Below are 63,348 nucleotides of genomic sequence, written 5' to 3'. Positions count from 1 at the left end.
ATGCCTACCTCCGTGGTAAGGCTGGCTACCATAGAGGAGAGGATAGCTACAGTAGAGGAGAGGATGGCTACGGCCATGGAGGAGCTTAGTTGCCAGGGTCTTGAAAACATGGTCATTGTTCAGAATAGAATGACATCACTTGAGGAGCGATGGTCAGCTATTGAGCATACAAACCAGACCTTCATGGAAGTCCTCTGGAGTAGGACTTCCAGTGCAGAAATGGGTCCTCGTGGCCCCCCTGCAGTGCAGCAAGGTGCTGTCAAGCCACTTGCTAGCTCTGAAGAGGGGCTGACCCATGAGAGGGATGTTGGTGGCAGACAACAAGGAAGTGGGGGCTCCTCTCCAAGCGCTCACACGACCATGCCACTGCAAAGCCCTCGGTCAGAGCCCCACCAGAGTCCTCGCCCAACTGAGGTGGGCGTCTCAGCCCCTGAACAGCCGCAGGAGCAGCAGTCTGATGCCGAGCCCTCACAGGTTCGCAACCCCAGAGGACGCCTCCCAAAGTTGTCAAGACAGGAGCAGCAAGAAATTGAGCAAGGGGCCACCACATCTGCTGAAGCCACAGGGAAAGTACCACGTAGGAGCATGCGTAAGAGGAAGATAAAGCACAAGTAGTCACAAGGGTAGTCACTTGGGTGTTGTGATGTATTGTTTTTTGACCAGCCATCCTTGTCATGGTATCATAAACAGATTTGATGGCAAACTGTTGAAGTTGTGGCCTGTGTCATTTTGCAAATGGGACTTCCACATGGAGGGCTTAGGGCGACTTGCAATTGTCAGTATGGTGGTCAGAGAGATAGGAATCCGCAGGTTCTTGTCCATTGTCGATGGTCTAGTAAGAAGATGCGAGGCAAAAGTGTTTGATTGTGCAGGCTAAGCAAATCTGGGCAACATGAGTGCGTCCCTTGCATCCCAGCCAGCAATGTGGTCTCTCACTGGCGCCTTCTGGCCTGTGCAGCTTCGGGTGGGTGAGCAGCAGCTTGGCGCTCCTGTTGTTGCTGCTGCTGCTGTTGGTGTTGCTGTTGTTCATGGTTCTGCTGCTGCTGCGGCTAGTCTTCATCCGAATCTGATGTCCAGGAGGAAAGGAAATAAATGTTCGCCATGCTTCTGGTATATGCCTCAGTTGAGGAAGCGCTCAGTCAAGGTGGGGAGAGGGGTTTCCCAGCAGGTCACACTGGAGATGGGTGTCAGGCTCCAAACTTCCACAACAATGGGTAGGCCTGCTAAAAGATCCTCCAGACCTGAGACAACAAAGTTCTGCCACCTGCAAGTGATCATGGGTGAAAACTCCTTTTTAATGGTGGAGCTGCAGCTGTTAGTAAGCAATACACTTGTGAGGCCGCCAGGATTACCTGGAGTGTTCCAGAGGAGACGTGTAGGATGGGGGAAATGTCTAAAAATCAGACAGATCTCTCAAAATGCGATTATAGAGACAATTAAGTGGTTGTTAAGGGCCTTATGGGCCAATCCCGCCTCTTGGAGGTGGGATGGAAACGGGGTCTGAAAACACGAAATGTGGGAAAATTGCTTGGAGGTGGGATCGGGTCCAGCTGCCATTTTCTGCGATTTTGACAACTCGCACGCCTCCAAACCCGCCTCCTCAGCCCTGGTAAAATCGAGCCCGAAGTGCCATAACCTGCAAGGCTACTGATCAAGAGCTGGAAAGTGGGATTAGGGTGGATAGCTATTTCTCAGACAGCACAGACCCAATGTGCTGAATGGCCTTCTTCTGTGCCATAAAATTCTATGATTCTAAAGCTCTGACGTTTTTCTTCAAGCACTGATATGACATGTTTGTGAGAAGACTGATTATTGGTATTGTGATTTCAAGATCTAACTCAATTGCTGTTCTATGTTGTGCTAGCCAAAATGACCAGTGGCTAACACATTTAGAACCAATACCCCTAGATCGTTCAGAAATTTATTCTCATAAAACCATTTTCAGACCGAACCACAAATGGAAAGTCTCCACGTTGAAGCATTTACCTTCAACATTGGTTGTAAGAGTTGGATCTGTTCGGGGATCTTGCTCATTTTCCTCATTTTCCTGGATCATGGTTGGATCATTGGTGGCAGTAATTTTCCTTTCTGTAATGCTGCTGTTATCTGCGTCTAATAGAATAAGGTGGGGTGAAAAATGTCAATGGTGGATAATAGAACAAATTGGAATCAGAGTTACAGTTAGTAAGGGTTCATTCACTCCAAGGAGTGCTTCCTCCCGGCCCCCCAAGCTCCCCCACCATCAGCTCGCACGCCCCGGGTTTCGGGATCGGACCCACCCCCGGGTCTTGAACACCAACCCCACCCCGGGATCACAACACAGCCCCGGGATCGTGACTCAGCCCTGGGGTCAGGGATCCTACCCCTCTCCCATAATTGGAACCCTCTCCAGGGATTGCCCCCCCTCACCCCCCCGGGGTCAAGAGTCGGACCCCCGGGATATTGGATCCCTCCGGTGAGCCTCCTTCTTGAACCGCTGCATTCCTTGTGGTGAAAGTACTCCCACAGTACTGTTCTGGAGGGAGTTCCACGATTTTGACCCAGCGACGTTGAAGGAATGGCGTTATGATTATATGCCAGTATGGTGTGCAACTTGGAGGAGAACTTGCAGGTGATGGTGTTCCCATTCGCCTGCTGCCCTTGTCCTTCTAGGTGGAAGAGGTCGTGGGGATGGTAGGTGTTGCTGAAGAAGCCCTGGCGAGTTGCCGTAGTACATCTTATAGATGATACACACTGCAGCCACGGTGGAGGGAGTGAATGTTGAAGGTGGTGGATGGGGTGCCAATCAAGTGGGCTGCTTTGTGAGGGAGGGTGGTAGGTGGTAATCAGCCGGATGTTTCCTTGCCCATGATTGACCTGAAGCCATGAGACTTCATGGGGTCTGGCGTCAATGTTGAGGACTCCCAGGGCCACTCCTTCCCGACTGTATACCACTGTGCCGCCACCTCGGCTGAGTCTGTCCGGCTGGTGGAACAGGACGTACCCAGGGATGGTGATGGAGGAGTCTGGGACATTGGCTGAAAGGTACGATTCTGTGAGTATGACTGTCAGACTGTTGCTTGACTAGTCTATGGGACAAATCTCCCAATTTTGGCACAAGTCCCCAGATGTTAATGAAGAGGACTTTTCAGGTTCGACTGGCCTGTGTCCGAAACCGATGCCAAGGTCTATGCTGGGTGATCCGTCCGGTTTTATTCTTATTATTTTTCTTGTAGCAGTTTGTTACAACTGAGCGGCTTGCTAGGCCATTGCAGAGGGGCAGTTAAGAGTCAACCACATTGCTGTGGGTCTGGAGTCACATATAAGCCAGACCGGGTAAGGATGGCAGATTTCCTTCCCTAAAGGAAATCTATATCCCTCAATCTATAACCATCGATCATTCAGAAATCTATTCTTTGAAAAGCATTTTCAGACCAAATCACAAATGAAATGTCTCCATGTTGAAGCATTTACCTTCATCATCGGTTGTAAGAGTTGGATCTTCTGTGGGATCTTGTTTATTTTCCTCATTTTCCTGGATCTTGGTTGGATCATTGGTGACGGTATTTTTCCTTTCTGTAATGCTGCTGTTATCTGCATCTAATAGAATAAGGTGGGGTGAAAAATGTCAATGGTGGGAAATAGAACAAATTGGAATCAGAGTTACATTTAGTCAGTGTTCATTCACTCTTGTGTTTCCATCTATTTCAAGCTAAACTAGTGTCATTTATTACGCGCTGCCTATTTTCAGTAGTGTAACATTCAAACAGTCGGGCAGTGAGGGCTCCTCACACTTATTGTCAGAGCTGAGGGTGAGGAGATGGGTTTAAGTAGACGGCTAGTAGTAGAGAATAGAAGCTGGGAGTTATCTTTGCATTCCAGAATGATTCTGGAATCGTGAGCAGTTTTGGCAGACGAGAGCAGGGCCCGATAATGCTTTGTGTGGTCCAGCCTGATCTAGCGGTGAATGGCTAAACCAATTGTCTGCTATATATGTTGAAGTCTGCGTCCCTTGGACTTAAGGGAGTGAAGGTGAGAGCCGTACCAGGGTGAATGGCCAGGGTGAGAGAGAGTAATTGTTTTAATCGGGACTAGGGCATCAAAGGTGGTGGTGAGGGTGTGGTTGAGCAGATCGGTAACTGCAGAAATGTCGTGGTGAATGGAGGGCCAGAGGCTGGACAGTTGGGATTTCATAAGTGCAGTTGTTAGAGAGTTTTTTTCCAGGGCCATAGAAGGAAGTAGGTTTGAGGTGGGGGAAGGGGGATGTGGGTGGATTGCGATATGAGGAAGTGGTCATTGATGGCCTTATCTGCGATTGACACGATGGGAGTAGCGAGGCCACGAGAGATGGCAAGGTTGCGGGGGTGGCCATGAATATGGATTGGGGAGTTTACATGGAGTGAGACATTAAGGGAGGTTAGGAGGGTAGTGAACTCAGAGAGAGAGAGCATGATGAATTGAGATGGAGGTTGAATTTACCGAGGATGAGAGTCGCTCGGTGCAGAGGCTGAGGGAAGAAAGCAGTGAATATATCTCAGTGATAAAATTTTCATGGTACTGGGTGGGCGGTAGAGAATGAGAATTTTAAATGAGAGGGGTGGAATAAGGTGAGATGCTCAAAGGAGGAGAAAGTGCCAGAGGAGTAGGGGGACAGACCAAGGTGTGATTTGGTGTTGAGAGCCACTCCGTCACCACGGCGGTCTGAGCAGGGCAAGTTGTGGAAGGTACAGCCAGGCGGGGAGACTTCATTTAAGGGTAAGGTGTCATCACCCCTCATCCAAGTTTCCGTTAGGGCCAATGGGAACAGTTTCTCTCTACGTACTCTGTCTCGACCCTTCATGATTTTGAACACCTCTATCAAAGCTCCTCTCATCCTTCTCTGTTCTAAGGAGAACAACCCCAGCTTCCCCAGTCTATCCACGTAACTGAAGTCACTCATCCCAGGAACCATTCTCGTAAATCTTTTCTGCACCCTTTCTAAGGCCCTCACATCCTTCCTGAAGTGCGGTGCCCAGAATTGGACACAATACTCCAATTGAGGCCGAACCAGTGTTTTATAAAGGTTCATCATAACTTCCTTGCTTTTGTACTCTGTGCCTCTATTTATAAAGCCCAGGATCCCATATCAATTATATATCAATTGAAAGTTTCGCTAAATTCTATCCTGTCTTCCTTTAAAAACGTGTAGATGTACAATTGAGTGGATTTTTGTTTACTTTAAGTCAAATTGGCTCAGTTCTTAGTGCAATTGCCTCTGGGTCAGAAAGTTGTGGGCACGAGCTTGAGCTCATTGAGCAGACGCTTCAGCACACTACTGAGGGAATGCTACACTGTCAGGGGAGCTGAACTTTTGGAGGATATGTTGAATCGAGATCTCGTCTGCCTGTGCCGGTGGCTTAGATAGACTTTAAGGGGGAGAAATTCGACTTGTGCTCAGAATTGGGTGGCAAGTGGACGGAGCGATTCCGTCATGTGTCAGTCCGTGCCAGTCTGAGGCCCGGACCAAATTCAGCATCGGACCTCGTTTGAATGGAAGTGGTGAACTGCGGGCACCAAACAGGCATCCCAGTGCAGCTCCTGATGACTTCCAGCCAGTTCAGACACCCAGCCGGGTCACAGTTAGGTCCTGGGACGTGGGGAGGTTATTTGTTACAGACTTGATTCATTAAATGAACGGCAGCGCACTGGTTCTGTTACTGGACTAGTAATCCAGAGGCCCGGACTAGTAATTCAGAGGTCTGGACTAGTAATTCAGAGGCCTGGACTAATAATCCAGAGGCCCGGACTAGTAATTCAGAGGCCTGGACTAATAATCCAGAGGCCTGGACTAGTAATCCAGAGGCCTGGACTAGTAATCCAGAGGCCTGGACTAATAATCCAGAGGCCTGGACTAATAATCCAGAGGCCTGGACTAGTAATCCAGAGGCCTGGACCAGTAATCCAGAGGCCTGGACTAGTAATCCAGAGGCCTGGACTAATATGGCCAGAGACATGAGTTCAGATCCCATCACGGCAGCTGGGGAATTTAAATTCAGTTAAATAAATCTGGAATAAAAAGCTAGTATCAGTAATGGTGACCCTGAAAGTACCGGACTGTTGTAAAAATCCTTCTGGTTCACTAATGTCCTTAAGAGGAGGAAATCTGCCATCCTTACTCGGTCTGGGCTATAGGTGACTCCAGACCCACAGCAATGTAGTTGACTCCCATAGAGTGAGTGCAACAAAGGTTCACCAGATTGATTCCTGGGATGGGGGGTTGTCCTATGAGGATAGATTAAGTAGACTAGGCCTATATTCTCTCGAGTTTAGAAGAATGAGAGGCGATCTCATTGAAACATACAAAATTCTTAGAAGGCTTGACAGGGTAGATGCAGGGAGGATGTTTCCCCGGGCTGGGGAGTCTAGAACCAGGGGTCACAGTCTCAGAATAAGGGGTCGTCCATTTAGGACTGAGATGAGAAATTTCTTCACTCAGGGTGGTGAATCTTTGGAATTCTCTACCCCAGAGGGCTGTGGAGGCTCAGTCGCTGAGTATATTCAAGGCTGAGATCGATAGATTTTTGAATATTAAGGGAATCAAGGGATATGGGGATAGTGCGGGAAAGTAGAGATGAGGTAGAAGATCAGCCATGATCTTATTGAATGGCGGAGCAGGCTCGTGGGGCCGAATGGCCGACTCCTGCTCCTATTTCTTATGTTCTTATGACTCTTAACTGCCCTCTGAAATGGCCTAGCAAGTCTCTCAATTGTCAAGAAGGTGGCTCATCTCAGGGGGAGTTAGGGATGGGCAACAAATGCTGGCCTTACCTGTGGAAAATAGGAACAGGAGGAGCCCATTGAGCCCCTCGAGCCTGTTTCGCTATTCAATGAGATCATGACTGCTCTGTGACCTAACTCCATATTCCCGCCTTTCCCCATATCCCTTAATAGCTTTGGTTAACAATAAGCTATCAATCGCCGTTTGCGGAAGAGAGTTCCAAACTTCTACCAACCTTTGTGTGTAGACGTTTTTCCTAATGTCACTCCTGAAAGGTCTGGCTCTAATATTTAGACTATGTCCCCTAGTCCTAGAGTCCCCTACCTGCAGAAATAGTTTCTATCTACCCTATCTGTTCCCCTTAATATCCTGAAAACTTTGATCATATCACCCCATAACCTACTAAATTAAAGGGAATATAACCCTAATTTGTGTAATCTCTCCTTGTAATTTAACCCTTGGAGCCCAGGTATCATTCTGGTAAACCTACACTGCACTCCCTCCAAGGCCAATCTATCCTTCCTAAGGTGTGATTCCCAGAACTGCTCACAGTGCTCCAGGTGTGGTCTAACCAGGGTTTTGTGTAGCTGCAGCATCACTTCTACCCTCTTGTACTCTAGTCCTCTAGATATAAAGGCCAGCATTCCATTAGCCTTTTTGATTATTTTCTGTACCTGTCCATGACATTATAATGATCTATGTACCTGGACCCCCAAGTCGCTTTGGACCTCCACTGGATGTGGGCATTCAGTGATGCTCACATCCTGTGAATGAATAAAAAACGTACCTTCTTTTCTGATACTCTTCTTTTCTTGTTCTTGTTCTTGATTGAGCAAGAGTTCCTCAGCAGCAGTGGTTCTGTGGCGTTGCCACATTGGGGAAACACTGTGTGTATATAGATAAACCTGTATAATCCCCTTTTAACTGCTGTATTCCCCTCCCCCTGCAAGACAGTTGCAAGCTGAGAGGAATAAGGCATGTTCAGACTTGCCTGCTGGTCAGAGAAGGAAAACCAATCAGGTTCCAGCAGGTGACCAATCCGTGAGTCATCACAGGCTCGCGGGCTTTACGAATTCAGTACTGTATTGTGAGAGTTGGAGTAAAGACCTATTTCTTGTAGCTCGCTGTGTTGCCTATTTCTTTACGCGGGAGACCGTACTCTCCCACAATGGTGAACCCGAATGTCGGCGGCCGAAGCCCCCGACTCACGTCGCCCTACAGAGGCCAGTAACGACCCAACGGCAACCAGCAGCAGCCCGATGTCGGCCGGCGCCGCGTCCTTGAAGCTCCCCACCTTCTGGGAACACCAAGTGTAGTGTATGTAACTGTTATACCTTTAAGAGAACTATTGTATGTAACAGTCTACCTTTAAGAGAACTATTTTAGGTATGGCACTATTTTGTTGGCTGCTGTATACTGTAATACCGATGGTGACCACACCGGTATATAAGTGCGGTGTCAGGATTTATTGGGCAGATTCGCCCTGACCTTCGAATAGTAAAGTCCTGTTTTAAGTTACGCTTGTAGTCTGTGTAGTAATTCAACATACAACCCACAGACTTTACAGTGGCGACGAGTTCGATCTTACCCTGCGGCAACAATACTTCCGAAGCAGTTATCGAGCGTCGAGAAGAGGCAACCGCCCTCGTCGTGCTGCTGAGAGAAAACTCGAGTCTGCAGAGCAAGAAAGGAGGAAGATTTCAAACACGAAGCCTTCCATCAGCAACAGGCACTGATTGTTCCTTCTACCACGGTGGGGAGTGCGCTGATCAGCACGAGAAGCAAATCAGCCACGGTGACTGTGAGTAAGGGAAAATAAAAAAATACACGGAGGAGAAGGGCGGTGCACTCGGCCTCGGTCGAGGGAAAAAGGAGCCAGACAGAAGTCGGGCCCAGAGGCGCTGAGACTGGGGCAGCGTAGAGCAAGGAGACCGCGGTGCAAGCGGGCTGGGAGAGGCAACGGTGTCATGAGTTAGCTAGACCACGACTAGCGAAATAGGCTGGGCAGCGACCGAGGCCACGAAGCGCTGCGACGGGATCGTAAGGCGCGGGAGATAAAATAAATAACCCGCTGAGAACTCAGCCGCAGCCGGGGAGGAAAGCACCGGACTGCGAGAGGGCTGGGAGGGCGATTGGAAGCCCGAGCGAGCGGGAGAGACAGAGCCCGAGGAAGGGAGACTGAGCGAGGGCCAACCAGCGGCTGAAACTGTTCGCTGTCAACGGGGTGACTGAGCGAGACCCAGCCCAGCGGCTGAAACTGTTCGCCGTCAACGGGGTGATTGAGTGAGACCCAGCCCAGCAGCTGAAACTGTTCGCCGTCAACGGGGTGTAACCAGTACCGGTTGCCCTGCCGAGAAAAGGGAGCGCACTGAAGCCGACGCGCAGGCTGCGAACCCTGGAAGCCAGCGGCCGGCGCCCGAAGGGGAAGCTTACCTTTCCAGCCAGGGGAAGAAACGCGGGAAGCCACCAGTAAGCGCGGGAAGCCGCCGGTAGGCGGGGAAGAAGACAGAAGCGGGAAGCCGCCATTTTAAAAGTGGGCGGGGAAAGAAGATAAGAGCGGGAAACCGCCATCTTGGGAAAAAAATTTTTTTTTTAAAGGAATATTTCGTTGTTGTTTATCAGAAAGATGCCTAAGCGCGGTAACATCAACGATTTCAATTCCGAGGTAGAAGATTGGGCCACGTATGTGGAACGCATTGAAATATATTGTGAGGCCAATAAAATAGAAGATGACAAAGCTATAACCTTGCTAAACTCGATGGGGGCGAAAACATACGGGCTATTGAAGCATCTTCTATCACCAGCTAAACCGGCAGATCAGACTTTCGATAATATTGTGGCTGTTCTGAAGGATCATTTGAACCCCACACCGCTGATGTTGGCAGAACGATTCAAATTCTATGCGAGAACGCAACAGAAAGAAGAAAGCAACGCAGAATACTTGGTCGAACTGCGTAGACTAGCGAAATACTGCCAGTTTGGAGGAAATCTGACAGAGGCATTACGAGACAAGTTCGTGTGCGGGTTGTCGAAGGAAGGAACACAAAAGCGACTACTCGAAGAGAACGACCTCACACTTGATAGGGCTGTCCTTATTGCAGCATCGCACGAAGCCGCAGCGAAAGGAACTGCGGAAATGCAGCTAAAGGCAGCGGTACTCAGTGTGGATCAAATTACTTCGGGTACAACGAAATGTTATCGTTGTGGGAAGACAACACACGACCAGAACCAATGCTGGTTTAAAAACCAGGAATGCAGGAAATGTGGCAAACTGGGTCACATCGCGAAAGTATGCCGGTCCGGGAAGAAGACCAACAACCAAAAAAAGCCATCACAGGAAAAGTACAACAAAGTACATAAGGTGGCTGAGAAGAGTTCAGACGAACAAAATTCAGATTCAGACCCAAACGGCCAAGAGCTGGGTAGTCTGAGAATTCGCAATGTGAGTAAGGAAGCTGACCTACAAACTATCTGGGTCATGTTAAAAATAGCTGGAGTCCAAGTGAAAATGGAGTTGGACACTGGATCAGCCCTGTCAGTCATAAATCGAAGGGATTACAACCGGCTATTCTCACACATACCATTGAGAGATACCAAATTCGTATTACAGACATACACGGGGCATAAAGTATACCCCATGGGAAAGATAAGAGTCAAGGTGAGAGACAGGGGCAAAGATCACCCAGGAATGGACTTGTATGTGCTGCCCGAGGGAGGTCCACCACTTCTGGGACGAGAGTGGATCAAGAAAATAGACATGGAATGGCACTACCTAAAAGCAATAACGAGTGAGGACTCGGTGCAGCCAATCAGCTCAGACTCTGAAACGGATGACGATAAGACCAGCCCAAGTATGAAAGATAAGGCTAAAATGGACTTGCTGACTAAGGTTGGAAAAACGAAGGCGTGCATAAAAGCTTATGCTCCAGTGGAGAACAAAGTTTCAGAACAGAACTCCACTGAACAGCAACAACGTAGTTTGACAGAGAATTCTGAGTCTGTCCAGTTTACAGACATATACATTACTGAGGAACATCGAGCTCAAACTCAACTTTATTTCAAAGTACGACAGCAATTAGAGCAATTGCGTTGCCGTCTCGAACAAGAGATGAAAGCAATGGAAAAGCTCTATGACACCGAATGGGAGAATTTAGAAAGACAACAGAAGCAGCTGAGGGAGAAAAAGGAGCAGGAGCACACAAACCGTCTGCGCGAGGAGGCCAAAAGAATCAAAGCTGATTCGGGTTCTGAAGGTGCGTGCTCTAATCTGGTGGAACAAGAGGTGCAGCAACTTAAGGCGCTTGTTAGCAGTTTGCAGGCAGAAAAGGCTGAATTGGTCGACATGACTTCCGAGCTCCTACTGAAGTCGGGTGCAGCATCACCGGACGATTCATTGGTGGAAATTCGAATGGTGGGGCCTGCGGATGAGGGCGATGTCGAAACAGCACAGGAGCCCCATGGCAAAGTTATAAACAGCCCTGCAGCTAATGGAGAATGGATGATGTCAGAAGAGTTAACTGTCAGCCAACTCCTTCATATGCTGAAGGATCAGACTCTGAAATGGGAGGAACTTAAACACGAGCCTCAATCTTCAAAGGGAAGGAGTTCGGAGCTCAAAGTTATCAAAAGAGCGGAGGTAGCAACACTGACTGAGAAGACGGCAGCGGAGCTCCCAAAAGTTATTGAAAGAGCTGAGGTGGCAACACAGACTGAGTAGACTGCAGCAGAGCAGCCCTGGGATGCCAAAGGTACGCTGGCGCACGTCAATGTAGAACAACAGAATGCTGAACCAGCTACTTCAGTAGAGGGATTGAATAGTCCGATCAATCAATCTCCAAGTGAAGTGGAAGTATTGAAATCACAAAGGAGGTCATTAGTAAAAGACTCGCAGGAAGACCCTACAGAGCAGGATGAATATGAACAAATGAAGAAGTCTCTTCAGGGAAGATGTCTGGAGAGGGAACAAAAGTCGAATAACATCCAAATGGGTAAGGGGGAAGTAGAAGACCCTCTCGCTGGCCTAGATCAGGACGACGCCGAATATTACCAAGACCTATTGAGTGACACTGAATATTATAGTGACCTGGTCTGCCCAGCTTGTGATGAAAACTCCCAAAGTGCAGAAATCAGGATGAATCACTTAAAGTCTAAGGAACATAGGGAGATGGTGGCGCTACAGCTGGCAGCTGACAAGGGAGCCCGGAGAGTCTCCAAGAAGCAGAAAAGGAAAAGACGAAGCAGAAGATGATAACCATCTGAATCATTATCACCCCTACCAGATCACACACGTGGTCCCTACGAACGGAACCAAATCAGTTGGAAAGTAGGGACACTTACCAAGGCAGTCCAACTGTTTTTTTTTTTTTTTAAAGTCAGCAATGCTGGTTCAAAAGTGACGGAAGTCAAGCTGTTAAGTCAAGGAAAGGACTATTGGATGAGTCACTCTAGCAAGGTGAACCGACTACACCACGGAGGCGTTGTCCGGACCGAGTCAAGGCCAGAGACTGAATCTGTGAACTGTTTCCACAGAGACTAAATCTGTGAACTGTGTTCCGCAGAGACTATATCCGTACATTGTTTTACATGAAGTTGAATATATGTTATGTTAATGGGAAACAAGTATGTTGTAAGCTAAAAAGGGAGGATTGTAGTGTATGTAACTGTTATACCTTTAAGAGAACTATTGTATGTAACAGTCTACCTTTAAGAGAACTATTTTAGGTATGGCACTATTTTGTTGGCTGCTGTATACTGTAATACCGACGGTGACCACACCGGTATATAAGTGTGGTGTCAGGATTTATTGGGCAGATTCGCCCTGACCTTTGAATAGTAAAGTCCTGCTTTAAGTTACGCTTGTAGTCTGTGTAGTAATTCAACATACAACCCACAGACTTTACACCAAGCACCAGCTTGGTTCGCGCACACGGAGGCCCAATTCACCCTTCGCAGGGTTCAAGACGATGAAGAAAGGTACCTCCATGTAGTCTCAGCACTAGCAAGCTCCACCGCCGCCGAAGTTCTCGACCTGCTGGGGAACCCACCACAGACCGGCAAGTACTCAACCATTAAGGGCCGCTTGCTGCAGGCTTACGGCCTGTCCGGGGAGGAGAGGGCCCGTAGGCTTCTTTCACTACCAGGCCTCGGCGACTCTACCCCGACCCAGTTGATGAGCCGGATGCTTGCGCTCCTGGGCTCTGAACCGCAGTGCTTCTTGTTTCGGGCCCTGTTCCTCAGCCTGCTTCCTCAGCAGGTACAGACTGCCCTCGCGGGGTCCCCGATCACGGACTGTGTACAACTGGCAGCCGCCGCGGACAAAGTCTTCGCCGTCGCCCAACTCGGCTGTGCAGCTGCGAGGCTCCCCGACACCACCGAGCGCGCGCCGCCACGCCAGGCCGCAGAACTATGCTACTACCACACGCGTTTCGGCCACAAGGCCCAACGCTGCAGAGCACCCTGCTCTTTCGATCAAACCAAGATGGCCGCCCGGCCCAATGCGCCAGCCCCGCGCTGCCGTCTAGGCCCGCTCGACTGCACCCCCGCCGCCACGATGGCCATCGGCACCGCAGGTAAACTGCTGTACATAACTGACTCCCTTTCAGGATGCAGATTCCTTTGCGACACCGGAGCCCAATGCAGCATAATTCCTGCCTCCCAGCTCGACATCCAGGCAGGCTGCAGCGGCCCACCCCTCGTGGCGGCAAATGGCGCAGCCATCGCTACTTTTGGAAAGCGACGGGACGGGGTTTGTTTCAACGGCCAGCGATTTACGTGGGATTTCGTGACGGCCTCGGTGGCACATCCCTTGCTGGGCGCCGATTTTCTTTGCGCCCACGGACTCCTGGTCGACGTCCACGACAGGCGCCTGATCGACGCAGCAACTTTCACTTCACTGGCCTGCCAGCAGAGCAACAGCCCGGCCCTCGTCGGGTCCTGCTCTGCCCCGGCGGATGACGACTACGCCCGCCTACTCGCAGATTTCCCGAGGCTCACACAACCGACCTTCTCAGCCGCGGCAGCCAAGCATGGTGTCGAGCACCACATCGCCACTACGGGACCACCAGTGTTCACCCGAGCCAGACGCCTGGACCCAGCCAAGATGGCGGTGGCCAAGGAAGAATTCGCCACGATGGAGAAACTGGGCATCATCCGCCGCTCGAACAGCCCCTGGTCGTCCCCCCTCCACATTGTGCCCAAGCCGGGCGGTGGCTGGCGCCCCTGCGGCGACTACAGACGGCTCAACGATGCCACCACGCCCGATAGATACCCCATTCCGCACATCCAAGACTTCTCGGCACACCTAGCAGGAAAGTCCATCTTTTCCAACGTCGACCTGATTCGTGGCTACCATCAGGTCCCCGTCCACCACGCAGGCGTCCAGAAGACAGCGGTCATCACCCCCTTCGGACTGTTCGAGTTCCTGCGCATGCCCTTCGGGCTCAAGAACGCCGCACAGGCCTTCCAACGGCTCATGGATTCCGTCCTACGGGACCTGAGCTTCCTGTTCGTCTATCTGGACGATATCCTCGTGGCCAGCACCAGCAAGGCTAGAAGCATTAGGAACAAGGTGGATGAATTAGTTGTGGAAATAGAGGTAAACAAGTATGACTTGATTGGGATTACAGAAACGTGGCTGCAGGGTGGGCAAGGCTGGGAACTTAACATCCAGGGATATACAATATTTAGGAAGGATCGGCAAAAAGGTAGGGGAGGTGGGGTAGCATTGCTGGTAAAGGAGGGGATTAATGCAATGGAAAGGAAGGATATTAACTCGGATGAAACGGAATCTGTATGGGTAGAAATGAGAAATAGCAAGGGGAGGAAAACGTTAGTGGGTGTGATATATAGGCCTCCAAATAGTAATATGGAGGTGAGGGAAGGCATAAAAAGGGAAATTAGAGAAGCGTGCGATAAGAGCACAGCTGTCATCATGGGTGACTTTAATTTACATATTGATTGGACTACCCAAATTAGTAAAAATTCTGAGGAGGAGGAATTCCTGGAATGTTTTCGGGACGGTTATCTGGACCAATATGTCGAGGAGCCGACTCGAGATCAGGCCATTTTAGACTGGGTATTGTGCAATGAGAAGGGACTTATCAGCAATCTTCTTGTACGAGGCCCCTTGGGTCAGAGCGATCATAATATGATCGAGCTCTCAGTCGAGATGGAGAGTGAGGAAATTGAATCAGAGACTAAGGTCCAGAACTTAAATAAAGGGAATTACGAGGGTATGAGACGGGAATTGGGTAAGATTGATTGGGTGGTGTTTCTGGGGGGATTGACAGTGGATAGACAATGGCAAGCATTCAAAGATAGAATGGAAGAATTCCAGAACATGTTTATACCGGTTTGGCATAAAAATAAACCTAAAAAGGTGACTCAACCGTGGATAACGAGGGAAATTAGGGACAGCATAAAATCAAAAAAAAGGGCATATCAACTGGCAAAAAAAAGCACCAGACCGGAAGATTGGGGGCAGTACAGGATACAGCAAAAGAGGACAAAGGGGTTAATCAGGAAGGGGAAAATAGAATACGAAAGTAAACTTGCAGCAAACATAAAGACAGACTGCAAAAGCTTTTATCGGTATATCAGGAGGAAAAGACTGGTAAAATCCCAAGTCGGTCCCTTGCAGTCCGATTCGGGAGAATATATAATGGAGAATAAGGAAATGGCAGACCAATTAAACTCATACTTTGGTTCTGTATTCACAAAGGAGGACACAAATAACCTCCCAGGAATATCGACAAACATAGGGACTAATGAGAGGGAGGAGCTGACAGAAATTAGTATCTCTAGGGATATGGTGTTGGGTAAGTTGAGGGGACTGAAGGCCGACAAATCCCCGGGGCCTGATAAACTACATCCTAGGGTACTTAAGGAGGTGGCCCTGGAGATAGCAGATGCTCTAAGGATCATCTTCCGGAACTCCATTGACTCGGGAACAGTACCCGTGGATTGGAGGGTAGCTAATGTTACCCCAATATTTAAAAAGGGGGGTAGAGAGAAAGCAGGGAATTATAGACCAGTAAGCCTTACATCGGTTGTGGGCAAAATGCTAGAGTCCATTATTAAGGATAAAATAGCGGAGCACTTGACAAATGGGGAAAGGATCGGACAGAGTCAACATGGATTTACAAAGGGTAAATCGTGTTTGACTAATCTGCTGGAATTTTTTGAGGAAGTAACTGGTAAAATAGATGGGGGAGAGCCAGTGGATGTGGTGTACCTTGACTTCCAGAAAGCCTTCGATAAGGTTCCACACAAAAGATTATCATGCAAAATTAAGGCTCATGGGATTGGGGGCAAAGTATTAACGTGGATAGAGAACTGGCTGGCGGATAGAAAACAGAGTTGGAATAAACGGCTCGTTTTCGGAGTGGCAGGCAGTGACCAGCGGGGTGCCGCAAGGATCTGTCCTGGGACCCCAGCTGTTCACAATATATATAAATGATCTGGATCAGGGAATTGGATGCAATATTTCCAAATTCGCTGACGACACTAAACTAGGAGGAGGGGTGGGCTCTGATGAGGATGTCAGGAGGCTACAGTGCGATTTGGACAGGTTGGGGGAATGGGCGGATACGTGGCAGATGCACTATAATGTGGATAAATGCGAGGTTATCCACTTTGGGGGTAAAAACAGGAGGGTGGATTATTATCTAAATGGCAATAGATTGGGAGATGGGGAAGTGCAGAGGGACCTGGGTGTTCTTGTGCACCAGTCACTGAAGGAGAGCATGCAGGTGCAACAGGCGATTAAGAAGGCAAATGGTATGTTGGCCTTCATATCAAGGGGGTTCGAGTATAGGAATAGGGATACCTTACTACAGCTGTACAAGGTGCTGGTGAGACCGCATCTGGAGTATTGTGTACAGTTTTGGTCGCCCCATCTGCGGAAGGATGTTCTTGCCATGGAAAGAGTGCAGCGGCGATTCACCAGGCTGATACCTGGAATGGCGGGAATGACCTACGAGGAGAGATTGAATAGTTTGGGCTTGTACTCACTGGAGTTTAGAAGATTGAGAGGGGATCTCATCGAAACATATAAAATTATGGCAGGCCTGGACAGGCTGAATTCAGAGAGAATGTTTCCAATGGCAGGGGAGCACAGAACCAGGGGCCACAGTCTAAAAATAGCGGGCAAATCATTTAAAACAGAGATGAGGAAGAATTTCTTCACTCAAAGAGTGGTGAGCCTGTGGAATTCCCTGCCACAGAGGGCTGTGAAGGCTAATTCAATAAATATTTTCAAGAGAGAATTGGATATATTTCTGAAGGCTAAGGGGATTAAGGGTTACGGAGAAAAGGCGGGGACGGGGTACTGAACTGGTAAGATCAGCTATGATCTCAGACGAAGATCAGCCATGATCTCATTGAATGGCGGAGCAGGCTCGAAGGGCCGAATGGCCTACTCCTGTTCCTATCTCTATGTTTCTATGTTTTCTATGAATGGCGGAGCAGGCTCGAGGGGCCGAATGGCCTACTCCTGCTCCTATCTTCTATGTTTCTATGAGGTTTATTACTGCAGTAGTCAGTGTAAAGAGACATTTACATTTTGCACCTATTTAGTTTGATCACTGGAGGGAGCTATCTACATACTGCCTCCTTATGTTTAAATTGCTAAAAGTGTTTCCCTCATCCTGTTGGCAGAACCGTAGTTTTGTCTTGTCTCGGTTGAATCAACAGATGTGTCTAGCTGTACTCCGCCAACTTTGGTCAGGACATCGGGAAAAACTCCCCAACTCTTCTTTGAAATAGTGCCATGGGACCTTTTACATCCATATGAGAGAGCAGACGGGGCCTCCGTTTAACGTCTCATCCGAAAGAAGGCACCTCCAACAGTGGCACTCTCGCCTCTCAGTCAGAAGGTTGTGGGTTTAAGTCCCAACCCCGGGACTTGAGCACATAAATCTGGGCTGACTCTCCAGTGCAGTACTGAGTGAGCGCCGCACTGTCGGAGGAGCAGTACTGAGGGAGCACGGCACTGTCGGGGGGCAGTACTGAGGGAGTGCTGCACTGTCGGAGGGGCAGTACTGAGGGAGCGCCGCACTGTCGGGGGGCAGTACTGAGGGAGCGCTGCACTGTTGGAGGGGCAGTACGGAGGGAGCGCCGCACTGTCGGCGGGGCAGTACTGAGGGAGCGCCGCACTGTCGGAGGGGCAGTATGGAGGGAGCGCCGCACTGTCGGAGGGGCAGTACTGAGGGAACGCCGCACTGTCGGAGGGGCAGTACTGAGGGAGCGCTGCACTGTCGGAGGGGCAGTACTGAGGGAGCGCCGCACTGTCGGAGGGGCAGTCCTGAGGGAGCGCCGCACTGTTGGAGGGGCAGTCCTGAGGGAGCACCGCACTGTCGGAGAGGCAGTACTGAGGGAGTGCCGCACTGTCGGAGGGGCAGTACTGACGGAGCGCCGCACTGTCGGAGGGGCAGTACTGAGGGAGCGCCACACTGTCGGAGGGGCAGTACTGAGGGAGCGCCGCACTGTCGGTGGGGCAGTACTGTGGGAGCGCCGCACTGTCGGAGGGGCAGTACTGAGGGAGCGCTGCACTGTCGGAGGGGCAGTACTGAGGGAGCGCTGCACTGTCGGAGGGTCAGTACTGAGGCGAGAGTGCTTCCAACTAAGCCACGGCTGACCGAGTGGAGACTGGAGAAACTGGGGCTCTTCATTAGAAGACAGAAGGTTAAGAGATCCACTAGAGGTGTTCAAAATTGGTCGCGGCTCAGATAAAGTATATTCTAGTGGTTAGTGAGTCAATAACTGAAAGATATCGATTTATTATCACCGAGCGAATGAAGGGTGAGGTTAGATTCCTTTTGTGCAGAGGGTTGTTAGCATGTAGAATCAGGCAGCACAGAAGGAAGCCATTCAGCCCATCATGTCTGTGCCAGCTATTTCATCAACTTTGCTTCAAATTTCCACGCCTCCACATGGTCCATCTCCAATTCTTCCCTTCCCTTCCTCAACTTCTCTGTCTGTATTCCTGGGGCTAGGCTATCGACAAACATTCACTACAAGCCCACTGACTCCCACAGCTACCTGGACTACACTTCCTCCCACCCCGCTTCCTGTAAGGACTCAATCCCATTCTCCCAATTCTCCATCTGCGTTGCATCTGTTCAGACGATGCCACCTTCCATACCAGTGCTTCCGACATGTCTTCCTTTTACCTCAACCGAGGATTCCCCTCCACCATGATTGACACGGCCCTCGACCATGTCTGCCCCATTTCTCGCACTTCTGCTCTCACCCCTTCCCCTCCCTCCCAGCACTACAGTAAGGTTCCCCTTCCACTCCACCAGCCTCCACATACAATGGATCATCCACCGCCATTTCTGTCATCTCCAGTGCGATGCCACTACCAAACACATCTTTCCCTCCCCCCCGCTTTCAGCATTTCGAAGGGACCACTCACTCCGCAACACTCTAGTCCACTCTTCCATCAGCCCCAACACCCACTCCACTTCCCACTGCACCTTCCCATTGCAAGCGCAGGAGATGCAACACCTGCCCTTTTACGTCCTCCCTTCCCTCCGTCCAGGGTCCCAAACACTCCTTCCGGATGAAACAGCGATTTACTTGTACTTCTTGCAATCTAGTATACTGTATTCACTGCTCACCATGCGGTCTCCTCTACATTGGGGAGACCAAATGCAGATTGGGTGACCGCTTATGTGGAACACCTCTCTTCAGTCCACAAGCGTGACCCTGAGCTTCCGGTCGCCTGTCACTTTAATTCTCCGCTCCACTCCCACTCTGACCTCTCGGTCCTCGGCCTCCTACACTGTTCCAATGAAGCTCAACGTAAGCTCAAGGAACAGCACCTCATCTTTCGATTAGGCACTTTACAGCCTTCCGGACTCAATATCAAGTTCAACAATTTCAGATCATAACCTCTGCTCCCATTTATTCGGACAGCAGGTACTGGCAATGATGCTGCTTTTCATTTAATCTCTCCTGCCTTCCACCCTATCACCGACCTTCCCTTTGTTCTCTCCTCCCCTCCCCCTCCTTTCCCTGCCTCTGTACTTGCTTAAAAACTGTTTCATCTGTAACATGTTTCAGTTCTGACGAAAGCTCACCGACCTGAGACGTTAACTCTGTTTCTCTCTCCACAGATGCTGCCTGACCTGCTGAGTATTTCCAGCATTTTCTGTTTATACTCCTTATCTCCCCTCTGGTTCTTTTGTCAATTATCATCAATCTGTGTCCTCTGGTTACCGACCCTCCTGCCACTGGAAACACTTTCTCCTTATTTACTCTGTCAAAACCCTTCATAATTATGAATACATCTATTAAATCTCCCCTTAACCTTCTCTGCTCTAAGGAGAACAAGCCCCAGCTTCTCCAGTCTCTCCACGTAACTGAAGTCCCTCATCCCCGGTACCATTCTGGTCAATCTCCCCTTAACCTTCTCTTCTCTAAGGAGAACAACCCCAGTGTTGTGTATGTACCTTTAAGGGAATAACTGGTCTTAGACTGCAGTACCGGCAGTGACCACCCCTGTATAAAAGGCCCTAGCAGGCTTCTGTAGTTTCAGTTTCAAGCTGCCTCTTGTTCAGTAAAGTACCTGTTAAACTGTTCTCCCGAAGTCCGTGTATTATTGAGGCGCGGACTTTACAGTGGCGACGAGTAAGTTCGAATTCACCTGCAGTGTGGCATCATCTCACGGGGATCTCGCCTGAAAGGAAGGTCCTGGAAGGTCGTGGTCTGAGCAACGGGCGTCGACCGAGGGCAACCGCCCAAAGAATCCATCGGTGTTTGGAGAATTGCGGGAGAGACTGTGGTTCCAGCGAATCGTGCTGGTAGCAGGTAGCGCGCTGACCCTTCCGGACTGCGGCGGGCTCAAGCTCGATCGAGCGGCTCTACAAATCGGGCCGCGCAGCGTCGCCGGGAAAAGAAAACAAGAGAGAGAGGGTGGAGCGCACAGGGCTCGAGAACAGGACAGCGGAGAGAAACTAAATGGGGGGGAAGGAAAGCGAGACGCGCCGAAGCTGCGGGTCGCCGCCATTACCCCGTAGAACGCTAGGAGCAGCGTGGCAGTAAGGGGAAGAAGCAAAAGCGTGGGAGGCACCATTTTATTCCATTGGGGAAGAAGCAAAAGTGCGGGAGGCGCCATTTTATTCCATTGGGGAAGAAGCAAAAGCGCGGGAGGCACCATTTAAAATCGCCCAAGATGCCAAAAAGTGGCAGTATCACTGCTTTCGACAATGAGGTAGAAGACTGGACCACGTATGTAGAAAGAATCGAAGTGTACTGCAAGGCAAATGAGGTGGCCGATGGAAAGAGGGCATCGGTATTATTAAATCTGATGGGTGCGAATACGTACGGCCTATTGCGGAATTTAATTACCCCAGCTAAACCAATGGAGAAAAGTTTTGAGGAGATTGTTCATATCTTACAGGAACACCTAAGCCCTACACCACTGCTGATAGCAGAAAGATTCAAGTTCCATAAAAGAAACCAGCACAAAGATGAGAGCAATGCTGACTATCTTACGGAACTACGCAAGTTATCGAAGTACTGCCAGTTCAGAGCAGGACTGGCAGACACCTTACGGGATAAGTTTGTCTGCGGGCTCCAGAGTGAAGGAACCCAGAAACGACTACTTTCAAAAAAGGACCTGACGCTAGAACAGGCTTTCAGTGTGGCAGTATCCTACGAAGCAGCAGCACGGGGAGCTGCGGAAATACAACAGAAACCACAAGAATACAGCGCTAACGAAATGGTGTATGGAGCCGAAAAGTGCTATCGCTGCGGCAGAACAACCCATGAGCAGAAGGACTGCTGGTTTAAAGACAAAATATGCAGGCAATGCGGGAAGATGGGACATATAGCAAGAGTCTGCAGGTCGGGAAAGAAGACCAACACAACAAGAACTACTAAGAAACAGTACAGGAAAGTAAAGAAACTGACAGATAGTAGTTCAGAAGATCAGGAGAGTGATAAGGACTCTGGGAGCAGGCGACTAAGTTGTTTAAAGCTACACAACGTGATCGCAAAAGAAGATCACCGAACCATTTGGGTCACCCTCATGATAGCAGGGTCCCCAGTGAAGATGGAATTGGACACAGGATCAGCCCTAACTGTCATGAATCGACGAGACTATGAGCGGCTATTCTCACACATACCCTTAAAGGACACGTTCATTGTATTGAAGACATACACGGGGCAAAAGGTCTACCCCAGAGGAAAAATAAGGGTGCCAGTTGAATATAACGGAAAGGAAACACAGAAACTATACATGTATATACTACGAGATGGAGGACCACCATTATTGGGACGTGAATGGATCCGAAGACTACAATTGGATTGGCATTCCATTCTGGCACTAACTGTGACTGACAAAAAAGATGATGACGTCGCAGCTGGATGTCTGTCACAAATTCTGTCTGACGCGGAAGAGGTGTTCCAACAAGGACTTGGGACTCTAAAAGGAGTAAAGGCAACCATAAAAATTGAGGATAACGCAACCCCAAAATTTTTCAAGGCCAGACCGGTGCCATACGTGATACGCCCAGCTGTGGAAGCTGAACTGGAGAGTCTGGAGCGTTCGGGGGTGCTGTCTAAGGTGGACTGGAGCGAGTGGGCCACACCCATCGTTCCTGTAATGAAGAAAGCATTGAGCAGCACGCCTTGGGAGCCAAGGAAGGTTCGCATCTGTGGGGACTTCAAGGTGACTGTGAACCCAGTCCTGCACACAGTATAGTACCCGCTTCCGCGGATAGAAGATATTTTCGCCTCACTATCTGGAGGGAAACGTTTTACAAAGATTGACCTGGCTCAAGCGTATCTACAAATGGAGGTGGAAGAAGCATCTAGGAAATACCTCACGATAAACACTCACAAAGGCCTTTACCAGTACAATCGACTGGTATTTGGGGTAGCATCGGCCCCGGCTATGTGGCAGAGGGCAATGGAACAAGTCCTGCAAGGGATCCCGGGGACCCAGTGTTATTTGGACGACATCCTGGTTACGGGCGAAAATGAAAATGAACACCTTGCCAACCTGGAACAGGTGCTCACGAGATTGCAGGAATATGGGCTACGAGCCAACCGTCCCAAATGCGAGTTCTTCAGGAGACAAATCTCGTATTGTGGCCACATGATTGATGAGGAAGGGTTGCATAAGTCGCCGGACAAGATTGAGGCTGTAGTCAAGGCTCCAGCACCAGAAAATGTGTCGCAACTGAGGTCGTTCCTCGGGTTGGTGAACTACTACCATAAGTTCTTGCCGAATTTATCTACAATTCTGCACCCACTGAACGCCCTCCTTCAAACTGGTGTAACATGGAAATGGAGTGATGAGTGTAAGCGTGCCTTTCAGGAATGTAAATGCCAAATCACTTCAAAAGAAGTATTGGCCCACTACAACCCAACACTACCGATTCCGTTGGCATGTGATGCGTCACCTTACGGCATTGGAGCGGTGCTGTCACACAAATTCCATGATGGTTCAGAGAGGCCAATAGCCTTTGCATCGCGCTCGCTAACCTCAGCCGAGCGTAACTACGCCCAGATTGACAGGGAGGCCCTCAGCCTGGTGTGGGGGGTGAAGAAGTTCAATCACTATCTGCACGGGCAGAAATTCACCCTACTGACTGATTACCAGCCCCTGGTCTCAATTTTTAACCCAAAGAAGGGCGTTCCGGTGATGACGGTGCAACGGCTGCAAAGATGGTCACTTTTTCTAGGGGCACATCAGTATGACATAGAGTACAAAGGTACGAAATAACATGGAAACGCTGATAGGCTGTCGCGCCTACCGTTGCCTATGGCGGAAGAAGCACCTGCAGTGGACCCTGTGGAGATATTCCATGTGACCATAGTCGAATGTTTGCCTGTTACAAACGCTAGTATTGAGAAGGAAACCCGAAATGACCCGACACTCTCTCGGGTCTATGATTTGACGGTGAAGGGATGGCCAGCATATGGCGACTCACTGTTGCCAGCATTCTCGCCAAGGAGGGAACAGCTGTCAGTGTGCCGGGGAACCTTGATGTGTCGATCCCGAGTGGTAATTCCACCCAAGTTGAGAGATAGAGTGCTCAATGAGCTTCACGAGGGTCATCTGAGAGGGGTAAAAATGAAGAGCCTAGCCAGGGCGTTTGTGTGGTGGCCGGGAATCGATAAAGAAATCGAGGATATGACCAAGAGATGCACAGGATGCCAGAAGGTCCAAAACGCTCCACCACAGGCCCCGCTACATCCATGGGAGTGGCCCTCATCTCCATGGCAACGGGTACACATTGATTTCGCTGGTCCATTTATGGACTGAATGTTTCTAATCGCTGTGGACGCCCATTCGAAATGGCCAGAGGTCATTAAAATGTCCTGCACCACCACGGAGAAAACTATTGCAGTCCAAAGGACCATCTTCGCCAGGAATGGGTTGCCAGAACAGATCTGTTCCGACAATGGCCCACAGTTTGTGTCTGAGGATTTCCGGAGGTTCCTGAAGAATAATGGGGTGAAACATTACACATCTGCCCCATGTCATCCAGCCACAAATGGATTGGCTGAGAGGTTTGTTCAGACCTTTAAAAAGGCCATAAAGGCAATGTATAATGACAACATACCACTGCAACACAAGGTGGATAACTTCCTGTTTGCTTACTGGAATGCGACACATGCAGTAACCAACCAAACTCCAGCCGTACTGTTTTTCAACCGGAGACTAAGATGTCGCTTGGATTTGCTCAAACCAAACATAAGACGAGATGTTGAGGATAAGCAGTTCCAGCACACAAATGAGAAGCCAACCAGGAGCTTCAAGATAGGGCAACCAGTCTTGGCCCGCGACTACCGAACAGAAAAATGGCAGCCAGGCACGATATGCACACAGCAGGGACCACTAATGTACACAGTGGACGTTGGAGAGAGCATCGTGAGACTCCATGCTGACCAGATTCTAGAGTCACAGGAACAAGCCAAACCTGTACCACAAGCATGTGCACCTGGTAATGAGCCCGAAGTACAGATTGCGTCTACCTCAGAAGCAGGGGTATTGGAAGCTGACGAACCAACCAATGACAATGAGCCAGAATTGACTCCACCGCCAGAACAGGATACTCGAGAAAGGCGCTATCCAGTCCGGATCAGGAAGCCTCCTCAAAGACTGAACTTATAAATGACTATTTCAGTTGATGTATATATTACTGAGAAAATTGTAATTGTAATTAGTTATTATTTAGCTGTTAAATGAATGTTATGTACTGTTTATCTAAAAGGGGAGGAATTGTTGTGTATGTACCTTTAAGGGAATAACTGGTCTTAGACTGCAGTACCGGCAGTGACCACCCCTGTATAAAAGGCCCTACCAGGCTTCTGTAGTTTCAGTTTCAAGCTGCCTCTTGTTCAGTAAAGTACCTGTTAAACTGTTCTCCCGAAGTCCGTGTATTATTGAGGCGCGGACTTTACACCCAGCTTCTCCAGTCTCTCCACATCACTGAAGTCCCTCATCCCCGGTACTATTCTGGTCAATCTCCTCTGCACCCTCTCCAAGGCCTTGACATCCTTCTTAAAGTGCGGTGCCCAGAATTCAACACAGTTCTTCAGCTGAGGCCTAACCAGCGATTTATTAAGGTTTACCATAACATCCTTGCTTTTGTACTCTATGGCCCTGATGTTTATTCAGGGCCGGGAGGGGAGCAGGAGGGAGGATTTTCGGACGGGAACCCGGAATTAAGGGTTTCCCCGCACGTGCTGCAGAAATTAATCGCAGGTGGCCTTTTAAATTTTTTCAACAGGCTTCCCGCCCGACAGCCTGCCGATCGAGGGGGTCCGATCACGGGGAGGTAAGCTTGCTGGGCCTGGGGGAAACACTCCTACCCCTCCTGGCCCACAAGCAGTGCAGGAAAGGCACTTACCTCCCGAATCAAGCCCTTTTCGCCTCCTTTTACCTTCCGGGAATCCCGAGGCTAGGGAATCCCGTCCTCCACCCGTTAAAAATACTTTAAAGATTTTAGTGACCGACCCGCCTCCTGAGAGTGGGTTGGTCACCCCTGCTCCGCCTCAGTTAAAACCACAAGTGGGCGGGTTGGGGCCGGCTTTGAGAATTTTATATATTTTACTTTCTCACCCGCCACCCCCCCCTCCCCCCACAACCCCACCCATCCTTGGGGATTAAAATTCCCCCCCTCCCCACCGCTGCATGCCACTATTTATGAAGCCCAGGATCATCTATGCTTTTTTTAACAGCCTTCTCAACTTGCCCTTCAAAAATTTGTGCATGTGAACCCCCGGGTCTCTCAATTCCTGCAACCCCAACACCAGCAACAGCCAGGAGGCCAAGAGAAAGGTTGGCAGCTGGAAGTCTGGAGGAGAGTTCAGCAACCTGACCTGTGGCAAAAAAATATGTTTAACTGCTGCGATCATTGCTGCTTACAATGCAAAAAAAAATCTGGTGTATGAGTGGCCATCGCGGAATAGATAAGAACGTAAGAAATAGGAGCAGGAGTTGGCTATTCGGCCCTTCGAGCCTGCTCCGCCATTCAATAAGATCATGGCTGATCTTGGGCTCAAAGGCCACTCTCTGTGCACGCTCCCCATAATCCTTCACTCCCTTATCTTGCAAAAATCTGTCTATCTCCGCCTTAAATGTATTTAATGACCCAGCCTCCACAGCTCTCTGGGGCAGAGAATTCCACAGATTTACGACCCTCTGAGAGAAGAAATTCCTCCTCATCTCAGTTCTAAAAGGACGACCCTTTATTCTGAGACTGTGCCCCCGAGTTCTAGATTTCCCCACAAGGGGAAACATCCTCTCTGCATCTACCCTGTCGAGCCCCCTCAGTATCTTATATATTTCAATAAGATCACCTCTCATTCTTCTAAACTCCAATGAGTATAGACCCAACCTGCTCAACCTTTCTTCATAAGTCAACCCCTTCATCCCAGGAATCAACCGAGTGAATCGTCTCTGAACAGCCTCCAATTAAATAAGGAGACCAAAACTGTATGCAGTACTCCAGGTGTGGTCTCACCAATAGTTGTAGCAGGACTTCCCTGCTTTTATACTCCAACCCCCTTGCAATGAAGGCCAACATTCCATATGCCTTTTTGATTACTTGCTGTACCTACGTGCTAACTTTTTGTGTTTCATGCACAAGGACCCCCAGGTCCCTCTGAACTGTAGCATTTTGTAATCTCCATTTAAATAATAATTTGCTTTTTTATTTTTCCTGCCAAAGTGGATAACCTCGCACTTTCCCACATTATACTCCATCTGCCAAATGTTTGCCCACTCACTTAGCCTGTCTATATCCCTTTGCAGATTCTTTGATTCCCTTAATATTCAAAAATCTATCAATCACTGTCTTGAATATACTCAACGACTGAGCCTCCACAGTCCTCTGAGGTAGAGAATTCCAAAGATTCACCACCCTCTGAGTGAAGAAATTTCTCCTCACCTCAGTCTTAAATGGCCGACCCCTTATTCTGAGACTGTGACCCCTGGTTCTAGACTCCCCAGCCAGGGGAAACATCCTCCCTGCATCTACCCTGTCAAGCCCTGTAAGAATTTTGTATGTTTCAATGAGATCACTTCCCATTCTTCTAAATATAGGCCTAGTCTACTCAATCTGTCCTCATAGGACAATCCCCCCACCCCAGGAACCTGATAGGGTAACCTGTAGGTTTGGATAACCTTTAAATGTGTATTATAGTTGCGTTAGAAGCTATGCTATCAAAATGTAACTGTAACTGCAAGGTATGATGGGAAGCTTGACCAAAATCAGACCAAAGCATAGTGTCAGCATTTAACAGTAGCAGTAGTTGTAATAAAGTTTCTCCACGAAACCTTGAATCAGGAACAATGAACAAAGATAATGGTAACTGGAGACTGGATAAGATAAACAAAACTGCAGAAAGGCAGATGTAAGGATCTTGGGTCTGGGACAGTTGAGATAGCGGGGAGCATCTGCCAAAGCCTACGTAACCGGTAATTAACGGTTGACCAATTATCGGTAGCAGATTATGTATAAATATACTGCGACAACCATTGTAAATTCGAGAGACTTCGGTATGCTGCAGGCTCTCCCCTGCATGCTTGCAATAAAGTTTCTCTCATATCACAGCCTACCCGTGACTCCGAGTGGTTTCTTTCCACAACAACTTGGCGTAGTCGGCAGGATCCACTGCTAGTACCAAAACAAGGGCACCGTTCCAGGACCAACAGACAAAGTGGGGTGAGTATGTTAATTTATACCACCCAGTAGTTAGGTCTGTGGGCATGGAGCGGTCCCTCGGACTATCAGGGATCTCGAACAATCCGGAGTCATTGGGCTGTCATGAGAGAGAGGGCAACTTTGCAATGTGGTTGTGGTCGCCGACAGCCAGGTGAGGGTCGGGGGAGAGAGCTTAGCGGGTGTCTCTCTGGGGGTAGAAGACCCTCACGGTGTCTAAAAGAGTTAAGTTTCGCCAACGGCCATGTGAGGGGCGGGGGGAGAAAGCTTAAAGGGTGTCTCTCTGGGGGTAGAAGGCCCCCGCGATTTCTAAAAGCGTTAAGTAGGTAAGATGGCCGAGGGAAATCCAGGTCCTCAGGGATCCATAACGGAGTATTTGTTAAATAAGCATGACAAGGTAATAAAAAGAATGGGTAAAGGAAGGCTGGGATCCTGAATGGGTTCCCGACTGACAGAAAGAATGATGGAGTAAGGAGAGCAAGAATAAGGAGGAGAAAACTGTAGTGGTTCTTTTTCAGGGCCACCTGAAAAATGTGTAAGATTGGAGCCACATGGGAGAGGGAAAAAGAGGAGTTAGTGGAACAGTTCAAAAAGGTGGGCACCAAGTGTGCCGCTGTAATGAAGACAAGGTCAGTGCATAGTGGACGGAATGCTAGTGAGGAGGTTGATTGGGATGATTTAGAAAGAGAGGCAGCAGAATGGGAGCAAGATGATGATGTTATCCTCACGCAGGATGATAAAATTTTAGAACAACAAAATCAGATCGAGCTTCTACAGTGCCAAGTTGCCTCATCTGCTGTGATCATGCAGCAGCTGGGTGTAAACGCGGCTCAGGCAGGCTCCGCACTGCAGAATCTTGAGGAAGCCAGGTGTCAGATAGCCACCCTAACAAAAAAGATCTAATTTGCAGGCTAACCAGTCTGAAAACTCAGCAAAGGAAGAAAGAAAAACAGGGATTTGGAAAGCCAGGGAAAGCTGCTGAGACACCGATTTAAAGAAAAAAAAGGGGGCAAAAAAAAGAAATCTAAAGTTTTACCGACATGTAAGTTATTAACGTCTGTGCTGAGACAAATAAAACACAAGATTGCTGAGTGAAAGGAATCTTAAAAAATGCTGGAATTTTAGTTTGTGTGAAAGTGTGTGTTAAAGTGTGAAAGTTTTCCTGACTATCGAGGTTTAAGAAGTTACAGTATTCCTTTTGTCTGAAAGTCTGTCCTTAAAAAAAAAAGAAAAATGTCTGTTGTGTGTTTTAGCTCCACCTACTTCTCTGTGTTAAAGAAAAGCGTTTAACCCTTTTGTCTTGTCTTGGATTTTGGAAGTTTTAAGAATGTGCGAATAAGATTGTGCACCCAGAATTGAAACAAAACTTCAAACTACAATTTAAGTTAAGCTGGTGTAGAAAAACTGAGAAAAAAAAGTTTGTTTAACAAAAGATTAAGTTTCATTCTAAGATTTAACCTTGGAGTTGCGGTTGCTATGGTAAAATCCTCCAAAGCAATTTGTTTAAATGTGAAAAACTAATTTTTCTCCAGTTGTATTCAATGTTTTTACAATCATTTGGAAAGGCATCTGAAGAAAGGACAATAAGAAATATGACGTAATGTACCGTTTTCTGCAAGCACGTGCTATTTTGTTTTGTTTTATCTCTTCTGTTCGTGTTTAGTTAAAGTGTGAAAGTCTTTTTCGTTCGGGAAAGTTTTTTATTTTATAAATTTACGTGAAGTGACGCAATTGCGTGTGCCCTACAATGTTTCGCTCTGCCTTCTTAAAAAAACCTACAAAGGAGTTAACCCTTTCCACTGACAGCTGTTTAAGTTCAACCAAGCAACAACTTTAGTATTGCTGAATGAAATTTAAAGATATTGGACATTGTTAAATTTAATTTCTTAATTTTAAGTTAATATTTCCCCACAGTGACGGAAGGAAAATTATGATTTGATCAATTAACCCCTTGGGCTCTTAAACAGAGCCACAATGGATTCTCTGCTTTCTTTTGTTATATGAAAGTTACCTTGTAAACTAATTGTAGCACTTCTGTCTCTAATGTTAAAACACCGTGTAAACCACCCAGCCTGGGAATCACTAGTTTCTGAAATTGGAAGTGATAAGATAATTGATTGAAATGAAATTGAACATTGCCAAACCCTGTCAGTTCAACAATACTGCTGTTTGTATTTGGGGATAATTTTGAAATGACAAAATGGGTGCAGGTCTGAACCCGAGTCATCTGTGTTCTCAAATGTGGGAGACAGGGTAATGGTAAAAGGGGTGCCATCCAAACCGGGACTGGCGCCTCGGTGGTCTAGGCCTTACACGGTCCTAATGACCAGCGAAACATGCGTGTGTTTGGATATACAAAAGGGGGGGTAGGTGGAAACATTGGTCCCAGGTTAAGCCTCATGACTCACATTCTGCTTCTACCAACAGGAAAGCTAGCAGCAGATCTCTTAATTACTTTGTTTCAGATAAACCTCTCTCACAATGGCGGCCTGGTGGACGGCCATGATGGCGATCACCCCCCTGACAATTACAGTAGCGTGGGAGGTGCCCACCGTGCACATCGATAAAAGTACTTGTTTGCATCCAGGACAATACATGCAACTGCCACAGGGAGGGAAAGGGGAATGGGTAAAGAAACCCAATATATGGATCACGGACCGGGTCATCGCACGTACCCATATGACCAAGGTATGGAAAATAAATCCCAAATGTAATATGGGACAAGGATACTGGGACCCTATCTGTGGCAGCAACCATGAACTGTCCGCCCCCGGACAACCAGTCTGATTGGAACGGCCTCCCTGCACATCACAAAGGGAAAGATCAGGGTACAGCACCCCGGGCGGTTGGTCATATGAACTTGAGGTCCGTCCCGGCACTACGCAAGTAGACTCCTTCAACCTGTTATCGGACCCAGAAGTGACAATTGTACAAAACTACAAACTAGTGTGGATACTGATGGAGACATAACGGTCACTGGCATATATGATGACGCCGGACTTGGACATTAGTCATACTCCTCCTGCTCACCGCACAAGGGGCAGCGCGGAAAAATGACGGGTGTGGTCATCAGTACCGCCAACATTATAGCAGGGTGGACTAAATTACCCCCATTCATTTGGGAACCAGGACTTAGAGGGACAATATTGCCAAGAATTGTGTAGCGATGTTCTTAAGCGGTTGGGATGTACTGATATCAGATGCTTTGATTTAACAACATGTGAATATCAAAAGCTGTCATGATGTCCCACCATGGTGCCACCTCCAACGGATGGCATGATCAGGGTCGGGGGCCCGAAGGCACTCTTACATGATGTAACTATGGTCACTTTAGAAGTAACCTATAACCTGAGCAATATAGTGCTGGCATTAGAGGCCAATTGTGGTGATTACCCAGCATCAATTACTTGGGCAAAGCATAAATTGCAGCGATTACTTAGTGGTTATAAGGACCGCATAGCCCCCGAAGTAGGGGCCCCCAAGGGGCAGCGGAGACGAAGTATATTAGGGGAAGTGGGGGGCTTTTTTGGATGGCGGAGCAGGCCCGAGGGGCCGTATGGCCTACTCCTGCTCCTATTTCTTATGTTCTTATGTTCTTAAGTGCCAACTCAGTCCTAAATTCATGGCAAATCACAGGCCTGAATATCTATGCCTCCTGGGTGGTGCAGGAAAGTGCCAAGGGTCTGCGGTTCACAGCTCAGGGAACGGAGTATGCACTCACGGCAGTAGAAGTGCTTGGAACTGGGTTACAGCGAGATATAGAGGTCCCAGGGAAAGCCGTAATAAAGGCGACTGATTTACAGTCCGAGGGGTGAGCATGTGACATGCTGGCTCGGGACTTGATTGACAGTGTTGAATCAGACATTGAAGACATCAGGTTTGGGACGGTGCCCCGGCATGCGCAGAAGGAAGTCAGCAGTCTCAATCTGATTAACTGGGAGGAAGATAGACAGGAGCTCTTGGTAGCCCGACCAGCAGGCGGGGGGGGGGCTGCGGATGCATTTAGGTTTCTAATGATGATGCCACAGGGACACAAGTATGGGACATATCGGGGGGGGATGTAAAGTAGAGTCTCTGGGAGTGGTCAGAGGTGAATCGGCATACCGGGTGGGTACCCGCGGATACGTAGCACCTGGCAAGAATGGCACCCTCCTGATGACCACAGATGAGTGCTGTATTGAGTCGGAGCACTACATAGTGTGTACCTGTAACACCCTGAAACCGATAGATGAGGGCTCAGCAGTGGCGGTGATGGTAGAGCCTTTGGAAGGAGCCTTTAGGGCGATTCAGGCATCTCCGACTCAGTGATGTTTTCTGACCGACGAGAAGAACTACCTCTACAGAGGATTGGTATGTGCAGATTGTTATGAATCTTATGATCCATGAAGAAAGACTCATGAAATAACACTGGACGGCCAGCTGGTGGTGCCGTCCAAGGAGTATAAATACTCGGGCGTGGGCCCAGCTTGCCCAGGACATTTTGTAAACAGGAACTAGTGAAAGATAACTAGACCTCCATGTTTTGAAACAATTTGATTAAAGCCTTGCTTTATACTCAAACCAAGTGCGTAGTGAGTTTTATTACGTCACAAATAATCATACGTTTTGCCTTCAAGTTTCAGACTCTCTCACCTTGGGAGATTTCCATCTACCAGGCAGAACCCTCACCGGCCTGGTCTTCAGCCCATGGTGTGATGATGAGTTGAGCGTGGATGATACACCAGGGACGGCCGCTAGGGTGGCGGTGTGGAACAGGCCTTGAAAGCCACAATGGAATACATTGCGCAGAGTAAACAGGTCATCACAAGGGGAAGAGTGGAGGTGGACTTGACCAAAAGAACGGCTAGAAGGCTGGGAGCTAAACGGCAGGGACCTTCAGCCAGTAGGAGAGAGCCAAAGACAGCCTAACTGGTGGGACATAGGTAGAATGGCAGCCGTCATCGCCTCCATGCTCGTCCTTATCATCAGTATATGCATCTGTTGCTATCAAAAAAAGGATGATATCCCAAGCGGTGCAAGTGGTGATGATGTCAAATCGGAGATACGCCCCCGGTGTCAGTAGCCAAGGTGCCACTCTCAGAGACTGGGGAAAAGTGGGACGCATATGCGATATAAACCTGTCCGACTGGGTCCCAAGCACAGCTAATGTCACTAGGACATCGGTGAGGCTGTAAGAGGACCATATAATTTATGGATTTGACACTTGCGGGAGTCCAGCTGGATCCCTGGACAATCCAGCAGGTAGAGAATTCAGGGATTTAGGTATGTCCTAACTGGATCAGACGAGGCCTGACCAGGGGCCAACAGGAGGGACTGATAGGGTAACCTGTAGGTTTGGATAACCTTTAAATGTGTATTATAGTTGCGTTAGAAGCTATGCTATTAAAATGTAACTGTAACTGCAAGGTATGATGGGAAGCTTGACCAAAACCAGACCAAAGCGCAGTGTCAGCATTTAACAGTAGCAGTAGTTGTAATAAAATTTCTCCACGAAAACTTGAATCAGGAACAATGAACGAAGATAATGGTAACTGGAGACTGGACAAGATAAACAAAACTGCAGAAAGGCAGATGTAAGGACCTTGGGTCCGGGACAGTTGAGATAGCGGGGAGCATCTGCCAAAGCCTACGTAACCGGTAATTAACGGTTGACCAATTACCGGTAGCAGATTGATTATGTGTAAATATACTGCGACAACCATTGTAAATTTGAGAGACTTCGGTACGCTGCAGGCTCTCCCCTGCATGCTTGTAATAAAGTTTCTCTCATATCACAGCCTACCCGTGACTCCGAGTGGTTTCTTTCCACAACATTAGGACAATCCCCCCATCCCAGAAACCAGTCTGGTGAACCTTCACTGCACTCCCTCTATGGCAAGTATATTGGGAGGGTCTAGAATGAGGGTTCACAGTCTCAGGATATGGGGTAGGATATTTAGGACTGAGATGAGAAATGTCTTCACTCAGAGGGTGGTGAACCTGTGGAATTCTCTACCACAGAAGGCTGTGGAGGCCAAGTCACTGAATATATTTAAGAAGGAGATCGATAGATTTCTAGACACAAAAGGCACCAAGGGGTATGGGGAGAAAGCGGGAATATGGGATTGAGATAGAGGATCAGCCATGATCATATTGAATGGCGGAGCAGACTCGAAGGGTCGAATGGCTGACTCCTGCTCCTGTTTTTCTATGTTTCTATCCTTCCTTAGGTAAGGAGACCAAAACTGTACACAATACTCCAGGTGTGGTCTCACCAGGGCCCTATATAATTGCAGTAAGACGTCTTTACTCTTATACTCAAATCCTCTTGTAATAAAGGCCGACATACCATTTGCTTTCCTAACATACCATTTGCTTTCCTAATGCACAAGCTGGGATATTAGCAATAGATAGTGCACAGACACATCACCAGTTGAATCCAACTCGTGCAGCCAGAAAGCGGAACCTCTAAACAAAGCTAGGGGTACTGTATACCTCCCCATTCCCAAATGCTAGCACTGTGTCTCACTGAAGAAGAGTGCCAGTATGGTGGACTCACAGTGCGCAAGCTCCTGATGGGCCAAAACAGGCTGGAATTATTTTTGTTCATTCCCTAATTGCCCTTGTCCTTCTAGGTGGTAGAGGTCACGGGTTTAGAAGGTGAGGTTGAAGAAGCCGTGGCGAGTTGCTGCAGTGCATCTTGTAGAATTACATAGAATGTACAGCACAGAAACAGGTCATTCAGCCCAACCAGTCCATGTCGATGTTTATGCTCCACACGAGCCTCCTCCCATCCCTCATCATCTCACCCTATCAGCATAGCCATCTTTTCCTGTGTCCCTCATGTGTTTATCTAGCTTCCCCTTAAAGTTGAAACAATTAAGTAATGTCATTACATTTCTGACAAGATATTGACCCAGAAATTCGGGTCTCCACGGGTGAGTACGCACGGGGTACTCACCCGTAGGCCCAATGGAAGTGCCGGTTTCTTGCATGCACTGCGCATGTGCGGGAAACCAGAATTTCCGTTGCCCTGAAAGAAGGGGGTTCAGTGGTCAAACGCGTGCGCCGGAGAGGCAGCGCGTGCGCATCGAACTTACGTTTTTTTTGCAGGTTTCTCCAGGAGGGTAAGTCTCCAGAAGTTACACATTTAAAAAGCAGTCACAATGCCTGCTTTTTACAAGGTAAGTGGTGAATTAACTAAAATTAAAACATTTTTTCCACAGGTTTATTACTTTTAAATACTTTAAAGAAAGCTAAGTTTATTTTTAGCCCCGTTAGAAAATAAAATTATTTTTTCCAAAAATTAAAATTATTGTTTAAAATAGTTATTTCATGTAATTTATAGTTTATTTTAAAAATGTGATTTAAAAAAAAATGTATTTGAAGATTTAGTGATGGTTTGGGGCCCGTAGTATTTATAAGTTTTGACAGCTCTTCCTGTCAAACTTATGAATGAAGCATTCCCTGCTCCGATTGGCTCCCCATGGCCCACGTGATCCCAGGGGACGCATCAAACTAACTGCGCCCCTGGAATACGCAAGCACTGCGCGCCGGGAGCTGGACCAGGCCCTGGATCGGAATTCCATGGGGGCCCACAGCTCAACGGCCGGCGTGCAAGGTAAGTGCAGGTTGGGGGCTTGCACCCGCGGGAAGCCCCCGACCCAAATTTCTGGGCCATTGACCTCAATTTATTAATACTCTTTAAATATGTAAATTGTGCCCAGAGACTGGAGGGTAGCCAGGGGGTTAGTTCTGTTCAAGGAGGGAGAGAAGGATAATCTGGGTAACTGTAGTGCAGTTGAGGGTGAACTCTTAGGGCTAAATTTTCCTGGAGCCGTCAGGCGGGGTTTCAGGCGTGTGGGGGGGGGGGGGAAATCCTGAATTTGGGGGTCCCGACACCATCCCGCCCAAAACCCCGCCCCACGCAAGTTTCAGGGGCGGAGGGTACCCGCCCCACACTGGGACCCGCCGAAACCAGGTGGAAAGGGATTAGTGCCAATTAACTGCCGGTTAACAGGTAGTCAACAGGCAGTTTTTAGCCTAATCCCTGTTTTGAGGGGTTTCGTGTGGTTTCCCTGATGGCTCCAAACCACGCCAGGTTAGCGAGGCGGGCCGTCGGGTTGAAGGAGTTGGAGGGGTCGTGATGTCGGCGCTCAGGTGAGTGATGGGTGCATGAGTGCAAAGGTAAGTGTGTTTGGTTTGTCTAAAGTGTGTCAAGATCTTTCACTTACCTGTACTTACCATAACAGCCTTTCTTCCTGTAGCTGTCAGGAGTCCATCACTCAGCCGGCACTTAAAGCTGAACGGCTGCGATCTGTGAAAAGTGACAGCCTGCAGCTTTGAGTGCTGCTGAGAGTTCTAACTGAGTCTGTGCAGAAGGACTCATGTGAGAAATCAGACTGTCAGTGTTTCACAGCTTCAAACAGCTGTGAAACACTGATATTTCATCTGTCAAGAACTCTTGACAGATGAAATTGCAGTCTGTGACGTCACCTGTTGCTGGGTGGCCCTTAATTGGCCTGCTGAGCCAGCTGGGCGGGCTCAACAAGGTCAATCAAGGGAAAATCAAGCGGATTGGCCGGACGTCAATGTGGGCGGGTCAAAAACCCGAAAGTTGAAGTCCCGCCTTCTTCCCGACAGGTTCGGGAAAATTTGGCCCTTAGATTCCATAATTCTAGATAAAATTAGTGAACATTCAGAGATACATGGGTTAATCGAGGACAGCCAGTACAGAATTGTAAAATGCAAGTCCTGTTTACCAAACTGAGCAGAGGTTTTGATGTGACAGATTGTACAGATAAACAGAATGCAGTGTATGTAGATTCTCAGAAGGCAGTTTAACAAGATGTTTTACAGGACCCTGGTTTAAAAAATTCGACTGAATGGTATAAGAGGAAATGTAGCCATGTGGATAGAATTTTGGTCGAAGGACAGGAAAAGAGGGTCAGAATAAATGGGAGTTGCTCAGCTAAGAGAAGGGTTGGAATGTGCTGGAATATTCTCCACTTGCCTACATGAGTGCAGCTCCAGCAACACTCAAGAAGCTCGACACCATCCAAGACAAAGCAGCCTGCTTGATCGGTGTGATATCTTGGGACACAGCATATATATACACAACAGCACAACATGGCTTCCGGTAAGAACTGTACTGCACATGGCTTTATTATTATATACATCAGTAGTCCACCAGGTGGCTCTATTACACTTCTCCCTCCTTATTGAAGAAGTTAATTATAGCAAATAATCATTGTACATGACTTGCATGGTATACAGAATTCTTGGTATACATTTCTCAAATGGAACCCATTTTATGTTTCCAAATTCTACTATAGAATTTTGTAACACAAACAAAAGATTTTCCATATTTACAGATTAAACTTAACCACTGGTTTTCTGTTTCGAAGGGGATACCTCCTTTCCTGAACAGAACTTTCAGATCTTGTTGTAGGACTTTGACTCATTCTAGGCTGAGCCTGCGGAGAATTTTTCTCCAAGGGTTGACCTTGATCTACATTTGGACTCTCTACACTTTCAGACTGTTTGTCTGCCTGACTCGGGCTCGGACTTAAATTCTGACTTTGTCTCGGACTTGTTCCTGGTACGTCTGATGTAGGATTTGCTACTGGTACTCTACTTGTATCAAGACTATCTGACTCATCAGAATAAATTGAATCACCCCAGCTTTCAACTCCTTCTACATCTGTAGGTAAGATAATGATCAATGTGAACAAACCTAACCTTTCCATGATCAAATATCTCGACCAAATATGTGTGAGGGCCACATATCTTCACTACTCTTCCTGGTAACCACTTTAACCATTTATGGTGATGGTTCTTCACTCTAACCGTCTGGTTCAACTTCACACTTTTCTAACTCTACCTTTATCATGACTCTCTTTCTGCCTTGATTATTTCTCTTCTATGGGCTGTGCCAAGTTTGGCTTTAACGACGAGAACCTGGTTCGTGGCTGTCGTTTGAGAAACAACTCTGCTGGTTTTCTACCAGTAGTGGCATGAGGAGTATTCCGATAGGTAATCAGAAAATTTGCCAGTTTGTGGTCCAACGACAACTGACATTTCTTTGGATTTGGTCCAACATTTGCTCGATGAGGGCACATTTGACAATTTGTACGGTGCGCTCTGCTCTGCTGCACCATTTGAAGCAGGGTGGTACGGTGGAACTTTGCTCATTTCTGCTCATGGACTGTGAGAACTCTTCTGAACAAAGTTGCGGCCCATTATCAGACATAATTTCTTCTGAGAGGCCGTATGAAGAAAACAAACTTGGCAAATTGTCTAGTGTTTTGCTTGTTGTTATTATCCGCATCGGAAACACCTCTGCCCACTTTGAGTGACTATCTATGACTATGAACAATTGCTGTCCTTCTAGCTCAGCAAAATCCACATGTAACCTTTGCCACACTCTAGGAGGCCATTTCCATGGCTGTAATGGTACTGATGGTGGTTTCTTGCTCACCGATTGACATGTTGTACATTGACTGACTATGTACTCTATCTCTTTATCTAAACCTGGCCACCATAAGTAATTGCATGCAAAGCTCTTGGTCAAGCATATTCCCAGGTGCTGGTCATGAAGATCTAACAATTTAGACCTGAACCTATTTGGGATAACCACTCTTGCTCCCTACATTATACAGTCTTTATCCACTGACAATTCATTCCTATGAATGAAGTATGGATGGCTATCTTCCTCTGATACCTGGTTTGTCCATCCATTTGCTATGTAATCGTACACCTTTGACATAATTGGGTCATGTTTGGTTACCCTACCAATCTCTTCAGCTGTGACTGGCAGCTCATCAATGTCATAGAGTCATAACCGCACAGAAGGAGGCCATTCGGCCCATCGAGTTCACACCGGCTCTCTGTAGAGCAATCCATTCAGTCCCATTCCCCTGCTCTATCCCCGTAATCCTGCAAGTTTATTTCCCTCAAGTGCCTATCCCGTCTCCCCTTGAAAACACTGAGGCCTAGAAATTGGGTTCTGATCTTGCCAGGGCTGTAGCGCCAGAAAGTTTGCGCCAGCGGTAATGCGGCAGCGCGCGACGAAAATTCGGGTGCGCCGGGCCCAGACGGCGGGGGGCGCTAAAACCCTCCTTTAGCGCCTCAAAACGGGCGTGCACTTGAATTTCCCGGCGCTAATCCCCCGCTGCAGCACCCGATGCGGTGCGGCAGGCGGGGGAACTGCAGGCCTCCTCCTCTTGTTAAGGAGGAGCTGCCTGCAGCCGACAACTGTCCGGCGGATTGACCCGACATCTGAGCCCGGCACCTCGGGGAAGTGCCGGGCTCGCATCAGACACTGATCAGGGCCGCGGAGGGGGAATGCAGGAGTCCGGGAAGGGAGGTGCGGGCAGGCGGCCGCCGGGAACGCGGCCGGCCGCCGCTCCACCTTTATGCGCCGGCACACACTGGGGGAAGACTCTGTTGCCAGAGTCTTAGTTGCGCCTGCCACGGGCGAGGCGGGCGCAACTGAATTTCGGCTTGGGGCCGGGTTTCCACGGCAACCGGGACGCTGCGCACACCGATGACGTCATCGGTGCCGGCGCAGCGCTACCGGTGCAATGCCGATTTAGGGCCCCAGGGAATTTTTAAACTGGCCATAACTCTGGCGCTAGGCCCTCTAGCGCCTCAAATGCGGCGCTAAGGCCACTGAATTTCTAGGCCTGAGTGTCTCCGCTTCCACCACTTCCGTCAGCAGAGAATTCTGGGTCCTCACCACTCGCTGCGTAAAAAAGTTTTTCCTCACATCCCCCCTGTATCTCTTACGCAAAACCTTAAATCTGTGTCCCCTAGTCCTTGTACCATCAACTAGTGGGAACAGCCTTTCCCCGTCTAGCCTATCCAAACCCGTCATAATCTTGTACACCTCGAACAAATCGCCCCTCAACCTCCTTTGCTCTAATGAAAACAAATCCAGCTTCTCCAACCTGTCCTTGTAGCCAAGATCCCCCATCCCCAGAACCATTCTGGTAAATCTCCTCTGCACCCTCTCAAGGGCCTTCACATCCTTCCTAAAGTATGGTGACCAGAACTGGACGCAATACTCCAGTTGTGGCCTAACCAGCACTTTATAAAGATTCAGCATAACTTCTCTACTTTTGTACTCAATACCTCTATTTATGAAGCCCAAGATCCCATATGCTTTGCTAACCACTCTCTCAATATGTCCCGCCACCTTCAGGGACCTATGTACATTAACTCCCTGGTCCCTCTGTCCCTGCACACTCTTTAAGACTGTGCCATTAAGTGTATATTGCCCCTCCCTGCTCCTTCTGCCAAAATACATCACCTCACACTTCTCTGTTTTAAATTCCACCAGCCATTTGTCTGCCCATTCTGCTAGCCTTTCTATGTCCTGTTGCAGTCGATTGGTTTCATCCTCACTGTTTGCCACACCCCCAAGTTTGGTGTCATCGGCAAATTTAGGAGAATGTATGAGAAATAGAACACTTCTACCTTATTGGGTGTAACTTGTGATGGGGACGGCAACCTGGACATAGCATCAGCATTTCTGTGATCAGCTGATCATCTGTACTCAATGTCATACGTACACGCTGACAAAATCAAAGCCCATCTCTGCATTCGGGCTGCAGCTAAGGTTGGAACTGGGGACTTTGGTTGGAGGATTGCTGTCAGGGGCTTATGGTCGGTAACTATGGTAAACTTATGACCAAACAAGTATTTGTGAAACTTCTTGACCCCAAAAATCAATGACAAAGCTTCCCTTTCGACCTGCGCATAATTCCGCTCACTGGCACGGAGAGTGCGTGAAGCAAAAGCAATTGGTCTCTCCACCCCACTATCTAGTACATGAGAGATCACTGCCCCAACTCCGGACGGAGAGGCGTCACACGCTAGCTTGATCTCCTTAGATACATCATAGTGAACTAACTTGTTACTCTCTACTAACTGCCATTTACACTCTTTGAATGCTGCGTCGCATTCTTTGACCACTTCCAAGGGACCTATTTTCTCAACCGCTCTTTCAGTGGGTGTAACAGCGTAGCCAAGTTTGGGAGGAAATTTCCGTAATAATTCACAAGACCCAAAAATGATTGAAGTTCAGAGACATTCTTGGGAGTGGGTGCATTTCTGATTGCATCCAGCATTCCCTTGGTTGGATGTAAACCATCTTTGTCTACTCTGTGCCCTAAGTACTGTAGGTGGTTTGCCTTGGTGGTTCGAATCACCCCTCCTACTTAGTTCTAGATGACAGGAATTACAGTGAACAGGATTGGAACACAGACAAGCTTTTCAGACTCAACCGTACGGTGTTTAATCACCCGCCTCCAGTACGTAAAATGCCTGGTGGTGTAAAACAAAGAGTACAACAATACAACTTGGCCTGTCGAACAGGCCCCTGTCTCGCATTAAGTCGCCTAAAATCACACTGTGTTGCAATACAGAATATAACATGGACTTGCTGATACCTGGGATGGCAGGAATGACGTATGAGGAGAGATTGGGTCGATTGGGCTTATACTCGCTGGAGTTTAGAAGAATGAGAGGGGATCTCATTGAAACTTATAAAATTCTAACAGGACTAGACAGACTAGATGCAGGAAGGATGTTCCCGATGGTGGGGGAGTCCAGAACCAGGGGTCAGAGTCTAAGGATAAGGGGTAAGCCATTTAGGACAGAGATGAGGAGGAATTTCTTCACCCAGAGAGTGGTGAACCTGTGGAATTCTCTACCACAGGAGGCAGTGGAGGCCAATTCATTGAATATATTCAAGAAGGAGTTGGATATATTTCTTAAGGCTAACGGGATCAAGGGATATGGGGAGAAGACAGGGACAGGGTACTGAATTTGGATGATCAGCCATGATCTCATTGAATTGCGGAGCAGGCTCGAGGGGCCGAACGGCCTACCCCTGCTCCTATCTTCTATGTTTCTATGTTTGTCCCACAAACCCCGGAACATACACTATATAATACACACAGAACCTCCCCACTGAGCCCCTCTGGATTGGTTGGGACACACAACACCCCCTCACACAGTACCGGTGGTCTTAAGGATGCGTGGGCTTGGACAATGCTCACCCCCATTGTCCGTTTTCTTGCTCGCTGCTTCCCTGTGTCGAGCGTGTCTCCTGGTTCCGTATTGCTGATGCAGTATCCAAGCCCCAGTTTCGAGGTTCGTTCCTACAGTCAAAGAGCAAGTCAAGGCTCTTGTCGCTCGTGGTGGTTTAGAGCAAGCGAGAGAGCGAGAGAGAGAAAATGGTCAAAGCTGCCTTCTCTGTATACCGTAAAAGTTCATTCTGGTCTGTGTATTGCAGTGATGTCTTTTAAATCACCCTTCTTTGTCTGGTTCCTGCCTTTGCGAGTCTGGGCCTTCCCCCAACTCTTGTATTCCAATACACACCCAGTAATCCAAACCACAGGACCTGTACAGGGCTGGGGGATGGAAGACAATTCCTTATCTTGTCTCCCCCTCCCTGTGGTACATATTTGATGTGGTTTAGTCTTACTGCTGATGTGCTTTGCCCAAGGTTAAAATGTTTTTCTTTGAGGCCAGGAAGTCTATTGTTCCAGCGAAACTGGCATCGTGGTCTTATCCAATTGAAGATCCATCGAAACCCATTAAAACACGGAGTCTCATTGTCCAAAGTTAAATCATCTCTTCTTCTTCTTAGGCAGTCCCTCGGAACCGAGGATGACTTGCTTCCACACTAAAAATGAGTTTGCAGGTGACTGATGAGTCCAATGTGGGACCTGCAGTCTCTGTTACAGGTGGGGCAGACGGTGGTTGAAGGGGGAGGGGTGGGGGGGGTGCTTGGGTTGACGTGCGCTCCTTCCGCTACCTGCGCTTGGCTTCCGTTTGCTCCCGGCGAAGAGACTCGAGGCGTTCGGCGCCTTCCCGGATGCTTCTCCTCCACTTTGTGCGGTCTTGGGGCCAGGGATTCCCAGGTGTCGGTGGGGATGTTGCACTTTTTCAAGGAGGCTTTGAGGGTGTCCTTGAAGCGTTTCCTCTGCCCACCTGGGGCTCTCTTGCCGTGCCGGAGCTCCGAGTAGAGCGCTTGCTTTGGGAGTCTCGTATCATCTTGTATCACCTATTCACAGCTCATTGTCCAAAGCAAATGTCTTTTCCATAGTTAAATTGAAACTCACAGGGGTGTTTGTGCTTCTAGGTCCAACTGCACCACGCCCCTCCCACTGGGCCAAACAGACCGCTGGTCGAACAGCAGTAACAATCATACAAATCCTTGGGGTCTGCTCTGATGCTTACATCCGTGTCCTGTTGTTATTTCGGATTTCCAGCAGTCGCAGTATTTTGCTATCGTACTACTGTTTGGTTCACTGCCACACCTCTTCCAGGAATGCCCACCTTGAAGAAGTTCTGCTCTTCTCTTCGACGGGATCTCCGTTTGGCTCTTCAACCTTGTTCATCTTCATTACTTTCAGTTTCCCTTCTCGTGCTCTCATCCCCATGCCCCAGCCCCCAAACTGGCCTTTTAATCTGTTTCATTTACTGTGCTTTTTTCCGTCCTGACGAAGGGTTTGACTCGAAACGTTGACTCTATTTTCTCTCCACGGATGTTGCCTGGCCTGCTGAGTTTTTCCAGCATTTTCTGTTGTTAATGCCAATCTCCTTCCCGTGTCACTCACCCCTCCCAGCGGAGAATAAAATATCAGATTCGTTTTGTGCTGCTCTATTAAAGGGCCAGTGCACACCCTGGTCCCCTCCTGTGTTGTAAACGTCTATGGCCTTGCAGTTGATAACCAGTTACATTTTTTAACTAATTAGACGCGTTTCATTTTTTTCTGTACACGCTGCCTGTTTTAATCAGGCTGAATGCGAGAAGACTATAATCTTAGTGGAGAAGCAGTAGGTTTTGTAGTGGAAGTCGAAGCCAAAAGATCGCAGTTGCACCAGTCGTGGTTTTACCGCCTGAGATTTATCTCTAGTTTAGATAGTCAGCCGTGGCTGGATTGGGGGGGGGGGGGGGGGGGGGGGGGGAGAGAAGCATCTCAGCTCCCGAAAAATGGTCACCTCATGCTGCGGGACCTCTCTAGCTGCATCCTCTAAAAAAGGTACCATTCTGCTTCATAACACCGCAGGTGTACACGGCCTCCAGTGAGCAGCACGGCCACCGTTACCAGACCAGGGCCACTATGCTAAACCACTCCCCATTTTATTTATTCATATTGATGGAAAGAACAAAATCACCTTTCTTGCAGCGATGGCGATGTCATTTTATTTTACTTTCTTACCACCTGAACAGGACACCAAGATTGGTGGGCGGGGGGGACATGTAGAGAACCAGTAGTACCATCACTATGCTCCCTCTATTAAATAGCAGCCTCCGTGCCCCAAGGGCAGCAGTAGGTCCAGTTTGCTAATGGTCCAGCAAGGGATACGGAGCTGGAATCCAACTTTAAAACATTGTCACAAGGTGAATTGTACTGGTCACGATTAGTCAGCTCTCCTCCCATCACTCAAAAGTAGCCAAGGGCCCCTACGTTGCAACCTTTTCCCAGCAGGCTAGTTGCGTAACTGTTTCAGTTTGTGGTTTTTGGCTCGGCAGGATACAGAATTATTTCTGCTACGTTTGCCGATGTCTCAGTTCCACATGCTGACAATCGTCAGAGCTTGTGCAACAAGTCCACGCTGTCCATTGTACAGGACAAAGTCCTGCTAGTCCAAGGGGGCAGAGCAGCTTGCCTGTACTCCTCTCCCTCGCCCCCTCCAATTGTCCATTGGTTGGGGGGGGGGGGGGGGGGGGGGGGGGGGGAAAGTATGAAGACCAAGCATCAACAGACTATTCAAATGTAGGGGTAGCCCAGGAGCACAATCCTGGCATTAGCTGCTGAAATTATTGGATAGAGATCAGCAATAGGACCCCTCAAAAGTTAACAAGCTTAAGTAATGGGATTACATTTTTAAAAACTTTTCTAGTACCCAATTGACATTTTGGAAGTAGCTGTCCACTTTCAGAAAGCAGGCATGTTAAGCTTACTGATAAGGGAGCTAATGATTTTAGTGTTCCACACCCAAAGGTTAAAAGGGCACAACACAGAAAGAGCTTTAGTCTTGGTGCCCTCTTCACCTCCCTCCAAGTACTGCAGTGGCTGTAAAATGCTTTGAGACGTCCAGTGGTCGTGAAAGGTGCTATATAAATGCAAGTCTTTCTTTCTCCCTCCCAACTGAAAGGATATTGAAGCTAATTGTAGCATCCCAGCCAGGATTTGGAGGAGGCAGGAGTTACTAGCACAGTAGCCCTAGGTTACACGTGCATCAACATAGAAGATAGGAGCAGGCCATTCGGCCCCTCGAGCCTGCTCCTCCATTTAATGAGATCATGGCTGATTATCCAAATTCAGTACCCTGTCCCTGCTTTCTCCCCATATCCCTTTAGCCATAAGAAATATATCTAACTCCTCCTTGAATATATTTAATGATTTGGCCTCAACTGCCTTCTGTGGTAGAGAATTCCACAGGTTCACCACTCTCTGGGTGAAGAAATTCCTCCTCATCTCTGTCCTAAATGGCTTACCCCTTATCCTTAGACTGTGACCCCTGGTTCTGGACTAGAAATACTAGAGCTTCCACACAAACCCTTGCATGTAAACATCAGCTGAGGATAAAGGCCTGTTTGAGCTGCACAGTCCTCTACTTCAAGAGCCTGTTTAACTCAAGGTCACTTGAAAGAAGCAAAGAGATACAACCTCTTCTGGAACTATACTGCACCAAGGCGGAGTTGGATTTGTACTGCAGCAAAGAAAACACAAGAAATAAAAGTACTCAAAGCCAATGTAGCATTTCACTGCACTCCCTAATTTGGTCAAGGCTTTCTCCCAACTGCTCCTGGACTGTCCTTGTAAGTTCACACCTCACCTGTTCAACAATACTGCTTGGGCTAAATGTGTAATGGAGGCAGGTGAAGGTGGAAGCGGAGTTCCAGTTGTACTAGATATTTCTTACTCAGCCCAAAAGGACTACTTCGGTAAAAGCAGTTACTCCCTACAAAAAAAAAAATCAAAGGGCAACATTGAACTTGCACAATGTTAATTTAGCATTGCCGAGTCAAGACAGCACACCATCACTGGCAAAGGATGCAACCTTCCACTAGCTTAAACTAGAGCATTGGTTTTATGGGCAGGAAGGGAACAGGAGAGATTTCAATTAAGGCACCACTCCTTGGCTCAATGAAAACTGCTGCAGCTGAGCCAGGAGTAAGAGGATCTCTGCCATTATAGAGCCTTCAGATAAACTGGTCTGAAATGAAAGTATATATTGCTCACCCTACAGGAAATGGTAGCATGTTGCTGGATTAGTAATCCAGAGACCAGAGTTCAAAACCCACTACAGCAGCTGGGGAATTTAAATCGTTAAATAAATCTGGAAAACAAAGCTAGTATCAGTGATCATGAAGCTACCAGATCATAAAAAACAATCTGATTCATCAGGAAGGAAATCTGCTGTCCTAAGGATAAGGGGTAAGCCATTTAGGACTGAAATGAGGAGGAATTTCTTCACCCAGAGAGTGGTGAACCTGTGGAATTCTCTGCCACAGAGGGCGGTGGAAGCCAGTTCATTAAATATATTCAAGAAAGAGTTGGATGTATTTCTTGAGGCTAAAGGGATCAAGGGATATGGGGAAAAGGCAGGGACAGGGTACTGAATTTGGATGATCAGCCATGATCACATTGAATGGCGGAGCAGGCTCGAAGGGCTGAATGGCCTACTCCTGCCTTCTATGTTTCTATGTTTCTCTGATCTGGCCTGTGGTTGACTCTTAGCAAGCCACTCAAGGGCAATTGGGGATGGGCAATAAATGCTGGCCTTGCCAGCAGCTCCCACATCCCATAAACAAAAAAAAGTTAACCTGTGCCTAGTATGGGGCATCTCAACTGCAAGAAACTGGTTGAATTTCAAATATTAGTTAGCAGGCATGTGATGGATTCAACTTAACAGATTATGAATGCTAAATTGTAAGAGACCATGGCAACTGCTGACTAGTGTCAAAGGCTATATTCTCCACACAATCCAATTTTTCTCCTTTGTTGTACAGCAGCAGCTGCTAAACTGCAGCGAGACATGCAAACATGGATTCTGTGTGCCAAGTCAAGCAAATGTTCCACACATTGCATCAGAGAGCATAGTTGGCTAGAGGCTAGTGCAATTCGAGGGAGATGGAATGTACAACTCCCCCAGTTACAGGAAGCACCAGTGGAGAAGTCAACTCGAGCCAGTTCTCAACCAAGACGACACTAGTTCTTCACTAGAAGTCTAATGGAAGTCAGAAGCAGCACCTTTAAACTAAACTTCACTATTAACTAGATGAGCATCTGAAGCATGGTGCAGTAGGATTTACCCAAAAAAAACTTCACGGAAAGGAGGACTGGAGTCAGTTATTTAGAAGATATTGCTTTGTATTCTAAATATTGCACATTTATATAGACATAGCCAACAAGTTTTAAAAAACATACTGGTTTCAGAATTATATACACAGAGCGTCTCCAGTTTACTTCCTTATTTTTAAAAAAAGTGTAGGGTGGAGGTTGTGTAGAGTGAAGGTTGCATAGGTAAGGTGAAGGTGCAGAGTTTTATATTAAAAAAAAGTGTCCAAAATATACACTGCAAATTAGATCGAGCCAAGTTAGTTCATCTACAAAAGCCAGGCACATTTGGCAGTGAGTTGGTGTAAATTTCCCCATATTGAAACGATGGGACGAGGGAGCTGCTCATTCAGGCCTTCAGCCACGTTGCCCAATCCGCAAGCCTCCACCGAGAGCACATGCACAGAGCAAGCCACAACAGCCTAGGAACAGCGAAATCCCAAGGAGGATGTAAGTGACAGTGGTGGTCCAGAAGGCGAAGAGATATAGGGTTTTATCGCAGTAATTAGGAGAGGTTTTGTCAATATAATCTGGCTCGTAGATGCAGTAGATCCAAACGTTTCCTAGGACAGGAAGAGATACAAAAAAAATGGTATTTACTCCACAAGAATAACTTCACTGCCAAGAACAGCCAGCCAGCAATCACACCTCCCACAACATTTAGGAATTTTCTCCTGCTGTCACATTGTGTCACTCAGGATCTGACTTGTGGCATCTTCCATCTCAAAATGAAAGACCAGTCCCAAATATCATCTTTATTCTCACCCTTCAATGAGTTTGTTATATTCTGGCTGGTAGAGTTTGCACTACAGAACTGGATTTGGTGAGGATATTCAAAGCCATAGAATTCACAGCACAGAACAGGCCATTCGGCCCAACTGGTGTTTATGCTCCACACGAGTCCCCCTCCCACCCTACCAGCATAACCCTCTGTTCCTTTCTCCCTCATGTGTTTATCCAGCTTCCCCTTAAATGCATCTCTGCTATTCACCTCAACCACTCCCTGTGGTAGCAAGTTCCACATTCTCACCACTCTGGGTAAAGGAATTTCTCCTGAATTCCTTATTTGGATTTATTAGTGACTACCTTATATTAATGAACTAGTTTTGGATTTCCCCACAAGTGAAAACATCTTGGCCCAGAACTTCAGGTCCCCAAGCGCAAGTACACACTGGGTACTCACGTGTAGGCCCAACAAAAGTGCTGGTTTTGTGCATGCACTGCAGAGGAAACCAGCACTTCCGTTCCCCTGAAAGAAGGGGTTGACAGGTGGAACGCTTGTGCCGGAGAGGCAGTGTGCGCATCGAACTTATTTTTTTTTCCCCCCCCCCCCACAGGTTTCTCCAGGAGGGTAAGTCTCCAGCAGTTACACATTTAAAAAGCAGGTGCAAGGCCTGCTTTTAACAAGGTAAGTGGTGAATTAATTAAAATAAAACATTTCCACAGGTTTATTATTTTTAAAAACACAGCAAGTTTATTTCTAGCCCCTTTAGAAAATGTAATTAATTCTCAAATTTAAAAAGAGTTATTTCATGTAACTTAGTTATTTTAAAAATGTGATTTAAAAATTTTTTTTTTTGAAGTTAGTGATTTTTGGGGCTTATAGTATTTATAGGTTTGACAGCTCTGTCAAACTTATGAGTGGGCATTCCCTGCCACCATTGGCTCTCCATGGCCCACGTGATCCCAGGGGACGCTTCGAACTAACTGCGCCCCTGGGATACACAAGCACTGCGCACCAGCAGTTGGAGGCGGCCCAGGATCGGAATCCCACGCGGGCCCACAGCTCAACGGCCGGCGCACTAGGTAAGTGCAGGTCAGGGGCTTGTGCCCGCAGGAAGCCCCCAACCCGAATTTCTGGGCCCTTAATTTTAAGGCAATTCAACATCAATTTTGTTCAAGCTTAGCAATACGAGTGACAAGTCATTCGGGCACTGCATTGCTAGTTAGTGTAGTTACCCAATGCACAGACAGGCAACAGAACAGTTCACTGGAATTGAACCAGTGTACTGATCCTTTACTGACAGCAAGTGTGCTCCTCGAATACAAAACCCATTATCAATTTTAGATTCTCGCCTAGGGTATGAAGCTACTTAATCTCCGAAGAGAATAAATACCAATAGACAAAACAAGCCAATTGGAGATTTTCCTCAAAGATTTCCCTAACCTGGGAAGGCTACAAGATTAGCTTCCCAAACCTACAAGTTAAGCATGTTTTAGTACAATTAATCAACACTTTGGCCTAGGCTTCCTGCCTCTCCCCTGACCTTTAGTAGATCTGGGGTGGGTGGAGACAAGGGCTACTCATTAGCTAAAATGTGACAGTGCTCAAATAGAAAAAAAAAGGGCCAGCTCAAGCACTGGGTGCTGCTGTGGAGCAATTTGGAGAAGAGTTGAAATTGCATCACTTGACCATTGCAACAGTCAAGACTTCCATTCAGACTTTGCCAAAACCTAGCTCCCAGGACAATGCACCAGCCGCTACAACCCATTGTTGGATGGAATCGTGCATCAGATATTATGGCAGGGTGTCCAGCCTGCAGCCCATGGGGCACAAGCAGCCCTGCCCCAAACCAATCCTCGAATCCCAGTCTACTGCACCGATCTATCATGTGCTGGTTTGACTTGAGCCCCAGAGGCTTGGGAAAACTTACTACTGCAGTGTGAAATCAGCACACAAAATCTGTTATCAGCTACTCCAAGTTAATGAAACATGGATTAATGTGGTCTCCCTCCTATTACAGCACCACCCTAGTCTTCTAGTATACAGAAAACTCGATTTACCAGCACCTAAATAACCAGAAATCTGTTACCTGAACCTACTCCTGAATTTTGCCAGTTAAGTTTTACTTCATATTAGTGGCCGTGTAACCGGGTTCCCTGCACTTGTTGCTATGCAACAGGGACACCTGGATCTGTGGCCAGGGTTCCTGCACTTGTTGCTATGCAACAGGGACAACTGGATCTGTGGCCGTGTATGGGGCTCTCGTACTTTTTACTATACCTCTTTAATCCGGACTTTGATAAATTGGCACCAAGCTGGTCCTGTTGGTGTCGGATAAAAAAAAAAGTTTTGTACTTGTGCAGCAAGGGGCTGAATTAACCCAAGAAAATATTTTTATATCAGACAATTCTGAACACAGGCAAGTACTATTACATGTAAACTTTAAATACCCGTTTGTACAAGTTAACACCACAAGCTTCACTCAAGCCAAAGTTACCATTTATAAACCAGATGAAGGAGAACACCGATATCAGACTTTTCCAAACTCGGCCAAGTTTGTGACAGGCCAAAACGTTACTCTCATCATTTGGGGTACATGAAACCAGGGACATCATCACGAAGAAAAGCGTAAAGCTTCCAGAAACAATCAGATAAATCGGGATCAAGTATTGCTTGGTACAAGAATCCAAATAGATGGTGCCTAAAAAAGGGGGGGGAAAAAAAAAAAAAAGTTAGTTTGTGCAAGTGGCACACTATTGGAATTAGTTCAGAATTCATTAGGACCAGGAGTAGGACATTCAACATTCTCCAGAGCCTGTTCCACCATTCAACCTCTGCTTCATATCCCTCGATACACTTACCTACTGTGGTAAACCACTTATCGTTCACTATCGTTACACTATAGTTATCACTGTTATATCGTTACTCTATGGTTATCACTGTTCACACTGTTGTATCACTATACGAGGTCGCCTCTTGTCACGCTGCTATACCTGGGCTGACCACTGCTGACTCCGCCCATGACTCCACCTACCTGCCCAGGTATAAAGGTAGTTGACTGGCTGGCATTCCTCCTTGTTGTATCCGATCACCCACGAGGGTGGGCCCTGTTATTTAGCCAATAAAAACCTATAGTTACTTTAACTCGTCGCTTTTCATTGGATGAATTGATAGGTATATCACCTACCAAAAACTAACAAGCCGTCTTGAAAGTTGTAATTGCCCCAGCATTCACAGCCTTGTGGGGAAGAAAAAAGGAAAAAAGTTCCAGATTTCTACTAGAGGAAAAAAAACTTCCCTAATTCCCTCTAGCTTTAATTTTAAGATGCCCCACTTGTTCTTGATTCACCAGAGTAATATTTATTTGCATCTACCCAATCAAATCCTCAACATTTTTAAACACTGCAATCAGATTACCCTTTAAATCTTGGAAGTACTGGAGCTTCCTTGGATTTTGTTTTGGCTGTTCAAAAATGAAAGTCCTAAATAAACTGAACTACAGCTCCTGATGAAAAAGGTCACAACAGTATTGAAATGAGCTTTGATCACAAATCTAAAAGCTGCTTTGTGTAGCATGACTAGATTTAACAAATAACCCACAACTAGATTAAGGTGGACATCTCCCCAGCAAACATGAATGGCATCACTGCTTGCCAAAACCAACTGAAAAGCATAGTCTAGATGGAGCAGCTTCGAAGACATGGCACCAATACCATTTATATAAAAAACTATAAATCTTACCAATAGTGATGGAGGCAATTGCCAAGAGAGACGTCATAATTTTCATGCACACTGCAAAGGAATTGAAAGTGTTTAAAATATGCTACATTTGAATGTATTCTGTTCCAAAACTACAATAGGATACAGCACAGAAGGTGGCCAGTCAGCCCATTGAGCCTGTTCTTGAGATGATTTGAGTATAAGAGTAAAGACATCTTACTGCAATTATACAGGGCCCTGGTGAGACCACACCTGGAGTATTGTGCACAGTTTTGGTCTCCTTACCTAAGGAAGGATATACTTGCATTGAGGGAGTGCAGCGAAGGTTCACCAGACTGGTTCCTGGGATGGGGAGATTGTCCTATGAGGAGAGATTGAGTAAACTAGGCCTATATTCTCTAGAGTTTAGAAGAATGAGAGGTGATCTCATTAAAACATACAACATTCTTTCAGGGCTTGACAGGGTAGATGCAGGGAGGAGGTTTCCCCTGGCTGGGGAGTCTAGAACCAGGGGTCACAGTCTCAGAATAAGGGGTTGGCCATTTAGGACTGAGATGAGAAATTTCTTCACTCAGAAGGTGGTGAATCTTTGGAATTCACTACCCGAGGGCTGTGGAGACTCAGTCGTACAGTATAGTCAAGGCGGAGATCAATATATTAAGGGACTCAAGGGATATGGGGATAGTGCAGGAAAGTGGAGGGGTAGAAGGCCAGCCATGATCTTATTGAATGGTGGAGCAGGCTCAAAGGGCTGACTCCTGCCTGCTCCTATTTTATGTTCTTAAAGCCATCTGATTAATGCCATTCCCCTTTCCTGATCTTCCACACTTCCTTTGAATGTTACTATTGATTCTGCCACCACCATCAGGTAGCACATTCCTGATCACAACAACTCACTAAAAATATTTCTACTCATCTTGCCTATGGTTCTTTGGCCATGTGTCCATAGCATTGTGATAATGATGAGATAGAAATTGTAGGCTTGCTACAGGAAACTCTTAACCGGCACCGAAATATCCAGAAATCTCAACCAGCAAAATTCAGGAGTAGGTTCAGGTAAGTTTTACTATACATTAGTGGCTGTATAACCAGGGTTCCTGGATCTGTGACCATGTAACCAGGGTTCTGGCACCTGTGGCCATGTAACTGGGGCTCCTGCATCTGTGACCGTGTAACTGGGGCTCCTGCACCTGTGGCCGTGTAACCGGGGCACTCATACCTTGGTAAGTATACCTCTCTACTCCGGACTTATTGATCAACCGGCACCACGCCAGTCCTGTTGGTGCCAGATAAAAATATTTCTTGTACTTCAGTCCAGTAGAAGTGAATTGAAAAATTATCCAAGTTATTTAAACTAGGTGCAGAGACCAAGAAAGATCAGAAATTTAGACAACCGTATGATCTAGGTCATAGTGTATTAGCTGAACACCAAGCATTGAGGGTCAGAAAAAACCTGGATACATTTCCAGAGGTGGATTCAAAAGAGAATTTCACACAGCACGAGAATAGATCCATGAACACTGGATTGTGATCCTAGAGACCAAAATGTTAACAGCCCCTCACTTGATGAGTAAACCCATATTTCTCCACTTCTGCTTTACCAGTTGACTCACGTTAGTGTTTTTAAATGATGAAGCACTCAGGAGCAGAAACACCATTACAAAAATCAGAAAAAAAAAATTAAGCTCAAGATATTTTGGCCCAGTAATTCCAGTCCCAACGCACGAGTACAGACGGGGTACTCACGCGTGGGCCCATTGGAAGTGCCGGATTTCAGCATGCGTGGGAAACCGGCATTTCCTCCAAGGGGTTCAGAGGGCCAACGCGTGCGCGCAGGACTCTGCACGCACACATTGAACTTTTTTACAGGTTTGCCCGTGTGTAAGGGCCTCAACTTTTTACAAATGTAAAAAGGAGACGTAAGCACTTGATTATTTAAAATTATAACTTTTTTCCACAGCTTTATTGTTTAAGGACTTGACAGTAAGTTAAGTATTTAGACTGGATTTTAAAAATTATTTTTTTTTAAATTTGAATAATTGTTTAAAATAGTTTTAAAGTTATTTATAGTTCATTTAATTAGTGGGATTTTTTTAAAATTTTATTTAAAGTTTTAGTGGTGTTTTGGGCACCTGTAGTTTTCATGAGTTTGACAGTTCTTACTATCAAAGTCATGAATGAAGTTTCCCCTCCCCTGGTTGGCTGCCCAGTGCTCACCTAATCCCAGCCGGCACATTGAACTAACTACGCTGCTGGATCAGGCAAGCACATCGCGCCGACAGCTGAACCAGGCCAGTGACAGGAATTCCAAGCAGTCCCAGGCTTCAGCTGTCGGCGCGCCGGGTGAGTGCACATCGGGGGCTTGCACACGCAGCAAGCCCCCGAACCTAATTTCAGGGCCAATGGGCACAAAATTTAGAGCAGGTCACTTGGTCCACATCCATTTGCCCAAAGATCTACTGGTATGTTCATTAGACTGTCAAGAGAGCTCATTAAATAGTACCTGATGCCACTGGAGAAACTGGAGGATCTTCAATGGACCGGAGGAGTGGAGTGTACAAGCTACTTTCTGGGTCCATATCAGCGCTCCCTATCCACAGCACCTAGGATTACACAGGATTAAATAAGATATACAGCACAAACAGGCCATTTGGCCCCAACCAGTCTATGCTCCATTCAAGCCTCCTCCTGTAACCCTCTATTCCCTTCTCCTCATGTGCTTATCTAAATCACCCTTTAAATGTATCTATACTATTCGCTTCAACCACTCCGTGGTAGCAAGTTCCACATTCTTGCCACTCTGGTGAAGAAGTTTCTTCTGAATTCCCTTTGATTTTTTGGTGACTCATTGATGGCCTCTAGTTTTGCTCTTCCCCACAAGTGGAAACACTGTCTAGATTTTTTTTAATGAACTCTATTAGGTCCACCCCCCCCCCAAAAAAAAAAGACCAAAGCCTGTTCATCCTTTCCCGATAGGTATACCCTCACATTTCTGGTATCATCCTCGTAAATCTTCTCTGCACCTCAATCCTTCTTAATATGGTGATCAAAATTGCACACAGTACTCCAAGTGTGGTCTAGCCAGGGTTTGATACAAGTTTAGCATACTATTCAATTCTAGAAATAAACCTAGTGCTTGGTTTGCTTTTTTTTTAATGGCCTTGTTAACCTAAGGATACTTTGTGATTTGTACTCCTAGATCCCTTTATTCCTCTACCCTATTTAGATTCTTATTTTCAAAGTAAGATGTGACTCCCTATTTTTCCCTTGCCAAAATGTAATACCTCATTAATTTCATGCACCAATTATATGCCCATTCTGCAATGTCTTGTAATTTGTTGCAGTCCTCCTCAGCAGTGACTATCCCCCAAATTTGGGGTGGTCTGCCAATTTAGAAAGTGTTCGAGTCCAAAGCCAAAATTGTTAGTGTCAAAAAAGTGGTCCAGAACTGATCCTTGTGGAACACCACTGAAAAGATCAACAGCATTAGACAGTCAACATGGATTATTGAAAGGGAAGTAGTGTTGACAAACCTACTGGAGTTTGAGGATGTAACTGGTAGAATAGACAAGGGAGAACCAGTGGATGTGATGTATTTAGATTTTCAGAAGGCCTTTGATAAAGTCCCCCATAAGAGGTTAGTGTGCAAAATTAAAGCACATGGGATAGGGGGTAATATACAGGCATGGATTGAAAATTGGTTAACAGACAGGAAACAGAGGGAATAAATGGGTCTTTTTCAGGGTGGCAGGCAGTGACTAGTGGGATACCACAGGGATCAGTGCTTGGGCCCCAGCTATTCACAATATATATCAATGATTTGGATGAAGGAACCAAATGTAAAATTTCCAAGTTTGCTGACGACACAAAACTAAGTGGATTGAGAGTTGTAAGGAGGATGTAGAGGCTTCAAGGCAATTTAGACAAGTTGAGTGAGTGGGCAAATACATGGCAGATGCAGTATAACATGGATAAATGTGAAGTTATCCACTTCAGTAGGAAAAACAGAAAGGTAGGGTATTATTTCAAATGGTGATAGATTGGGAAATGCTGATGTACAAAAGGGACCTGGGTGTCCTTGTACACCAGTCACAAAGCAAACATGCAGGTGCAGCAAGCAGTTAGGAAGGCAAATGGTATGTTGGCCTTCATTGCAAGAGGATTTGCGTACAGGAGCAAGGATGTCTTACTACAGTTATACAGGGCCTTGGTGAGACCTCACCTGGAGTAGTGTGTGCAGTTTTGGTCTCCTTACCAAAGAAAGGATATACTTGCCAAAGAGGGAGTGCAGCAAAGGTTCGCCAGACTGATTCCTGGGATGGCAGGACTGCCGTACGAGGAGATTGGGTCGACTAGGTCTGTATTCACAAGTTTAGAAGAATGAGGGGATCTCATTGAAACATAAAATTCTGACAGGGCTAGACAGACTGGATGCAGGGAGAATGTTTCCCCTGGCTTTGGGAGGGGAGGGGGGGGGGGTGGAAAAAGTGGGGGGGGGGGGTCTAGAACCAGGGGTCAGTCTCAGGATAGTGGTAGGACATTGATGACGGAGATGAGGAGAAATTTCTTCACTGAGGGTGGTGAACCTGCGGAATTCTCTACCACAAAACACTGGAGGCCAAGTCAGTGAATATATTTAAGAAGGCAATGGATAGATTTCTAGACACAATGCATCAAGGGGTATGGGGAGAGAGCAAGAATATGGTATTGAGATAGAGGATCAGCCATGATCATATTGAATGGCAGAGCAGGCTCAAATGGCCTACTCCTGCTCCTATTTTTTTAATGTTTCTAATAGCTACCCTTTACTCCTACTCTGCTTTCTGTCTTGAAGCCAACTAGCTATCCAATTCTGCTACATGTCCCGACTTCATGCCCTGACTTTTAGTCCATTATGTGCTACCTTATCAAAGGCCTTTTGAAAAATAATTAGATAAATTACACCTACTGCATTACCCTGGTCTACTCTACCTCTAAAAAATTCAATTAGGTTGGTCAAGCAAGACTTTCCCTTTTGAAATCCACATGGACTATATTTTTTCATTTCTGGATGTTCTATTTTCTCCTTTAGTAGGGATTCCACTTTTTCTTTACCACCAATGTTAAGCTAACTGGTCTATAATTCCCTGGATATGTCCTATCCCTTCTTAAATACAAGTATTACGTTAGCTATCCACCAGTCCTCTAGCACTACACCTTTTTCTAATGAATTACTGAATGTGTAGTAGTGCCTGCGCCATCTCCAAGATTCTTTTAAAATGCACAGATGTAATCCATCTGGACCAGGGGTTCTATCTGGATTTTCATTAGTTTAATATATCTCATTTAATTTTAAGTGCAGTTAACTAATTATTAATTTCATCATCCAATGTAATCTCCACCTGTTCTATCTCCCTGGTAAATACTGAAGCAAAGTAATTATTTAATATCTGCCATCTTTCTATTGCTGCCTGTGGTATCATCACCACTTATTGGCCCTATTCCCATCCAACCTTCCTTCCATTTATGTGCCTGTAAAATCTTACTATTTTGTTTTAAGTTCCAGTTTAATTTCATAATTTCTTTGCCTTCCTAATGGTGACAACTTAATTCCTCATCATACTCTCCCCGGCTGTCCATGTAATTAATGTATGCCTCTTTCCTGACCCTCAAATTTTCCCTTATGGCTTTATTCATCCATGGGGTCTCATTAGTGTTTAGCTTGTCTTGTTTATTAGTGGAATATATTTTTCCTGGACTCTGTTGAACACCATTTTAAATGTTTCCCATTGCTTTTCTACATCATTTGCCAATACTGTTATTTTATTTTCCCCAATTCTATTTTCAGCCCCTCAAAAAATCAGCTTTGCGCCAATCTAGTACCTGGTCTTGGTCATACCCATGTCCTTCTCAATTATCTTAAAGCTTATTATGGTCACTATTGCCTAGATGTTCCCCTACTTTTACTTATCTACTCTGGTCCATTCCCCATTACTAGATCCAATAGCAAATCCTCCCTTGTTGGGCTTTTTACATATTAGGTTAGAAAAGGAGTCCTGTACACATTGTAGGAACTCCATTCCCTTATCCTTTTACCTACCTCGTCTGTCCAATTACTATCTGGGTAGTTGAAATCCCCCCCATGACTATTCATTTCCCCAACTTGTCTGCACATTTCTTCTCCCACTTCCCTTCCACTATTAAGTAGTCTGTAGACTGCCCCTATTAGGGTGATTGGCCCATTATCTTTCATCTCTATCCATATGGATTCTATTTCTCTGTCTTGCTGATAGCTACATCACTTTTTTCTGCTGCCATTATGTTATCCCTAATAAGTACAGCTCTCCATCTCCCCGCGCGCCCCCCCCCCCCCTTTATCTTTTCTAAATGTTATACCCTGCAGTGTTTAATTCCCAGTCCTGATTTTTCTGTAGCCATATCACAGATTGGAACATTAACAGGCAACAATCACCCACCTATTTTGATCAAACAAACTTATTCCTACCTTTTTAGGAGGTCATTTGGCCAGTGTATACAACACATGGAACATACACTAAGCTATTTACATTCCAACACCTAAAAACTCCTGGTTCTCTTATAGCACATCAGCTGCAGATAGAATGAGATCCAGAGGACCACCTTCGTGAAATCAGATTGGGAAGCACACATGGCGATAATTGCCACCCGACTTGTGTTTTCCAGCATGGTCGGTTTATTTTTAAACAGCATTTCTCTAAAAAAAAAGTATTGATGCCTCATCTTCTGCCGAGCCTCCCATCCAAACTAGGTCTTCACTTTCTTGCAGAAACCACGAAAAAAAGCCAGTTGACCAGGCACCCCGCATTGTATTACAAATTGAAGTTGTACACGGACATGACGGGGTCTTTCTCTATTGCCAGCGGGTAGTTTAAACACTTGATGATCGACCCCCGGTTTTCAAAACAGGGAACCTGCTCACAATAGAAATTCCAGGAGATTATAATCGTTTGGATGTAGCAGGCTCCAAGTCATTGACTTATTCCCCCAGCCCTTTAAAAATTGGTTTGGCACCTGAGGTATACTAGAGTTCGAGATATTTATTTAAGTCACCTTCTCCACAGGAAAGGGAATTAACTCCTACTTCTGTCAGGTGAGTGATCGATGGGGTTTAGGTTGCAGTAAAGGTATTTTAACGCTACAACAGTGCGGGATAATCTGACATGGGGGCAGATTACAGATGTTAATAGGGACCGGGATCATTAACAGCCCGGGGAGGGAGGGGAGAGAGAAAGGAAGGTAAAAACTGCCTGGGAAACAAACAATTCGTTAAATGTTACAACAGTGCATCAAGTCATATGATTAAATCATGGGAGCCAAAGGCAGTTTGTAATGAAAATGTCACTACATTTACAGGCACTTTTCACTGTTGGACAACTTAACAGGCAAGAGACTAGTTGGTATTAAAGAGAGAGAGAGAGAGAGAGAGTTACCTGCACTAATGGACCCGGGCTGTTACCAAGATGTTTAAAGGAACACAGACAGGAGATTTGGAAGTGTGAATCAAGGTTTCCTCTTTCGTTGTTTCAGACAGACGATTGGCTTGGGTCAGCTCCAGGGAAACAGAAAGCCAATCGGTAGGCAATACTCGGCTTGGGGGGGGGGGGTGGTGGGAAGCAAAATTATACACGAAAAACTCCTAGCCAGTAATGGTTAAACTTCAGCTGGTCAAGTAGAGCTTCAAGTCAAACTCCCTCTAGATCGACAAATGGTTCAACCTTTTTTTTTTAAAAGCAGTTTAAACTCGGAAGATAAGGCTGCTGATTAAAACAGGAAGAGCTGTTAAACTCACAAGTAAACCGAGATTAAGCCAAGAATGAATTTCGAAAATCAGCTCCTAAATAGCAAGACCATCAACCACTTCCTTGATCCAGTTTATCAGAATTGTGTTCAACTTACGCGACCTGATCTTGCCCAACACTCTGCAAGCAGCAGATTCCAATCGTGGGTCTAACCGCCCACTGACCTTTATTGAGGTCCACTTCGTCAATTCCCCAATTCTCGTGTTCAATGTTGTTTTTAAATTGGGTCCTTTCTTTCTTTGTGTGAAACCAAATTAACAAATAAATTGTAACTAAATCCAATAACCCCTTAAATAAATCTTACCCCCTCAAATTAAAATTTGATTATTTGAACTAATTATGCACTCCAGTCCCCGCGGCGCCCACCGGTCACGCAAAAGCTCGAGCGTGCCGGCGGACACCGCGTGCTCCATCTCTAGGGCCACCCGGGCGCGAACAAGGCCACGGAAGAGGGGGAGGCAATCCGGTCGGACGACCCCCTCGACCGCCCGCTGCCTGGACCAATTAATGGCTTTCTTGGCCAGGCCCAGGAGCAGGCCCACGAGGAGGTCCTCCAACCTGCCCGCTCCCCTCCGCACGGGGTGACCGTAGATCAGGAGCGTGGGACTGAAGTGCAACCAAAATTTGAGGAGCAGCCCCTTCAAAAAATGGAAGAGGGGCTGCAACCTCTCACACCCCATATATACGTGGAACACGGACTCCTCCAGACCGCAAAACAAACAGGCGGTCTGGGAGTCCGTGAACCTATTTAAAAATCTATTGCACGGAACTGCCCTGTGCAACACCCTCCAGGCCAAGTCCCCAATAGAACAAGGGAGGACTCCCGCATAGAGAGACCCCCATTGGGGACCTCCGTCTCCGTCCGGAGGTAAAACGGCACGCCACGGCGTGTCCGGACGGCAGGCGAAGATGGCAAAGTGGAAGGAAGGCTGCTGATTAAAACAGGAAGAGCTGTTAAACTCACAAGTAAACCGAGATTAAGCCAAGAATGAATTTCGAAAATCAGCTCCTAAATAGCAAGACCATCAACCACTTCCTTGATCCAGTTTATCAGAATTGTGTTCAACTTACGCGACCTGATCTTGCCCAACACTCTGCAAGCAGCAGATTCCAATCGTGGGTCTAACCGCCCACTGACCTTTATTGAGGTCCACTTCGTCAATTCCCCAATTCTCGTGTTCAATGTTGTTTTTAAATTGGGTCCTTCTACAGAACCACTCAAATGCTTACAGCCGCTGCATTTGTACTGTTAATCCTAAAACTGTTTAAGAGGACCTCCTCGTGGGTCTGCTCCTGGGCCTGGCTAAGAAAGCCATCAATTGGTCCAGGCAGCGGGGGGTCGAGGGGGTCGTCCAGCCAGATTGCCTCCCTCTCTTCCGCGGCCATGTTCGCGCCCGGGTGGCCCTGGAGATGGAGCACGCGGTGTCTGCTGGCACGCTCGAGGACTTCCGTGACCGGTGGGCGCCGCGGGGACTGGAGTGCATAATTAATTCAGATAACCAAATTCTGATTTGATTTATTAACGTTTATGTGGGGAGAAAAAAAAAGAAAAAGAAAAAAAAAGAAAAACTTTTTAAGGCTTTGTTTTATTACGGCTAATGAATGTAATGGATTTATTATGTAATTGATGAGTTGTATAAGTAGTGTTGTACTTGGATGTTAAAAAAAGGACAACAGGTAATAAATACCAAGCCAAAACAAAGAGTTACTAGATTGCCAATCGGACTGGTGTAAAATTGTTTTTCACTATGGGTACCTGTACTGTTAATATTATTGATTTATCTGTAAAATTTACCACTGCATTTATACTGTCAACCCTAAAGCTGTTTTTAAGGCTTTGTTTTATTGTGGCTAATGAATGTAATGGATTTATTATGTAATTGATGAGTTGTAACAAGTACTACCATATTTAAATAAATATGTTTGACTAAAAAAAATGCTTACAGCGCAGTGACCGCACCTGTGGTGGCCAGAGAGGCGAATTTGCACAGATGCCTTTGGGAATTTACCTGGATTGTTTGTGTTTGGGTTGTTTTGCTTCTCAGCTGCCACAGTTTAGATGCCTCTTCTAATAAATCTTTTTAAGAGGGTACCTTTTTTTTGATGGACTAATAAGGGTGACAATAGGCTGCCCGCCCCCCCCAGGGTCACCAAACAAAAGTTATTACAAGTTCCCCCTTTTAGGGCCCCACTAATATGGGATTGTCCCATCAAACTGAAAAGGTGCTGAAAAGCAATACTTGCATTTCTCCAGCGCCTTTCACCACGTCAGGACGTCCCAAAGCGCTTTACAGCCAATGAAGTACTTTTTGAAGTGTAGCCACTGTTGTAATGTGGGAAACACGGCAGCCAATTTGCGCACAGCAAGCTCCCACAAACAGCAATGTGATGATGACCAGATCATGTTTTAGCGATGTTGACTGAGGGATAAATATTGGCCCCAGGACACCGGGGATAACTCCCTTGTTGTTCTTCAAAATAGTGCCACGGGATCTTTTACGTCCACCTGAGAGAGCAGACTTGGTTTAATGTTTCATCCGAAAGACGGCACCTCCCACAGTGCGGCGCTCCCTCAGTAATGCCCCTCCGACAGTGCAGCGTTCCCCTCAGTACCGCCGCTCCGACAGCGCGGTGCTCCCTCAGTACTGCCCCTCCAACAGTGTGGTGCTCCCTCAGTACTGCCCCTCCCACAGTGCAGCGCTCCCTCAGTACTGCCCCTCCGACAGTGCGGCGCTCCCTCAGTACTGCCCCTCTGACAGTGCGGCGCTCCCTCAGCACTGCCCCTCCGACAGTGCGGCGCTCCCTCAGCACTGCCCCTCCGACAGTGCGGCGCTCCCTCAGTACTGCCCCTCCGACAGTGCGGCGCTCCCTCAGCACTGCCCCTCCGACAGTGTGGCGCTCCCTCAGTACTGCCCCTCCGACAGTGCGACGCTCCCTTAGTACTGCCCCTCCGACAGTGCGGCGCTCCCTCAGTACTGCCCCTCCGACAGTGCGGCGCTCCCTCAGTACTGCCCCTCCGACAGTGCGGCACCACCTCAATAATGCACTGGCGTGTCAGCCTAGATTTGTGTGCACTGGTCTCGAGTGGGATTTGAACCCACAACTCAGTAGGCGAGGGTGCTACCAACTGAGCCACAGCTGACACTGCCAGAATAAGTATCAAGTCCCACAACAACAAATTGCATTTAGACAGTGCCTTTAACACAGTAATGTGTCTGTGGGTCTTCTTTCTCTTTCCTTTGTGCTCTCGCACTTTCTCTCTGTCATTCTTTTCCCCCGCGCACTTTACTTTCTCTTGCTCGCTCGGACCATTTCTCAAGTTTGTTCTCTCTGCTTTGCTGTCTCTCCCTTTTGTTCTCTGTATTTTCCTTTGCCCTCTGCTTTCCTCTCTCTCTCTCTCTCCCTCCTTTGTTTTCTGCCACTCGCTCCTTTTATCTAGTTCTTTCTTTGCTCGTGAACCATTGCATAGTTTACAGATGTTCAAATTTAGCCCATTTGCTAATTCAAGAGAACCCTGGTGTAAAAAAAAACCCTTCAAGTCAAAGCAGTTCCACCCAGCATTTGATAGGAGGTAGGATAATTTCTTTACAGGTAAAGAAAGACTTGCATTTCTACAGCGCCTTTCACGACCACTGGACATCCCAATGCTCTTTACAGCCAATGAAGTACATTTTGAAGCGTGGTCACTGTTGTCATGTGGGAAACACGGCAGCCAATTTGTGCACAGCAAGCTCCCACACACACACACACACAGCAATGTGAAAATGACCAGAGAATCTGTTTTAATGATGTTGATTGAGCGATAAATATTGGCCAGGAC

General features: G+C 47.1%; 1 protein-coding gene and 1 long non-coding RNA gene across 4 annotated transcripts; one reads left to right on the top strand and one right to left on the bottom strand.

Moving 5' to 3' along the window:
* Positions 1–27,335: 27,335 nt before the first annotated feature.
* Positions 27,336–33,702, top strand: LOC147091043 (uncharacterized). The gene is made up of 2 exons (XR_015075362.1): positions 27,336–30,609; positions 32,538–33,702. It is a non-coding gene; the product is annotated as an uncharacterized LOC147091043 (long non-coding RNA).
* Positions 33,703–47,279: 13,577 nt separating this feature from the next.
* Positions 47,280–59,705, bottom strand: LOC147091042 (transmembrane protein 272-like). Of its 3 annotated transcripts, none has more exons than XM_085977493.1 (5): positions 59,626–59,705; positions 54,215–54,314; positions 51,733–51,783; positions 50,489–50,692; positions 47,280–47,830 (listed from the first exon to the last, which is right to left on the bottom strand). In XM_085977493.1, the coding sequence occupies exons 2-5, from the start codon at positions 54,288–54,290 to the stop codon at positions 47,625–47,627; spliced, it is 537 nt and encodes a 178-aa protein (XP_085833619.1). In that variant the 5' UTR covers positions 54,291–54,314; positions 59,626–59,705; the 3' UTR covers positions 47,280–47,624. The 3 variants fall into 3 exon arrangements, with proteins under 3 accessions (XP_085833619.1, XP_085833618.1, XP_085833620.1); XM_085977492.1 differs by having other exon boundaries at positions 59,519–59,664; XM_085977494.1 differs by lacking the exon at positions 59,626–59,705 and adding an exon at positions 59,160–59,498.
* Between the last annotated feature and the right edge of the window lie 3,643 nt (positions 59,706–63,348).

Source organism: Somniosus microcephalus, unplaced genomic scaffold (assembly GCF_052327205.1).
Source record: "Somniosus microcephalus isolate GS21.2 unplaced genomic scaffold, FLI_Smic_1.0 unresolved_chr4, whole genome shotgun sequence".
Taxonomy (NCBI): Eukaryota; Metazoa; Chordata; class Chondrichthyes; order Squaliformes; family Somniosidae; genus Somniosus; species Somniosus microcephalus.
This window is presented reverse-complemented; position numbering and strand designations above follow the sequence as displayed.

Bases quoted from the DNA above. Each gene is read 5' to 3' on its own strand.
- LOC147091042 (XM_085977493.1), bottom strand. From the start codon at position 54,290: ATGGACCCAGAAAGTAGCTTGTACACTCCACTCCTCCGGTCCATTGAA. The intron at 51,784-54,214 runs GTACTATTTAAT...ATTCCTTTGCAG, and splicing joins AGTTTCTCCAGTGGCATCAG to TGTGCATGAAAATTATGACG. The intron at 50,693-51,732 runs GTAAGATTTATA...CCCCTTTTTTAG, and splicing joins AATTGCCTCCATCACTATTG to GCACCATCTATTTGGATTCT.